The 72,089-nt window shown below is 40.3% G+C and overlaps 1 pseudogene; it reads left to right on the top strand.

The window, feature by feature from the left end:
* Positions 1–10,604: 10,604 nt before the first annotated feature.
* LOC126470925 (uncharacterized) lies at positions 10,605–22,074 on the top strand (annotated as a pseudogene).
* The last annotated feature ends 50,015 nt before the right edge of the window (positions 22,075–72,089 follow it).

The raw sequence follows: 72,089 nt of genomic DNA on the forward strand, positions 1-72,089 counted from the left end.
ATATATTAAGAACAATAAGGGATCCAAGACTGAACCCTGTGGGACACCACTCTTGGTACATCCCCAGTTACAGGACTCTTCTGATCTTTGCAGACTATCTGTGTGGTTAATGTCTACTTTCTGCATTCTTCCAGTTAAATATGAACTAAACCATTTGTGCACTATACCACTCATACCACAATACTTAAGCTTAACTAGAAGAATTCTAAGATTCACATAATAAAAATCCTTTGAGCGATCACAAAATACCCCAAAAGGCGATGTTCGGTTGCTCAGTGCATTTAATATTTGATTAGTGAAAGCATATATCACATTTTCTGTTGAAAATCTTTTCTGAAATCTAAATTGACCTTTTGTTAGTAATTAACTTTTTCAAATGTGTGATGCTACTCTTGAATACATTACTTTTTCAAGAATTTTGGATATAGCTGTCAGAAGTGAGAGTGGGAGGCAGTTGTTGGCATCAGACCTATCCCATTTTTTATGCAGTGGTTTAACAATAATGTATTTCAAACAGTCTGGAAAAATACCCTGTTTCATTGACCTACAACATATGTGGCTGAGAATCCCACTTATTGGTTGGACACAAGCTTTTAGTACTCTGTTGTAAGTGCCATCAATTTTCATGTGACCTTTTACTTTTGAGCGAATTTATTATTTTCCTATTGTCAGTAGGAGAGGTGGGTTGAATTTCAGTTTTATTAAAGTAGAAAGGTATTGCTTCTTCATATACAGCCTTGCATTATGTCGTGAATATTATTAACAATGTTTTCTACTTCTGACTTCTTGTCAACAAACTTTTCATTGAGTTTGATAGAAATACGTCCTTCCTGTGTCCTCGGTTGCTCTGTTTCCTTTTTAACAACGTTCGAAATTATTTTAACTTTATTATCGGATGTGCTAATCTCAGACATAATGCACCTACCTCTGATTTTTAACAACTTTTCTTAATACACTGCAGTAGTTTTGTTTCACTCCTTCTCGACCATCGTTCTTCCTAGTTAAAAGATATATTTCCCTTTTCTGCTTACAATATATTTTTATACCTTTAGTAAGCCACGGATTTTAGATGGTTTCTTACAATTATAGTTCACTGTTTTTCTAAGGAAACGGTTTTCAAATATACTGACAAAGGTATCATGTAATACGCTAAATTTGAACCTCATCCCAGTCTAAATGTATATACTCTCCCTAAAACTTTCCATTCTTAAGTCGCTCATTGATTGCACTATTTTGGAGGATTGTTTTGCGTTACTGTATGGAGTTATGTAATGTACTGTAACTAGCTGTCCACCATGATCAGACAGACCACTCTTAACAGGAAAAGTTTTTATTTGATTAAATTTATATTGGTCTATAGAAACATTACCTATGAGTGTACTGCTTTCCTGCACCATCCAAGTAGTAAAATCAATAACTGATGTCAAATTATAAGAACCAAGTAATATTTAAAGGTCAAGCTTTCTACTGGGCTTTTTCAGAAAATCTGTACTTAATTCCCCAAGAACAATAATTTGATTCCCTCTGTCTGACAGGTAGCACAACAAAGAATAAAAGTTTTTCAGAAGCAGCTGAAAATTTCACAGTGGGGACCTATACATGGCCACCATTATAAAAGTACCATTATTTGGTTTAAGCTCAAACTCACTTGCTTCTGTATGTTGCTCTACACAAAATTTTTTTGTTTCTAAATTTCTGACAATTATAACAGATTATAACATATATGGCAACTCCTCCTCTCTTCACAGTATCCCTACCAGTGCTGAAAGCTTATATCCACCTACATTTACCGTTTCCATACCTGTCGCTATACGGTGTTCAGACAGGCATAGTACATCTATTCCATCCTGAGTTTGTTAATCTCCTAAACAAACAAGAAGCTCATTTACTTTGATTCTTAATCTCCTGGTATTCTGATACAACATACTAACATTAATTTTCACTGTGCTTTTATGTAATCTGCTGACATACAAATATTTTTCACTCTATTGTTACGAAAATCTTGTGATATTTTAAGACCTCTAGTACCTGCCTGTCTGAGCTACTCATTATGCTTAATGTATATCAATGTAGGTGAGTGGATGTTCTATTAATTACAAGTGCAAGCAAGTTGAAACTTACTAAATCAATAAATTGTAGTTTGTTATACAATACAAAAAAGCATTACAAAGAGAGAGAAGAAATTTGGTGTGTTGTATAATTCAGATAGATGATTATGAGGCACATGTGCAATTATTCTAGATATTTTTTTTATTTTGTGTTGACTTGTAGCCAGATGTATCAGGTTACCCCAAATGTATCAAAGTACACCTCAAACTGTATCAAGTAACCCTAAAAGTATATCAACTTGTGCCAAGAAGAATCAAATTTTGCCTCACACTGTATTAGCTTTCCCCAACAGTGTATCAACTTACCCCAAAGTATATCAAATTACCCCTAAAACTGCATCACTATCCCTTAAAAGTGTATTAACTTGCCCTTGGAACTGTATCAGCTAGTTCAAAAAGTGTATCAACTTGACCCAAAAGTTCATCAAATAACCCCTCAGACTATATCAGCTTGCTCTGAAAGTGTATCAAATTACACTTCAAACTTTATCGACTTGCCCCCAAAGCTGTACTAGCTACTCTTCGAATTCTGTCAACTTGTCCCAAAAGTGTATTAACCCCTCCCAGAAGTGATTCGCATTGGCCCCTCAAACAGTATCAGAGATGCAAACATGCTCTGTGCAATGTAGTTCCATACCTTCCTACTCTGTGCAACCAAGCTCCACACCTTACTACATAAGAAAATCTGAGGAGGTACCAGGGATCGAATCTATAAGCTTCAGCACAATAGGCGGTAACACTAACCATGGTGAGATAAACATGTAACTCCTTCCATAAAATCTTACGGGCTTTCCTTGACAACAGTTGTGTGTGTAAAATTTGTTTCCAAACGAAAGCAGAGTGCTATTCTTTCCAAGGAGACACATTGCTGAGGGCATTAACTTTTCACCTCTCTTTTTCGGTGTGTGTGTGTGTGTGTGTGTCAGAATTCTGTAATAGCTACAATAACTGTATGTTTGTCACAATAAATTCAGTATCAATAAACAGTTTTGACATATATGTGAATTGCTAATCTATATTCTTGTATTTGTTAACTGTGAAAAATAAATCATTATTGTTAAGAGAATGTAACTCGTTACCATTTCTATAGTAGAAGAATAAGGTACAACACACTCATGTAATTATTAAGAGTGCTGCTTGGACAAAAGTTCGTATAAGTAGTGCCAATAAGAAAGCAGTACGCATTTTGATAAGGGGTATCGATAATTTAGATGTGAAAATATTTAATTTGAAGCTTGCAGAAATGTATGAAATCCTGTATATAATACAACTTTATTTCTGTAGGAATTTTCGTAGAAGTCCTGCTTGTTATGCTAAGCACACAAGCTGCGTGTATTTTAATGTTATACAAATGTTTTACTAGCGGGAATATATTAAAAGTTACTGTAGTGCCATTAGTTCTGGACTCTTTATTGAAATGGTTATTCGTTTTAATATCACGAGATGTAAGTAAGTTTTGGTATACTGTATTAATAAATTATGCTTTTATTCTTTTTTATGATATATCTACTGAATTTTTATCATTTTTAGAGAATTTAATGTTGTATTTTTTATAAAAAGTGACTAAATAGGCTTAACTGACAACGATTAAAAGTAATTAACTGTTTAAACTGATTGTGCAGCTGTTTGTAATTTGTTCTGTTCCGACAAATGAGACAGTGAGAGTATGTCATTATTGCTTTGTCCAGTGAGAAAAAGCGCTCTGATGGTTGCTGTAACTCCCATAGTAGCAATGTTTTGTTAAAGTGTAAGGTGTTTTGTGCGTATTGAGCTGAGATGGATGACAGATTGAAAATCATGTCTCCTCATTGGCCACGAAGCAAACGGGGTAAGGTATTAACACTCCTTGAAGAAGGTTATGCATATGCAGAAATAACAGGTTGGGTAAAGCGTCTACAAAGTTCAGTGTTAGGAGAGTATGTAACCAGTATGAAGAAACTGAATCAATCGAAACGGCTGCCAGAAACGGCAGAAAACCAATACTGACTAGTCAAGAATGTTGTAGAATCTGTCGTCTTTCTCTGGAAGATCGTTGGAGTACTGCAAGAGGCAAAATGACATGTTGATGACTTCAGGATTTCAGTCTGTGATCGACCCGTCAGACAGAAACTTTGCAAAAATGGTTTACGAGTGAGGACTCCAAGGAAGAAGCCTCATCTGCACAAAACGCAGGGGCAGAAACATGTGTAATGGGCATTAGCACACCTACATTTACATCCACATAGATACTTCACAAGCAAACGTACGGTGCGTGGCGGAGGGTACACTGTACCACTACTTGCCATTCCTCTTGCAAACCAGAGCGAGGGTAAAACCACTGTATATATGCATCTGGATGAGCCCTAATTTCTCGTATCTTATCTTCATGGTCCTTATACGCAATGTATGTTGGTGGCAGTACAATTGTTAGGCAGTCAGCTTCAGATGCCTGTTCTGTAAATTTTCTCAATAGCGTTTGTCGACGAAAACGTCGCCTTCCGTCCAGGGATTCCCATTTGAGTTCCCGAAGCATCCCCGTAACATTTAAGTGTTGTTTGAACCTATCGGCAACATATCTAGCAACCATCCTCTGAACTGTTTCGATGTCTTCCTTCAGTCCGACCTGGTACGGATCCCAAACTCTCGTGCAGTACTCAAGAACAGATCGCACCAGCGTCCTGTATGCGGTCGTACAGGTGAACCATTCTTTCGTATAACTATGCCAAAAACCGAAGTCGACCATTCACCTTCCCTACCAAAGTTCACATGCTCGCTCCACCTCATATCACTCTGCAGCGTTACGCCCAGATATTTAACTGTCTTGACTGTCTCAAGCAGGACTCTATTAGTACTGTATCCAGAAAACAACAGGTTTGCTCTTCCTCCTCAACCGCAATAACTGGAATGGATGCAAGCAGACTGGTCTGGAGTCATTTGAAGTGATGAGACTAATTTCAGCATCTCGGTAATTGATGAAATTAAGTTCATTAGTCGTCGATCAGGTGAAAACTTATGGCCTCAGTTCACCACTACCACTATGAAGCGTCCCATCAGTGTCATGGCATGGGGCTTCATGATAAGTTATGTCACTGGACGTCTGTCTGTGTTACTAGGCAACATTACTGCCAAAAAGTATCAAGACAAAGTATTAGTGTTAAAATTACTGACCTCTATCTGCGAATTATTTGAAGGAAACAAATATTAGTGCATCTTTTGGGAAGACAGAGCGCCATGTCATATCCCAAAAATCAATAAGGAATGGTTTGATGAACATCAAATTAGTGTGATGCCTTGGCCTGGCAACAGGAGTGACCTTAACCCAACTACAAACTTTTGGTAACGGCATAAAGTGATGGTTTCATGACTGACTCCGAGTCATAAGAGGGGGCTCCTAGAGGGCATCATCAGTTCATGCTTCAGAGTGATCAAACAAGAGGATCTTCAAAATTCGATGGACTCAATGCCACACAGAGTTGAGGGCGTGGTTAAATCAAAAGGACATCCAGAAAAATACTAGGAAATATTGAAATGACTTTTGTGCCAAGTAATTTGTAATTTTCTATAATTGTTAGATTGTGAATTTCCTGTTAGGTTTTAAAATTTTTAATTGTATTTTTGTACTTGATGTTCAGTTTTCAATAAGGCATATTTTCTGAAAATTTGTAGTGAATTTAATGGTATATTTCCACTAAAATAAACTCCTGAATCTAATATTCAATAAATCTCTACAAATGGTCCATAAGTCATGCCACTACTGTAGATGCAGCTTGCAAGTGTTACATGCATATCGAACTTTCGTCATAAACAGGTGCTGCTTAAGATGAAAGTGCCTATCAAAAGGACCAATATGCAAGCATTTTGATTATTAATACATACGATTTAGAAGTTGAAATCTCTAATTTGAGGCTTCATTATGCTTGTAATGCTTGAAACATCTTATATATAACGTTACATTTTGCTTTAATGTTCTTAGAGGTCTTGCATATACTACAATAAGCGTGCAAGCCGTTTACATTTTAATAAGTAATACATGGACAATGTATATACTGATACATTTAATTTTAGAAGCTTAATGGTTCTTGCAAAGTGTGAAAAATATCACAATAAATTATAAATAATTTGGTTTATTTTCGAGATACTGATTCTTACATTGGCTTTAGAAATATCACATCTCTCACAGTATCTCTTTGGTTCCTCTGTCGGTGTTTGTTTTTACAAATATTTCATGTCATTCTACAGTTTAAGTAATATGTATCGTAATGAAACACTTTATTCCTTCATGAAATCGAGCATGTTATTCCTTCCTTATCTAAAAAAAAATGTTGTGCGTATGTCTGTGAGGTAGTACACTTACTAGATGTTGGTGTAGTTGATGACTGGATTTTAGCGAGCCATGGTTCCAAAGGCAGCAACAGTCTGTTTATAATACTTGTTATTGATAGTATTTTGTCTTGTGATGCGTTATATTTACTCCTTTTCTAAATTGGTAACTAAAGAAACAAATTTAGATGATGAGAGTGAAAACATAATCAGAATGAATACATTTTATAAATTTAGACTGTGTTGCCTATTTTTTCTCGTGTATTTTACACAGGTGTGATATCATACTTAATTTGAGCCTTACAATATTTTTCTTCTACTTAACCTCAACTAGGTCCCAAGCATTTTTGCAATTACTGTTATTAATATTTTGTGAAACATTTGGTTTCTAATTAAGTGCAGAGAATGTTTTATGTACTTATTCCAAAAACGCATAAGGAATGACATAACTCTATAGTTTTCAACAAAATTCGTCAATATGACTGCTAAACAAGCCCAGCAACTGTTTTCTGGAATTCAGTAATGCAAACGTTCTTCATTTTGGATTATTTTGACATCTCAAGTAGTGTGACATAGTTTTTGATAAATATTTCAGACACTTATTGAGGAGAGCTCATGTGGGGCTATATTGTAACAATGATACGACACACTGATTGGAGGAGAAAGAGATATATGATGTATTTTTGATAAACAAAGCACTTCTGAGCACAGTCCCGCTACTCTGTAGCTGGCTTTTACAGTTTGATACCAGGTTTCGATTAGAGGCAAGGAGTGATAGTGATCTTAATGTTGGTTGATTCTTAGAAAGAAGAAGACTGAAACCAGCCACTAAAAATACTGCTATTTATTTAAGAACATAGCGCTGTAACCGGTTTCGAACTGACAAGTTCATCATGAGACGGCTGTCCACAAGATTTACAAGATGCAGTTTACATAACCGTCAGTTTTCGATTTTTATTCTTCCACCATAGCGAAATATTCTTTGTGTGTTGGTGCCCTACCATAGAAAACAGTGTTAGAAATTCCCTATGTGAACATAACTAACCTCCAAACGATGAAATACAGAGCAAACAAATACGTGAGGTTAAGTGGTTATGGTACTTACATCGAAAACTCCATGCAATTCGGTGTAGGCTGTTATTTAACTTAACTACTTAGTGCTGGTGTGGGTACTGTAGATACCCCACACAATAAAAACCATTCGTATTATTAGTTTAAATTTTCATAACTGTCTAAAACTTCTGTTAGCTTTCTATATAACAACTGCGTCAATAATTAAGTTATAATACACAACATTTCAGTTATGATTGTTGTTACGTTGTTAAGTGGCCAAAACCATACTATGTAGACTTCAAGGCACCCTGGACGAGTCCTAAAGTAACAAAAATCAAAATAATACCAAATGTGAGATATTTTAAAAGAAATTTATATCCATATATTGTTGTCGCATTTCTTCTTATACTAAGTCAACCCAATGTTATCTATTACCACTATTGTAACTGCTTTGGCAGTGAAATAAAAGTCTGGGAGCCAGTGTGCCTTTTGTCACAGTGTGGTGACAACTCAATATACAGTATGTCTACATATAAAACAAACGAAAAACGAATATACAAATTACTTGAAGAAGCTGTAGGAGAAGAAACATATGATAAATCAGATTCAGAGTTATGAGATGCGTGTGAACAACTGGTACATGAATTTGATGCAGAGACGGATAATTGTGATAGTGAAATAAGTTTTGAAAATAAAAATTTCTGCTTTTGAAAAGACAAATCAGGGAAATACATTACGATATCTCCTCCAAGAACTGCAAGGACACAACTTCCAAATAGTATTATTCATGTACCAGGTGTGAGAGGTGCACTTTATTTGGATTTCTAAAGCATTTGAAATCATTTCGCAAGTGACAAAAAAAAAAAAACGAGAATGTAATACTTCTTTCCTTTATCCACTTCGATAATAAAACAGATGACAGTAATGGAGAGGGAAAGGAGCCTGAAATTACCACAGTGTACAACTCCACGATAACAGGAATCGATTAATTGGATAAAATGTGCACCATCTACTCAAAGCCCTCGATATATCTGGAGTAAATCCACAATTAATGTTTACTAGAGTCCAATAATATGGCCACAAGATTGTTCCTATGGGAACTACGAGCTCACGTAATACAAGCAGTTACACGCAATAGATTGGCAACGGCAACCCTACCAAAATTCATCAAACATAATATGGCCACGATGACAACACAAGAAGATGAAAACCAATGACCTGCAACAAAAGGACTAGGGCCCGCAAACAGACATGTGGACAATAAAAGAAACAACAAAGGAAGATGCAGAAAGTGCCCCAGAAGTAAAGAAGTGAAAAAAAAAACAAGTTCCTGTGTGAAGTATATGAAAATGTGTCTAAGTCATGTTTTAAAAATATGTAATTAATGTTTCGATGAATAACACATTTATGATTCGAAATGAAACATAAAATAATGTAGAAAACGTTTAAACTTCGCAGAACTCACAGATATACAAGATGTTCATTTCAAATTAATTCACTGAAATATTTTCGTCTCGGAGGGGAGCATCCAACGATACCACACTCGACCCACCACCCCATCCTGTCCATGGGTGGGAGGGGTAACATTGAATCTTCAGCGCAGGTTCGAATCCTGCCTCGGGCATGGATGTTTGTGATGTCCTTAGGTTAGTTAGGTTTAAGTAGTTCTGAGTTCTAGGGGACTGATGACCCCAGATGTTAAGTCCCATAGTGCTCAGAGCCATTTGAACAATTTTTTGAATCTTCAACGGGAATCCCCGTTTTTTATGGCACTTTACAATTCTGCGGAAAAATCTACATAAGTTTTGTCTGAAGCATTTTCTTCGTTTCACTACGAGGGTGCTGTAATTGGGGGAACAGTAACGCATACACAATGGCCTTTGCATATCCAGTGGCACGTGGGACCCCACATCCATGCTGCGATGGTAAGAAAAGCCGGTATTTTATAACTTCTAATTGGAAAATACATTCGCAACGTTGTGTTCCTTCGACATATTGAACACGGGAATACTCGACGTGATGCTGTGGCCATGTAGCGAACTACGACGTACCATAACAGAACTACACTGCGACCGGAGCTCACGTATCGTGTAGACGTAGAACAGACAGCAGCTGTAAACTTTACAATATTTGTGCAGTGTTTATTGCCTGCACATCTACCTATCATTTGGAGAACAAACGTGCAAATTGACAGTCTATGTTGGAACTACAGAAGAAAAAGTTTAGATCATCCTGATTTACGGAGAATGTAGGAGAAATGTCGAGGCTGCTATTGCCTTGTCTGTCGAGTGTTTCCAAGAGGAAGCTCGCTCCCGTTCGTTCTTTTATAAGATTGTGAACACCTTTATATCTGGTGGCAGCGTACAGACTGCAAAACGAAACGAAGCAGACATGTTCAGCAGAAGATAATGAAATTGGTGTAATAGCGGCAACCCACCAAAACTCAGGGATAAGCGCCCGTCAATTACACCGCGATTCAGTAGGTAGTATTGTCACAATACTGCATAGTCATACGTATCATCCATACCACGGTCACTGCATGAAGAACATTATGGCGTTGATTTCTATAACTGAGCAGCGTTTTTTGAATGGGAACATCAATAAATGCAAACGTGTCCATCAAAGTCCTTGGTTGCTAAACGTATGGTGTGGCATCATGGGGAAGAAACTCATTGGTCCGTTTTTCATCGACGGCACGTTGAGTTGACACAAATATTGAACGTTTTTGGAACAGGAACTACAGGTACTACTGCAGGACGGTCGGCCACATGATTTCAGCATGGCGGTTGCCCAGCGCATTAGGCTAGTTGCACACACACCGGTTTTGGACGGCCGGTAAAATATCGGCCGTCCACATTCCAGTAGTGATCCACTGTAGGGTATTTGAGTTTGCACACTGGCCAACCACGGGCCGGAACCGTAAAAAATTCCGTTAGCAGCCGGCCATTGCCGCTGTAGACCACCGGCGCCGCGCTGGTGCCGGGAATACAGTGCCGCACGTGGTCAAATGGGAGCTTGCACACTCGCCGATTGTTTACCTGCCGTTCTCCCAGTTCAGTTCTCGCTGTACCTTCTCGCCATACAGTCGACATTGCACCTGTACTAGTAAAATATAAAATACTGATTCGGCAGTAAGCTCTGTATATGTTTGCAGTGGATTACGAGATACACAACGATTTACTTATTTCGCTAATGGAAGCAAGACCAGATTTGTGGAACAAAACTATGAATACATATAAAGATAGAAATGTGATGAGAGATGCGTGGAGATAAGTTTGCTGCGAACTGAATCAGAATTTTGAGGAAATGGAGAGCAAAGAAAAAAATGCATTCGGTAAGTAGTATACTATTTTACAGACTTCATTAGTTCTTTATATCATGCCTACAATATCTGTCATACAATATTACGCAAATTAAAAATTGTTTTAGCTCATGTTAAAAATAATTTAGGGGCACCCAAACCGAACATTTCTATCATCGTTATAATTTTTTAGTATATGATTCTTTTTTCTTTAGAGTCTTGGCGTGTATGTCTGATAATCATAGCATAGTGTAGTAATTTTTATTAAAAATTACCGTAGATACTTTTAAAGTAAAGTAGATCAAAACGTTCGAATTTAAAAGTAAATAAAACCGGAATATAATTAAGGTAATAATGACTCCCTTCAATTTGATATGTTTTACATAAAGAATCTTATAAAAGTTTTATTAATATCAGCCACCTGTATATTAAATTTCCTGCACAGTAAAAATGTTTGCAACTCTATCTCTATTCGCTATATACACATACATAACAAATAGTTAACACTGCGGCTAAGTTAACGAGAGTCAGGGTGCCATTACGTTGTAAGTAGGCTGTTTAGGTTTTTTTATTGGTAACGCCACCTCTGTATGAAAATCACTGGCTGTGCTGTGTGCAGTCTGTGGCTAGTTTGCATTGTTGTCTGCCATTGTAGTGTTGGGCAGCGGCAGCTGGATGTGAACAGCGCGTAGCGTTGCGCAGTTGGAGGTGAGCCGCCAGCAGTGGTGGATGTGGGGAGAGAGATGGCGGAGGTTTGTAATTTGTCATGAACTGATATATATATTATGACTTGTGATGATATTAAGGTAAATACATTGTTTGTTCTCTATTAATATCTTTCATTTGCTAACTATCCCTATCAGTAGTTAGTGCCTTCCATAGTTTGAATCTTTTATTTAGCTGGCAGTAGTGGCGCTCGCTGTATTGCAGTAGCTTGAGCAGCGAAGATTTTTGTGAGGTAAGTGATTTGTGAAAGGTATAGTTTAATGTTAGTCAGGGCCATTCTGTTGCAGGGATCTTTGATAGTCAGATTGCGTTGCGCTAAAAATATTTTATGTCAGTTTAAGCACAGTCATGTATAATTGTTCAAAGGGGACGTTTCATATGTCGACCCTGCCAGGATACCTCACTGGAATCTTCTGATTTTTTCTTGTAGTTTGTGTAATTAGGGTAGCTATTGTTTATTGATAGCGCGTAATCATAGAGAGAATTTCCTTTGTAGTTGTAGCCTTTCATTGTTGTACAGTAAAACAGTTGTGGCATGCATGTAGATTTGCACCAAGTATTTCGCAGCTGCAATTAACTACATATTATTTTCAGTGCTATGTTAATGTGTTCTCCTATTTTTGCACTTCAAATTGTGCTTTGTGTTATCGTGTGAAATATTGTGACAATTATGGCGTGTGAAAAACGTAACACTAGGCTCCAAACTAAACTGAGAAATAATAGTGACGACGAGCGTAGCTTATCAGCGCCGCAGAGTAATGAATTTACTAATGTTCAAAGTAGTAATTTGGTAACTGTGCACAGGGAAATGGAGCGGGCGTCAAATAATGGCGTGGACAGTGAAACAATTAGTGAAGAGGGAAGCATTATCGATCGATCGGTCGGCAATAGCTCGCCTCAGGAATCCGAAATGACAGGAAACAATCTCGCAAATACTGTAGATTCAGGTTTTGGATCCTCACCGTTTTCTCAAATAAGTCAAGACACATTTTCTGCTTGTCAAAATGTGAATGTTTCCGGTGCAAATTCACTGCCGAAAAGCACTGAGGAACATGTTCCAGACACCAGTGCATTGTTATTACAATTAATACAGCAAATGGGACAAACACAGCAAAAGCTTCAAAAGTTAGACACAATGGAACAAAATCTTCGAAAGTTAGATACAGTGGAACAAAATCTTAAAAAGTTAGACACAGTGGAACAAAATCTTAAGAAGTTAGACACAATGGAACAAAATCTTCAAAAGTTAGACACCACACTTGAACAAACACGTGAAGATTTAACTACTGAGTTACATAACATTGAATCGAAATGTCAAAAAGTCTGTAATGACGTAAAACACAAATTTGTGAGCATTTTCAACCTATTTTTTCGCGGCATGAAAATGCATTACAGAATCACGAAGCAGCCATAAAAGAACTGCAAACCATTGTTCATGAAAATCATGAGACCTTGTGGGCTAAAATTGACTCAGTTGCATCTACCGATTCGGTTACGCAACTTGCAAAAACTCAGGAAAACTTAAAGGACACAGTAGATTCGATTTCAGCACAAATGGACACTCTGAAACTTGGTTCAGAAAAACACACTGAGGAAATGTGTTCACTATCGGAGAAAGTAGCCGAACTTTCGGATCAGGTCACTAACTTATCTACAAAGGTAGATGATGATCTGAATGACACAAGACCCGTAGCCTTCACTGACACAGAAGAGTATGAACAAATAAGAAAATTCAAACAAAATCAGAATCAAATTAATACACAACACCAAAGAGAAATCCGGGAAGTACAAGATCAGCTGACACAGGTAATACAAGAATTACGTATTTCAGAGGACACTCGCGCTCCAACACGGGAAGAGGGACTTAGAAACACGGAAAAGCCGCAAAATAATAACACAGGGCATTTCGGAAATTATGAAAGAAATTGGCAATGTGCACCGAATTTTGAGATGGAACGGCCGACACGACCTAACAATGACCGATATGCGACTCGCCGACATGACGATTTTGACTATAAGCTGTTCATTACTACACGTAAATTCAAAACATTTAAGAATTCTGGCAACGACATTCATCCACAAGCATGGCTCCATCAATTTTCTCATTGTTTTCCTCCCAACTGGTCATTGGAGCACAGATTAGAATTTATGTGTGGCTACTTAGAGAATGAACCAGCTGTAAGAATGCGATCGGTCATTCACGATTGCCACAGTGAAGGAGAATTTTACCATGCCTTCCTCTCAGCATATTGGTCTCAAGCTACACAAGACCGTGTAAAACATGGCATCATAATGATGAAACATTTCGAACAATCTGAATTCTCCAGTCTTGTGAAATATTTTGAAGACATGTTGCACAAGAATCAGTACCTGTGAAACCCATACAGCCCCTCAGAACTCATCCGCATTTGCTTAATCAAATTACCTGAACATTTACGACATATTATTTTGGCAGGACGTTGCAAAGACGACATTGAAGCTTTTCAGGGACTGTTACAAGAACTGGAAAGTGACACTGACAATCGCGGAACGTAGGAGCACAACAATTACAGATCACATCAGTCGCAATTCCGTGATGAAAGAAATAATAACTGGACGCGACAAGGCTATTCTCACAACACAAATCGTGACCGAAACAGACACCACCCGTATTACAACCGTTGGCAGAGTAGTAATAATTACAGGGAAAGATCACCTCTCCGCGGTAGTGACCATCACAGAGACAATCAGAGAAACAGACAATATGGGAACCAAAATAATTATTATCAAGGGAGACAGAATAACTTCAGACGCAACAGTTCAGCGCGCAGTTACGATTCAGGGAGAAATTCTCCACCACTTAACCGAGAAGAAAGTAACTACAGGAACTACCGACATGACGACAGACGATGTGATCGTAACGACAGACCTGAATTGCATCAGAACTGGCGGGATTCAAACAGAGCAGGGCACTTTCGACAACGTGAATTTGTAGAAGTTAGGTCTCCAAATCCCAATAACGACGCGCGCCAACAAAGGGACAGACAATGATTCGCACTGCAGGCAGCCGCGTGCGGCCGCTGGCTCAGGGAAAAATAACATAGACGCTAACCTTGAGAAAAATTCCAGTATTCTTTACCGACGTATACTGCATGATAATTGTATTCCAGCCAAACTGTGAGTACTATGAAGAGTAAAGGATTGCACCACATTTCACATGCAAAACCGTTTATTGAAAGATAATCTGCTTTTTAACTTTGTCATTGCCATAAAACTTTTCACTTCACATTTCTAGTATGCTTTGTCAGACTTAAGAAACTGTTAACATGCAACAATGTTTGAAGTTAAATATCCAGTCTAGAACGTAGGGAACATTTTTAAACAGAAATTACGAATGCATTGTTATAGTGAACAGACGACACAGTGTTGTATTTGTACATTCTTGCTTGTTAGTTGCACGATTACGTAACGACTATCAGGCTCACATACTTAAAACATATACTGGTACTGCTAATGAGATTTTAATGCAACATTTTGGTTTACTTGCAAATACATTATGGATTCAAGGTGCTTTCTGAGAGATACCAGGTGACACAGTGGTTAGTTTAATTGACAGCTACACGATTTTCTCACGACGCTACTAATGTGTGACACAATTTACGTTGTTGCTTTTGTGCTGTATCTGCTTTATATCTGCACAGTTTTTTTGAATTCTTCTGCAAAGTAAAATATGTTTTAGTAGTAACTTTTGTGGTATAGCTACATGAGACTGCCTTTTCCGTAGCACAACAATACGTTACAGCACAGTACTTTCTTCATCATGGCAATAAGCGTAATAACTAAGATATCTATACGCAAAGCATTTCACTTTTGTTTATCATGAGGTAAGTACATTGACTTCTGCAGAACTTAGCTTTCGGAGGACGATAACTACGACACTTCCACAGAGATTATGTTGCAACAAGACGCACATTTAGCGCTACAGGACACGTATTTGAGTCATTAATTTTGTACTTAAAACATTTATTTTTAAAGATTTTTGAATTACAAAGAAAGTTTTCCGTGATACATTTCATTCCATTGCTGTAATCTGTAACACCTGAGGGTATAATTGCATAAATCCTCAGGGGGGTACACGCTTACTTTGTGTACCATGTGTGTGGCAACCACAAGGAACCCTAGCTAATATGGTATTTGCTTATACAACTTTACACATCGGTACCATATTTCTCTAACACACAAATTACACAGCTATCTGATCATTTAACTGAGAGATAAACATTTTTTTTACTACATCAGTGACACATGTTTACGCAATTACACAGTTGGATAACTTCACACTTATGAAACTGTATTTTGTCTGTACGTTGTAAACTGTTCATATTTTTTTAGAACCATTGTGATACTATGAGAGCTTTGAATGATGTATTTGGTATGGATTCATGATTTTTAAAGTACGTTTGAGGCAGCTGACACTTTTGACATGAGCAGAGAATTTTTTTTATTCTTAGAAATTATTGGAGGAAGTTACGACGATTTTGAGATCTGACTGAAGTGTTATGATGTTATTATTACGACGACGATGTGTATTATGTTGTTGAGGAATGTTTATTATGCTATGTATTTCTCATGATGAAATATTGAAGAAGTGTCGACGAATATGTATATGTATAATGAGGTAAGGAATAATGAGTAGTGTTTAGGGACTCTGATTTATGAAAAGGATGTTGGAAACCAAGAAACGTACTTTAAGAGTTATGAAATGTGTGTGTATATGCGTGAATGTATTACAATGCAGACGAAAATTTTTTAGGACACTGTTATATCAATAGCATTTTGTTTCTACAGATTTGTAACGCAAATTCTTGACCTGTGAAATATTTTTATGTGAGACTGTCACTCTAGCAGAAACTGCTGTCGTAAATATTTTCGTAAGAAAGTTAAGTGACCACCTGCACGTAATGCGTCGCAGGCACCCACCTGGGCGACAGCCGCCCAAAAAAAAAAAAAAAAAAAAAAAAAGCCATTAGCCTTTCAGCCGCACAGGTAGAAAGAACAAAAAAAAGGGGAGGCCATTATCCTCGGAAATATTCTTACATCTTCAAACCTGATAGTGACAAGTGTCTTTCTACGAGAATTGAGAGCTACTGACTTACGAAATGCCACATAGCTATTGAATGATGTTTTTATGCTTTGGTTTGCGTAATTGCTTATTTCATTTGATATCTGGTTTCCAGCTGTGTTGCAGCATTGCTTTTATAAAATGAAATGCATTTGCTAATGTGAACACTTTCTGTCAACAGATCTATTAAATAATTATTTTATGATCCACATTCTTTAAAAAAGGAGCACTTGGAAAGGAAAGAACAGTAAGAAGGAACTAGTAACAGTAACACATAATTTTCTTTTCAAGTACACGGTAATATTTCTTTTTACAATCAGTTGTTGTGGTGCACCACTTTAATTACATAGACATTAAGATGTGAATATACATTTCCCTTATCTGCATTGTTGTTTTTACTGTAATATCTTTTCTGCTTGAGCTATGTCATGTTTAGATATAAGTTATTTCTGCTGCTATTTGCCAGGCATAGTGCTACTAAATTTCAGTTTGTATTACACTGTTAAGCTAGTTTTACTATTGATTTATTTATATTTTTGCTGCTCATTGCATTATATCAGTTGTAATTTATGCTGCTTGCTTTGCCTTTTGTATTTTTTATCATTGCTGTTTGTGTTACTTATTTTGTGCTGCTGCATTGCCTCGTCCCTTAGTTTAGCATCTGAGCTCAGTAGATTTAAGTTAGCTTAAGAGGGGGTAGCCTCTAGGAGAATGAGTTGCGATGAATTGGAAGAAATGCATTGAGAAAACAGGTTTAGGTAGGATTTTCTTGGAAATAAATGTTGAGGTAAGAAATGTGTGAACATATAAATACAGAAAGCATGCTTAGATAGAATTTTTTTGGTGGAAACAAAGGATGAAATAAGAGGAAAGATATATGAAGTTTTGGGTTGGACTGCAGTACCAAATGTTACACTGAAAACGAACCCTGTCCTTTCCTATTGGTGTTATCCCACTATGTGTTTGTGTACCCTTGAGTATTTGTTTTCTTCCTGTCTCTGTGTAGTTTCATAGAATTTTTTCTTCTTTTAATATTAAGCTACATTCACTATGATGAGGAATACTGTTATCCTCAAATATAATTGGCATTAATAATATGTTATTTACTTTGTAAAGATGTTAGACATTATTCATTCTGTTTAAATGCTCATGTGTGAAGTTGATGTTTTGCAAGTTATTCTGATCTTCTATGCATTTACTTATGTCATAATTGCTATAACAGTGATGTATATGTTTATTTCCATTCTTTTGTAAAGCCCCTATTACTACAAATATTATCTGTATTGTTATGTTCTTTAATGATGTATTTTGTACCTTTGTTATTGTATTCTTATGTTATAAAATTGTAATTAACACCAGTTCATCTTATTATTAACTTGTAAGTTACATTTCACTGCACACGTTTCTGTTAGTCATAGTATATGGACAATATGTGAGAAGTAGGGACTGTTAGTGTTTGCACGTGTGTTAATGATTCAGCAAGGGACTGGATAACAGCATTGCTGGTTCTAAGGACAATTCCAAAAAACTTTGTGAGTGCACAAGTGGTGGTTTATGGACTTGCTATATTCTCCGCAAGACTCTTCGATGGTGAATGTGCACCTGCACAATCGCAACAGATGGCTGCTGGCCATCTCTACAAGGACTACAGTGGGTCTGCACCTCTGGTGGCCCACCAATACCATTATCTCTACAAGGACTACAGTGGGTCTGCACCTCTGGTGGCCCACCAATACCATTATCTCTTCAAGGACTGCAGTGGGTCTGCACCTCTGGTGGCCCACCAATATCGTAATCTCTACCAGGACTACGGTGGGTCTGCTCTGTGATAACCTACATACCAATATTCATCAAGACTTCGACTGACTCTGCAGTGGGTTTGCTCCATGGTGGCCCATTACCTGTCAGCATGTCGAGAGACAGCACTGTCTTTCCGTTGGAACGACAACACTACTTCTTCAAGACAGCATGGAAATCCACTACTTCTGTGTGCATTTTCTTTTACTGCTCAGACTTTGAGAAAAACACTGCTATTTTACTGTGATGAATCAGGACTATCTTTATAGACTGTGAGAAAATTTGAGCTTTTGACCAACATAATATCAATAAGTGTGTGCATTTGATTTCTTAGTTATTGTAATTATGAAAAATTTTTTCAAATCTGTATTGGCCACTGCCCAACCCAATTTGTAAAATTTTTTGTGGGGAGCATGGGGGCTATGTAAGTAGACTGTTTATGTTTTATCTATGTAAGTAGGCTGTTTATGTTTTCTTATTGGCAACGTTACGTAGCACTCAATATGAAAATCACTGGCTGTGCTGTGTGTGTAAGTAGGCTGTTTAGGTTTTTTTATTGGTAACGCCACCTCTGTATGAAAATCACTGGCTGTGCTGTGTGCAGTCTGTGGCTAGTTTGCATTGTTGTCTGCCATTGTAGTGTTGGGCAGCGGCAGCTGGATGTGAACAGCGCGTAGCGTTGCGCAGTTGGAGGTGAGCCGGCAGCAGTGGTGGATGTGGGGAGAGAGATGGCGGAGGTTTGTAATTTGTCATGAACTGATATATATATTATGGCTTGTGATGATATTAAGGTAAATACATTGTTTGTTCTCTATTAATATCTTTCATTTGCTAACTATCCCTATCAGTAGTTAGTGCCTTCCATAGTTTGAATCTTTTATTTAGCTGGCAGTAGTGGCGCTCGCTGTATTGCAGTAGCTTGAGCAGCGAAGATTTTTGTGAGGTAAGTGATTTGTGAAAGGTATAGTTTAATGTTAGTCAGGGCCATTCTTTTGCAGGGATCTTTGATAGTCAGATTGCGTTGCGCTAAAAATATTTTATGTCAGTTTAAGCACAGTCATGTATAATTGTTCAAAGGGGACGTTTCAACGTTACTACTGTAATTATGAAGAATAGTCTAGCTGTCGTATTACGCATAACTTACTCATTTTCCAGGGAACAGCTGCAATAGTTGACAAAATATTTGCTTAATATTTTTCAAACATTGTTTACTTGAAGACCACCTCGTGCTGTGGGGAGAGAGATGGCGGAGGTTTGTAATTTGTCATGAACTGATATATATATTATGGCTTGTGATGATATTAAGGTAAATACATTGTTTGTTCTCTATTAATATCTTTCATTTGCTAACTATCCCTATCAGTAGTTAGTGCCTTCCATAGTTTGAATCTTTTATTTAGCTGGCAGTAGTGGCGCTCGCTTTATTGCAGTAGCTTGAGCAGCGAAGATTTTTGTGAGGTAAGTGATTTGTGAAAGGTATAGTTTAATGTTAGTCAGGGCCATTCTTTTGCAGGGATCTTTGATAGTCAGATTGCGTTGCGCTAAAAATATTTTATGTCAGTTTAAGCACAGTCATGTATAATTGTTCAAAGGGGACGTTTCAACGTTACTACTGTAATTATGAAGAATAGTCTAGCTGTCGTATTACGCATAACTTACTCATTTTCCAGGGAACAGCTGCAATAGTTGACAAAATATTTGCTTAATATTTTTCAAACATTGTTTACTTGAAGACCACCTCGTGCTGTGGGCTCTCTTGGCAAATTTTCCAGTCCAGTGATTTTTATAGTATCCTTTGGCCAATACCCGTACTGGTCACGAACAAAATTTGGAAGAACAACACACGCTTTTATAATATCAACTGCAAAATCAGGATCTACGTTTATAGGCCTGCGGAAGATACGCCATGTGTTGCTCAATACTCCAAAAGCACACTCGACATGACGTCGAGCTCTACACAATGAATAATTGAATATCCTCTTTTCTAGTGTTAAATGTGTTCCACCGTATTTCCGTATCAAATGTCTATGAAGCTTAAATTCTTTGTCTCCAACAAAGTAGTAGGAAACTTTCGGAGATTCTGTTCCCGGTAGACATTTTTCTTCAGGTAACTGTAATGTGTTACTCAATACCGATTGCCAAAGAGTAGACTGCTTGAAAATGGAGGAATCGCAATCTTTGCGAAAGCTTTCAACATTAACATACACAAAACGTTATTTTGAATCTGCTCTTGCCATTAATACTACAGATGAATAGTCTTTGTAGTTAAAATACATGGATCCACATCTTGTTGGAAAAAATTATGCTAATGTGCTTGCCGTCTACAGCACCTATGCAATGTGGAAAATTGGCAATTTTTCAAAATCTGAATCAATGGACTCAAATTTATCTGTGGAAAGTTCAGGTATACATTCTCTCTTTATTACTGACCAAATAGCTTCGCATACTTCCTTTACTATCTATTTTGCAGTAGAAATGCCAATTGCGAAGTAGTAACGTAGATCAGTAAAGGTGCACCTACTTTGCAAGATACCTGGAAAAAATTACCCGTTTCAATTTAGCAGCAATATTCCATGGTAAATATGAAATAATAATGTAAGAATGACGTAGCTTTAGTTTTCTACTCCATCTACACTTCAACACTTCAACGATATGCTGATAATGTTCCTAACGTAAAGGGATAGAATTTACCATTAACTTACACAACTATTATTTAGTAAGTCTCCTGCAACTTTGATTAAATTCGCAACCTGGTTAATCTGCACTCGGATTACGAAGAATCGACCGTAGCTTGTTTTTCATTGTTTCAGGAAAAGCAGTGACGATAGTGGTGGGGCAATCTTCGCGGTACATTCTCAAAAGCAAAGAGAAATCTGAAATAACGGCAGAAAAGTACAGCCGGCGCACCTAACATTAAAAAATACGTCTACGCTGACCTAATGCAGTTTTTGAATAAACTGTATCAGTCCAGGGAAGTTGCAGAAAGTTTTGAAGACAGTAGTCTTATCAATGATGACGAATATGCTGATGATGAGCAGCCTCAACAGACATTTGTGCAGGAAATCGAAAGCCTACTACACCGTAAAGAAGACAAAGTTGAACTAAAAATGTTGAAACCCTGGGAGCAACAAACACCAATTGCCTATATGTTGTTCTTCCAAGGACTTCCACCCCACCTAAACAAATTAGAGGACGGTGTGGTTCTCGAATTTCAAATGGGTGTTCTTCAATTAATTTCTAAAATCAATGTAAAAAAAATGGTCAATCTGTACTACCGCAAACACATTCCTATTATCATCAGAACTATCCCCTCTTACAGCCCTCGTCGTTTGGCAGTCATCAGCCTTCATATTCAAAGCAGTTCAACTCAAATAACAACTTCCAAGTACTATTTCCCCAAACTGATCAGTTCCACAATCCACAACTTGTCAATTACTGCAGTGCAAACAACCAGCAAGCATGCTCTCCGAAAAGAAAATCACCCTAGTACCAACGAGAACCAACCATTGCACAGCTCTATCAACAATTTGGATGATCTTCGGCAGCCACATCTTCAGATTATTACCCTGCGGAGAGCCTTTCTCCATCTGCTTCTGTGTTTTGAGTTGATACATAGACTATACTTTTACTTTTATATGCACTGCAGTTACGGATTTGTATCTTCAATATATAATAAACGGCAAAAATAGGAATAAATAACATGTTAGTTTATTTATTCTCTATCCATTGTGTTACATAGCATATGTTTCAAAAATATTGAGCTGTCCACTTTAAAAACAAATTGGGGTACTTTCATGTTGAAGACCTTTCTGGTTTTAAGCCAACAAAATGCACATGTCTTTATTTAAATTTAATACATCTGATACTTTCATTTAAAACAAAAGTTTCTTTATTTTTTTAATGTTCTTACTTACCTCCATGTAAGAGTGAGCCTTTCATGTGATGGAATAGAATTTCTCATTTTAGTTTTCTAGCGTTTGATTTTATTTTTCAGCTTGTCGTGAAGTTCATCATAGGGTGCTGCAGACATTCTGAGGAATTTAAAAACTTACCCCCATTGCGCCAAAGTTCTTCAAAAAGAGTGTACATTGTTCCCATAAGTTCGATACTTTGGTTAATTGGATTAATCCAACACTTCCTCTTATTCCTACGGTCCTTCATACGACGGTACAGCAACCACATTGGAACAACTCGTTTGGGATTCATTACTTAATTTTTAGAAACAACGTCACTCGAGCACGACAGCCAAGAAACTGGTCGTACGACCGGTAAAACTCCGGCGTGTGTGCAACCAGCGCTCGATTGATAAAACATCGGCCGATATTATACCGGCCGTCCAAAACCGGTGTCTGTGCAACTAGCCTTACGCAATTGAAGTACGGGAGGTATTAGACCGTGTTCACACTGGTCGGTATATCGGCAGAGGTGGCCCTATTAATTGGTCTGCTAGGTCGCCGGAATTGACGTCGTCGGATTTCCTCATGTGGGGCTATTTAAAAGATAAGGTGTGCCAGCAGGTGCCAAGAGGCCATGAAGATATGGTCGACCGCATGAGGAACGCTTGTGCTGACATTCCCACAGATACGCTTTTGTCTTGTGTACGGTCGTCTGAAAAGCGGATCACTAAGTGGACTGCAGTTGATGGTAATGCGTTCCAACACTTACTCTAGTTGAAAAGTAGAGTTTCCTTCACCTCAAACTACTACCACAATTGCGCGTCGAGTAGTCCCCCGTGCGGGAAGTCGGAGGAATACAACGTCGCGAAAGGGTTTCCAATTAGAAGTTATGAAATATTGGCTTGTCGTACGCGCGCAGCGTGGAAATGGGGTCCCACATGCCACTGGATATCCAAGGGCCATTGAGCAGCATGTGGGAAATTACGACTGTGTTGCCGTTTCTATGCCTCCGAATACAGCGCCATCTGTGTCGAAACGAAGAAAATGCTTCAGAGAAAACGTATGTAGTTTTTGTCGTAGAATTGTAATATGCAGTCAAAACGGGGGTTCCCAACGAAGATTTCAAAGTTGCCCCCTCCCCCCCCCACACACACACACACACACTTACGAAAAGGTTTCGGTAGGGTGTGGAATCATTGGATGTCCCTCTCCGAGACAAACAAACTGGAATTATAATTTTTGTTGATCCAATGTGTAGTTTTCGAGATATTTCAACGTCTTCAGTTAAAATGAACATCCTGAATATCAACTGAACTTGGAGGGAAAGAAATGTTACTGTATCTTGTTACTGTTTGTATTGTTAACGTTTAAATTAATATTACAAATAGATGCAAAGAATATAAACTTGTGGAAGAGCCGAAAGTTTCAATACAATAATATTACAGCACAGAGTTTTTTCACTGTTACATTATTTAAACCTTGGGGTAGTTCCAACGCTCTGCACCAGCGCACCAGTCCACAAGGGTAAATGGTTGATTTCCAGTTTAGAGAGAATTTGTTCTTAATGTGGGTATACACTCTGATGATGAAAGTCATGGGATACCTTCTAATATCGTGTCGGACCTCCTTTTGCCCGGAGTAGGGCAGGTAATTGACGTGGCATGGACTCCACAAGTCCTTGGATGTCCCCTAGAGAAATACCGAGCCTTCCTGCTTCTATAGCCGTCCACAACTGCGAAAGTATTGCAGGCGTAGAATTTTGTTCGTGAACTGACCTCTTGATTATCTTCATTAAACGTTCGACAGAGTTCATGTCAGGTGATCTGAGTGATCTAAAATTCGCTCGAACTTTCCAGATTGTTTTTCAAACCAATCGTGACCTATTGTGGCCCAGTGACATGGCGCAATGTCATGCATACAAATTCCTAATTTTTTTGGCAATATGAGGTCCATGAAAGGCTGAAAATGGTCTCCAAGGGGCTGAACATAACCATATCTAGTCAATGATGTGTTCAGTAGAACGAAAGGAGCAATCCATTCCATGTAAACAAACCCACACCGGAAAATCACGGGAGATTAAAATTTTGTGCTGGGCCGAGACTCCTACATAGGACCTTTCCCTTCCGCAGGCAAGTGCCCTACCGACTGAGCTACCCAAGCACCTCCCCACAAAAGGCAAAGGTCCCGATTTGAATCTGGGTGCAGTAGACAGTTTTAATGTGCCGGGAAGTTTTATATCAGCGCACACCCTGCTGCTGAATAAAAATTTCATTCTTGGAACATCCCCCAGGCTGTGGCTGACCCATGTCTGCACATTACCCTTTCTTCCAGTAGTGCTAGCGTTGAAAGTTTGGCAGAAGAACTTCTCAGGCTGTGGCTGACCCATGTCTGCACATTACCCTTTCTTCCAGTAGTGCTAGCGTTGAAAGTTTGGCAGAAGAACTTCTGTGGGGTCTGGAAGATAGGGGTCGAGGTAATGGCTGAAGTAAAGTTGTGAGGAGGAGTATTGAGTTTTGCTTGCGTAACTCAACCGGTAGAGCATTTGCTCTCGAAAGGCGAAAGTCACGAATTCGAGTCTTGGTCCGACATACACTTTTTCATCCGCCGGGAAGTTTCGTATCAGCGCACACTCCGCTGCTGAGTGAAAATCTCATTCTTGATACAGATAACACGACTATGGACTCATCGTCAGCTTGCACAGTGCCTTGCTGACAAGTTGGGTCCATAGCTTTGTGGGGTCGACGCCAGACTCGAAACCTACTATCAGTTCTTACCAACTGAAATCGGGACTCATCTGACCTGCCCACGGTTTTCCAGTCGTCTAGGGTCACGAGCTCAAGAGAGGCGCCGCCGGCGATACCACGCTTGTTAGCAAAGGTACTCGCGCCGGTCATCTGCTACCATAGCCCATTAACGCAAAATTTCGTAGCATTGTCCTAATGGATACGTTCATCGTACGTCCCACATTGATTACTGCGGTTAATTCACGCAGTTTTACTTGTTTGTTAGCACTGACAATTCTACGCAAACGCCACTGTTCTCGAAATGAAGGCCGTCGGCCACTGCGTTGTCCATGATGAGAGTTAATGATTGAAACGTGGCATTCTTGGCACACTCTTGACACTGTAGATCTCGGAATATTTATTTCACTAACGATTTCGGAAATGGAATGTTCCATGCGTCTAGTTCCAACTACCACTCCGCATTCAAAGTCTGGTAATTCCGGTCGTGAGGCCATAATCCGTCGAGAAAATTTTCACATGAATCATCTGAGTACAAATGACAGCTCCACCATTGCATTGTCATTTATAGCTTGTGTATGCGATGCTATCTGTGTATGTTCATATCGCCATCCCATGATTATTGTCATCTCAGTATACGGGGTGTTTCCGTAAGAGTACGCAAAAACTTACAAGGGCGTAGAAAATGCTCCACTTAACAATTTGAGGCAGAGAACTTGGGATCGGAGAAGCCGGCTTAAGGAGATATGGAAGTAAATTTGTCTACCGCTTTTTCTAGCATTTCTGCTTTCGTGCTCATTTAAAACTAACATGCGTGCATGTTTATATGTACTCTGCTGTTTATTTACATGTACATTCCTTATTTCCTACAAGGAAAGAGGAGGATGAGTCTGATTACCAGGAAGCAATGATGCCAGTTTCATTTACTTTACTTGTCAACAATGCCCCATGACAGAAGGTGCTAGGGATCAACTGCAGACCCATTCATTCCTCAGTACTATTCACAGATAAACAGTACAATACGGTGGAGCACTACTGGTACAGAATTTACAGGTTGCTGAATTGGAAGGGAAGGTCCCATTTCATGAGCTGCAAGGTCACCTGACCTGAATCCACTTAATTATTTCCTATGGGGATTTCTAAAGTCACCTGTGTATCAGCAGGCTGGTAGTACTGTCCCCCTCTTTCTACAGGACGAATATGGCCGGTGAAGCAGTTTCGGAAAAGTTATAGTGATTAATTTTTGTTGTGCATGTTTCAGTAAAATCACACTCGTCGGTTAAATGTGTGTTATTTAACTTTAGCTCACTTTAGGCGATAAAGGTGAGTAGTATAATTAAAGGTTGTAGTTTAAGTATTATTTCTACATGGCATACAATCTAAATTACTTAAGTGGCTTTTGTAACGAATAGAATTTACTGTGAACATGGTGATGGAGCAGGTCGGCCCAGAGACGACAGGGCAGATGGCCTTCTGGGCCAACCTGCCCTGTCCTATATATTTTTTAAAGAACATTGAAAGGTTTGCTATTTTAATGATAATGATATTTATATTTCGTCGAGTTTATTAAATTATTAATATACAGTTTTCGAAATTAAATATATTTTGATACATTTCAGAATTGGAAAGATCGTCATATTCACGAGATTAAAAGCATTTTAAAAGAAAACAGCAACCTACAAATTTTCTTATAATATTAAGCAGCCATGTAAGCAGTCAGAATCTGGTTCATTTGCTCGTGTTTAGAACATCTAAGCTACGGCCTTGGTTTAAACCTTTCTTTTTTTTGTAGGAACATAAAAATGGTCTGAAATCATAAAAGAAAAAGTGAAATTGGAATTATTTCTGAAGATACGTTGGTAAAAGCGGTTTTAGAAGTAAAAGGAAAGGAAAGATTTGTAGATCTCATGTCAGCCTACACTTCAGTTGGGAAACTGAAACTAAACCTGAACCCATGCCATTGGACCAAAAAACCCTCAGCCTGGGGGAGCCCTACAAATACTTAATGTCGAAAAGAAGCCTTGGGATAAATTTGGCTACAATAAAAGATTTCAGGTATGAAATGTTGTTAACTAAAATTATTTTTATTTGTAAATCTGTTTTTCAATTTCTAATTTTTTTTCTCTATCCCTGCCATTTTCATTGTGTCTATCGCTATGTCGGATTGTGCACTGTACTGATTCGTGTCCCTCTCTTTCTCTTTCTCACTCTCTCTGTCTCTCTCTCTCTCTCTCTCTCTGTCTCCCCCCCCCTCCCCCCCTCACTCTCTCTCACTCTCTCTCTCTCTCTCTCTCTCTCTCTCTCTCTCTCTCACACACACACACACACACACACACACACACATACACACACACATTAAAAAAGGCCATCCCTCCTCTATGCGTAACGTAACTAGAGTTGTTTATTTTCAGATATTTAATTCCGAACAAGAAGATATGCTTGGAAAATACCCCATGAAGGCAAGTGACATATATAGTAGTCTTTCCCCGAAAGAAGTCAGGCGCTTTGCGTATAGGTACGCTATTGCCTGTATCAATGAAACACCCCAAAAATTGACGGAGTCCGACATGGCAGGAAGCGATTGGTTCACAGGATTCTTGAAGAGACATCCTCAGCTCTTTAGTCGGACTCCTCAAGCTACTAGTTTGGCCTGGCGCAGCCGTTTCCACAAGCACTGTGTAGAACTGTTTTCTTAATAAACTCGACATCGTTTTAAAAAGACTAAAAGTGACCTCTGCGGACGTCTGGAACATTGACGAAACTGGGGTAAGTACTGTCCAGCGTTCTGATCGTGTAGTCGCTCGAAGAGATTTTCGCCAAATAAAGCGTGTGACATCTGCTGAGAGAGGGTCACTTAATACGACCGTTTTTGCAGTCAGTGCGATGGGTAATTCTTCATCTTCCGAAGGGTTAGCTTCAAGTCTCATTCTATCTGCGACGGCCCGATTCGGTATGATGCGGCAGCTCATCTTTCAGGATAGATGACGGAGGCAAACTTTGAAACATATATGAAACATTTTTTCCCACATGCTCGCTGCTGAAAAGAACGCCCTTGCTTGGTTTTGTTTGATAAGCACAGTTCACATGTGGACTCTGAAGTTCTTGATTATTGTAAAGATAATGGCATCACTTTTCTATCTCTTCCGGTGCATTTTAGCCATAAGCTACAGCCTTTAGAATGAACTGCTTGTGGATCTTCTAAGAAGTTTGTGAATTCAGCATGTGACACATGGGTTACCAATAGTAAATGGCCTATGGATATTTGCGACATCCCATCTATAGTGCGAATAGCGCTTTCTAATGCTGCAGCTCCCAATAACATAACCGGTGGATTCAAGGTCAATGGCATCAAACCATTTAACAAAAATATTTTCACTGACAGTGATTTTATGCCATCCTACACTTCAGATAGGCCAAACCTAAACACCGAAAGCCGTTAATTCGAGATGAGACACACGCTACGGCCACCTCCTATGAGCCTATTCCTTCAACGTTCAAAGAAGGGTTACCCTCAGAGGAAATTTCACAGACACCTAAAAACGTAAGACCATTTCCAGCTCCAAAAGAGGTCAGAACTTTTGAATAAACAGAGCCAAGAACAGGTATGGCAGCAGGGATAAGGAAATGAGTTTCTGCCATAGTGACAGACACTCCAGTAAAAAAAGCCCTGAAGAAAGAACAAAAAGGTGCAAGAGAAAAGAAGGCGAAAGCACTGCAAATAAAACTTAAATCACCGGCTAAAAAAGCACTTTTTCGAAAGGAAAATACGAGCAATGTTAGAATGAAATTAACTAAATCTACTGCAGTAGGCCTAAACCGCAAGAAGGAACCAAGGCAAGATGACGACGATGATGGCGATGACGATGAGGAAGATGAAGAGTCACTGTGCCTGAGGTGTTCAAGCCTTTTTCAAAGAGTCAGCCTGGAACATAATGGATTCAGTGCACAAACTGCAAACGCTGGGCTCATCAGACGTGAGTGAAAAATGAAATCCGTTGACTATTTTATGAGTGTCACAACTGTACCGATCCTTGGAATCTGGACAGTGATTAGAGTTGACTGGTTTGTATTAAGACATTATAAATCCTAAAAAGTTCAAGCTTTTCCGTTGTCATAATAAAATGTTAAGCATTTAACTCAGTATTTAACTTGATTTTATATACATTAGAGTACTATCTTGGTAGATATTGATTTTATTTTCATTTCCTAAAGTTATATTGCTTTATCTTATCAAAAGATTACATGCGTCTGCGTGCTCCAGACTCTAGGCCAACTTATTCCGAGGTAGGTGTAGATAGGCTCACTTGACATATGTCCAGTAATTAATTTTCTTTTTAATTTTTTAACTCATATTTTCAAGTTCAATAATTGCCATCCAGATTTGGTAAGACTGCTCTAAAATTAACCATCATTTCATAAATTTAAATATGTAAAAATACTAATGAAAAACTTAATAAATGTGGCCAACGTGCCCTGGTGTCCGCTAACGTGATTGTATTCCTATTATCTCCTTAAGCTGGTTTCTCCAGCCCCATATTCCCTACCTCAAATTCTTCAGTGGAGCATCCTCTATGTCCTGTTAACTTGTATTTAGTTTTATTTGCAACTACTGTTATCTCGTTGTTCCTACACCAGTACAGTATCTTCGACAGTACGTGGTTTGCATGTTCTTGAAGCTTCCGTCTGTAAACCTGATAGAGCAACACCAAGATATCACCAACATAAGCCACACCATTGGCTTAATCAGTCCTACCCAAGAACTCCACCAGTGGACCAGTGGCTCAATTGTCAGAACCAAGAATAAAGAAAGATCCATATATCAATTCCTGTGGGTAGCCAATGGCTATATTTTTTATTAACTGTACATCCGCGCAAGCCATTCGACTGAGGGACCTCACAGAAATCCTTGAAACTTACGTTATAGCATTTTGGGGCCCAGCGACTTCTTAGGCGATCAAACATCACAGACCACCATAAACAGCCACAGATGCCTGCGATATCGATCATAATTTCAGCACAATATTTATTCTTTCTACTGAGTCGTATATCTATGGGGCTTCTGCACATAGTGTATACAAATGATAAAGCACGGCAACACAGCAATCAGTCGTCCTTTTTTGCAAGTTTTATTTGGCAAATCAAGATTTCAGCTAGTGCCTAGCCATTATCAATGCACTATACACTTTTTCGTATTATCAGTGCACCAGTGCATGTCAGTTCCTTTTTGTCCAAGCATCGGTCATACAGACTGTGATCGAACAAATATGTATATACATACACTCATGTTTTCTGCAGTCCCAATCAGAGCCCAGTGTTCTACTGCCACAGAAAGTTAAACAGCCAGTCAGTATGTTCCCCAGAACCCAGAGTAAATGTCCATATATCGACTCCTGTGGGTAGCCAATGGTTATATTTTTCGTTAACTTGCGCAGGCCAGCAAGACATTCGAATGTGCAGCACTTACCTACTTACATAATGGTTTTTTGGGACCGAACAACATCTTAGGTATTCAAACATCATTGTTTCCAGAACTCATACAGCTTTGTCGATACAGGTGATCAAAAATCAGTGTTTACAGATATGGTACAGCTTTTCCGATACTCTCTCTTTCTCTCTCTCTCTCTGTCTCACTTACACACACACACACACACAGTTTGCTCTCCCATTAGGAGCTAAGTATTTACCCCTACAAAAAACAAAGCAGGCAAACAGAGGGCTTCCTAAATCAGAGAACAGCGATGGGGATGACGTCATGTTTGTCCACTGGTGTTCACAATTCAGTGATCGAATGCCTGTACTTTATTTGTTTTCATGTAGTCAAATCCTTAGACACACATTATGTAAAAGCTGTCACATGATATAATCTAGGTAAAATTCTCCTTTGAAATTCAATTCGCTAACCACTTGTTCCAAGTTCAGAAATAGGCTTCTCGATTTATGAAATCACAAGCAATAATTATGTGAACTGTTTCCAAATCTTTTGTGACTGTGTTTCAACCCATGGAATGTCTCACTATCCCATTCTACAGTATAATCTTTTACTTTACTTTTCGAAGTCGTCTTAATCTTCACGCAGGGCAAAAAAATATTTGCTGGAACAAACTGTTTAAATGTTTGTGAATTCTTAAGGGACCAAACTATTCTAGCGAACACAGCAGATACGTGCTAACAGTTCATTGGATACCGTCTTCCAATCTTGAACCTCAAGATATTCCAATGACAAAGTGTGTGACATTTCTCAATAATAGTCCGTCGGATATCTATTGCAGTCTTAACGATATGGGTATACTTGTCGCCTCTGCTGGAATTTATTGATATGCAGAAAGGGTAGTTTTGTTTATAAGCATTCATATTCCTGAGAATTCCAGTGTAATTTTGAAAGTCTCATGTTGTGTAACTATTTTCATTTGATTTAATTTTAAGCAATAGGATATATAATTTCTTTTCACTGTATTTAATGTCTTTGTGTTCTTCTTGACCTATCTTCCTCTTTCAGAATAGCTGTGCTTTTCGAATGAATCTCAGTAGCGGTTGAGAAATGATTTAAACACTTTTTTCTGGACAACTTGCATTTCAACCTCATTTTGTTTTCAACAACGACAGCTTCTGAGGATATTTCGTCGAGATTTCACACCTTACGTTTAAGACTAATCTTTTCTCCAATGGAATTGATAACCATGTTGCTCTTGTCGACAACTGCAGCTCAGTCAACATCTGAAATGATTATAAGCGAACGCCTCAAATTATACCACACCAGAGAACTGCTCGTAGCCATAGGAAATTAGGATTGTTATGGTTTCAACTATCCACTTCAAATTAATATTCAGAAGCACTCAACTACCCACTTTACATTACTTTTAGAGATCAAACACACCGTATCGTAAATAGAAGACTATTTTGGTATTTTTGGTACGGTATCCAATTAGGGAACCGATATTTTTGTAGAAAGTCTTTGTGAATTTTTCGTGTAGGTTACGCTGCACACAAAACAAACGTTTCTTTAGTTTTAGTTGGCGGAGTTTTAATAGTATCCAGTTTAATTTTTTACTTATAATTTTAATTAAATTCGACTAATTTTGTTCTTTCTCCAGACAGTAGTTCAGTATAAACGTAGAAGGTATGTACTTAGTTTCTGGTTTTCTTCTTAGGTCTTCAACCACCATGTTTGTTAGGAGCAGTTCGCCATGCATTTATATCTTTAGACTTCCTCTTGAGAGAGGTACAGGTGGTGCATCTGGTATCCTCCATGATCCGGTTGATGTATTCTAGTCTTGGTTTTCCACTTATGTTTTTCCCTTCTACTGTCCCTTCAATGAAACTTTTAATGATACCATCATATCTCACCAGTTGGCCGTCCCATGTGTCCCTTCTGTGTTTGATCACCTTCAGAAAACAAGGCTTCTGTTCATCCACTCCGTGGAGCGCCTCTCCATTTTGTGTCTCGTCTACACAGGAAGACTTGAGCATTCTGTGGTAGCACTACGTTCCGAAAGCTGTTGTCTTATGCTTCTATGCTTCTCCGTGTGTGTATGATTCACCACCGTACAGCAGAACACTCCAAACAAACCTCTTTATGAGGATTTCCCTGAGATATTTTTCTGTGTTGCTGGATAAGAAAAATTTCTTTTCTTGTTAAGAGCCGTTTCTGCCTGTTGTATTCGGTTTGCAGTGTCCTTCCTTAGCCTTCCGACTGATGTAATTTTACTTCCAAGGTAGGCAAGGATTCGACAATTTCCAGTCGATTATTGTTGAGAGAGTACGGGGCAAAGGTGTTTTGTCTGCTCACCACTAAGATTTTTGTTTTACCTTTACTAATTTTCATGTTATTGGAAGAGCTGAGAGTGGTTTCCATGTGTGCTAGCATCACTTCGACTTGTTCTGTATCTTCACTCAATACTGCAATATCAGCAGATCTCAGCATGTCTGTTTTACTGACATAAATTTTAATTACTCCTTCAGCTCCTAGTTTCTCCTTAGCTTCATCTGTGCCCTCTGAACGTATCCATTGAACCAGACAGGAGAGAGTGAGCAGCCCCGTAGTACTTCCTGCTTAACAGCAGCTTCTTCTTTAAGGTCTCCACACCTTATGATAGCCACCACTTCTCTATACAGTTTCTGCATTACTCTTCTGTCCTTATACTTTATGCCAATCTTTCTCAGCATCTTAAAAATCTACCACATCGAATGCTTTTTTCAAGTCGATGAAGACAATATATGTGTCTTGACCCTTGTCTTCATTTTAGTCCCAGTATTGATTCTCTCTGCCTACATCTCTTCTAAAGCGAAACTGGTCGTCCCTGACCATTGTATCTGTCCTGTCCTCTATCCATCTTAGAATGGTAGAGGTCAAGATCTTCGAAGCGTGTTTTACCAAACTGGGGGTCATTTATTGTTCACATCTGTTTGCAGATGTTTTCCTTGGTATTGGCTGTGTGATACATTTTTAAAATCTGTTGAGACCTCTTTGATTTCGTATATAACTTGTATGAGGTGGAACAGTTCTTCATGTAGCTCTTCTCCAGTAGCCTTGATGAGTTCTACTTGTACATCATCAGCTCCAGAGGCTCTCCAGGGTTTTATCTGCCACACTGTTAAAGTCGAACTCATTACGCAACATATAGTCTCCATCTTCTTCCGGATCGATTTCCTCAGCGTTGTTCAGTTCCAGATCTTCATTATTTTCTGAATACAATTTTTCACGTTATTGTTTCCACCTTTCTACTAAGTTTTTCTGCTCATGTAATTCTATTCCATTACCATTTTTGACTCCGCTGCATATTCTTTGTCTGTTTTCAAAGAACTGTTTAATTGATTTATAGGCCTGTTCCAGCTTTCCTACCTTGATCATATCAATATTTTCCTATAAACTATCTCTATTATCCCTTTAAAAATCAGCTCCATTCCTTCTTGCAATTCTTCTAGCTCAGAGCATTTGGGGAGTCTAATTTTGCTTTTTACTTCCTGCATGACACTTCTTGTAAAACATTCCATACCCACTTGGGTGTATGTTGCCAACTCTTCTCCTCCACATCCTTGCACAATTTCTGTATAGATCTTTTAGTTTTGAACTTAAGAAAACTAATAGCTGTTGAAGGTCGTTATTCTGTCAGTTTTAAGCTCTGCAAATAGCTTTTCTGTTACTACCTTGTGATTTGACATACAAATTTGTTATACGTCTTTATTATAAATTGAACCTCATCCGCAATAAAAAGTCTATTCTAACTGACTACACATTTTTAACAATCACATTTCTGATTCCTTGTGTAACGTAGCAACTTATTACGAGACGACATTCAGTGCAGTAAGGCACTGAGCCGTTTGGTACGGTGGCTGCTGGATGGCTATGTTTTCTTTGTCGCTTTATTCACAGTGCAGCTGACGCTGCTTGCCGTGAGAGCCGCATAGCGTAACAGTCAGTCAATACGAACAATCATGCCCTCTACGAATCTAAATAATCCGTATTAGTCATTATCCGATTTTGTTCAAATTTGGTGCACAGTCTTTTGTTGTTAATGGAATGATGCTGTCAAAATTTCAGATTTTTATTTGCTATAGTGCCGGAGATAAAGAAAATTACCTAAAAGTCCTAAAACTAATGCTAATTTTAATTAGAATTTATGTTTTAAAACTTAAGTTACTGTGCATTACGTAGTACAAAAATTGTTCAAAATTATTATTTGATTGTATTTTGTTGTGTGAGTGCGTAAGAATGATTGAAAGAGTGTATGTGGGACATACGTTAAAACTTAATATGTCAATTTTCATAAAACCTTGTACAAATAGATTGTGGGAAATTTATGGTGCAGCCATGATTCAGATGACATATGTCGGTGTGAGCTTGCTTTTGTATAAAAGCAGCCAGTATGAAAGATAGAGACAGAAAAAGTTTATTTATCAATTTGGAGAATGGTTCGTACTTCACTTATTGTGGTTAAACAATATACTAGAAGAAGTTTTAATGACGTTAATTACTATCAGTGTACTGATTGGATAAGGCCAGTTTTGCCATGATAATGATCTTGAAGGAACTTCGAAATGGTCGTTTAGATCAACAGCCAATCAGAGTTAAGCTGTTCCCGCGCGAATATACTGGAGTGGACAGTGTGTATAGTAGTTCGAGATAGTCGCTTGCGAACCGGCCTATGGATAACACCATGTCAGACAGCTCCGTAAAATTACTCTGAAAAATGAAGATATAGTGAGTCAATTGCGGTTCGAATACCTCGTGACTCAAGCGACTGGAGTTACGAGCATTTTAATGAACTTTCGGTGTTTCTAAATTAAATAGTTTGAGAGTTATGAGCGTGTCAACTTTCTGGTCGTAGTAACAGTTCCGCGTGGTATGTTTAGTGCTGTGTACGGAATATATTGGCGAGCACTTCTTTCGAAGAACACCACTAAAACGACAGAATGTTTAACTTGCGAGTAGTTGTAGGTCGGTACCTGATAGAGCGTGAAAATTAGTCGGGTCAGACTTGCAAAAATTCTGGCTGCTTTTTGGAGTGAAAGTGTGTTGTACAGACAATGAACTTTGAATGATAGAGCATTACCATATTAAATACGGACTTGATAGCCATTTCATGTGTTTCCATATGAATAAAAAGCAGATTCAATATATTTTTCAATGCTTTCTGCAAGTAGACTGCATCCTCCGAACGCCCGATTTTTTAAAAATTAACTTTCAGAAACTGACTTTCAACTCGAATTAAGCGGCCTCTGTGTGGAAGGTATTAGGTAGTGGTTTCATGAACGCTTCTTTACACTGCCTAGCACGTATCTGCTACTATAGAGTGCAGGGATGTCGGAAAGAAGCATATAGAAGTAGGTGGACTTTCGATAAGTGAAACACAGAATGCAGACGAGCGACCCCGACCTGCCACACATGGTACACATGGCACACTAAAGTCGTAGGTTGATGTGAGATAATCACATCTCCGTTTGGTCAAGGAAAACCGTAAGCTATATCCAAGTCTATAATCTAACAGTCGTCTACAGAGAGTTGCTGCAACAACCCAGGCAGCTCATCCATTAGCACAGCCGTTTTAGCATCAGACAATCCAATTTATATGGCTTAGCATCAAAATTTTTACAATTCCTTGAAATCGCTTCCAGTGCTTCTTGCCAATTTTTTCCAGCTTGTCTCCTGCTGTTACACTGACGTTCCCATGTAGGAGAAATGACAATTCTAATTTGGCACCATCTCTCGCAGAGATGAAGTTGGAGAATGTACCATGTAGATCAGGCCTCGGCGAACTGCGTTCTGACGTTTGTCCTAAAGAGATAAAATGGAGAATTGACATAGTCCAATGTCGAAAGAAAATTGCTTTGCGTTTCGTATCAATTGATGGAACTACATAGTGCTATATATGCCATCGGAGTGTTTTGAGCTGTAAAAACTGGAACGCCATTACAGCACCAGCCACAAAGACCATATGATGAATTTTTCTTCTGATGCACGACAGTGAATTCTGGATGAACCGAAGGCTTCCATTATAGGAAAAACTGAGTTAAGGATTGTAAAAAAAAACATTTACGGTCGACATCAACAATTACTGGGTGATCAAATAGTCAGTATAAATTTGAAAACTGAATAAATCACGGAATAATGTAAATAGAGAGGTACAAATTGACATAGATACTTGGAATGACATGGGGTTTTATTAGAACCAAAAAAATACAGAGGTTCACAAAATGTCCGACAGATGACTCTTCATCTGATCAGAATAGCAATAATTAGCATAACAACGTAAGACAAAGCAAAGATGTTCTTTACAGGAAATGCTGAACTTGTCCACCATCATTCCTCAACAATACTGTAGTCGAGGAATAATATTGTGAACAGCACTGTAAAGCATGTCCGGAGTTATGGTGAGGCATTGGTGTCGGATGTTGTCTTTCAGCGTCCCTAGAGATGTCGGTCGATCACGATACACTTGCGACTTTAGGTAATCCCAAAGCCAGTAATCGCACGGACTGAGATCTGGGGACCTGGGAAGCCAAGCATGACGAAAGTGGCGACTGAGCACACGAACACCACCAAACGACGAGCGCAAGATACCTTTCACGCATCTAGCAATTTTTTGGTTCTAATAAAACCCCATGTCATTCCAAGCACGTGTGTCAATTTTTACCTCTCTATCTACATTATTCCTTGGTTTATTAAGATTTTAAATTTATACTGACTTTTTGATCACCCGGTATTTGAAATCATTAATTTTCCTAATGCAAGGGAAGAATCATTTGGTAACATATGGTGGACGATTATTGATGCTATGCTGACTATATTTCGGTAATTTAAACATTTCCTCATGGCTTCTGAAACATATTTCTAGACTTTGTACGACTGTAAACTGATTTAGATTTATTTGTCAGACCCTTCTCGCTTTTGGCTGCCGATATACCTCATTACTTCTGACTTGAGTTTGAGACGTATAGTTTAGCACCCATCTTAGTGACCTGTTTGTCCTGGAATTTAAAAGACTTATAAAATGTTACTCCAAGAGCAATAACCTCGACTGCGCAGAGAAGCCGTCAAAGTTATTTCAGTGTTCGATGTAATGTAAGTGTCCGAAAGTTTTCTTTCTGTTATGAAACTGACAAGTCCCACAACGGTTCATATTAAAGAGCTTTTCACCAGCGTAACTCCATGTGTCTTATTGCATTGCGAACCATGTTTCCACATACATATTATAAAACGGATATATCTACAAATTTATAAAAATCGCAACTTAATACTAAATGCCTATAAATAAGCTTTTTGAAGTTCGGATGAGCATATTAGGAATGCCGAAAATATTTTTAAATTAAGTTATAAGAAATATTGCTTTGGGAGAAAAATAAAAATTTGAAAATAAGCATACGTGATAGAATCCTACCTATAAAAGTGTGCTGCAATATTCGCCTCTTAGAGGTAGTCGCACAGTGTTGCAAACACGTCTTACTAAGTTTCCCGTCTCACTGACATTCCTTCTCGGAATAACGCTGTGGTGAGGAAGACGGAACGCTCATCAGATTCTGCTGCGCTCGTGGAGCGCGGGGGCAGTGTGGGAGCGCAAAGACTTATGTGGAACACTGTTAAACGCCCCACACGTTTTCTTCTATAAAACCACTGACAATCCTTTATCTAATTGTTGTTGAAAATCTGCTGGACCTCAGATTTTAACAACCATAATCTTGTCACATAACGGTTCTGTAATGGGCATACGGACATTTAATTTCTTCTTGTTACGGAGTGAGCCATTTTGGTGTAATTTATGTTCTAATGTCAGTAACAAGATTGTCCAGGTTCTCCATTAGTAACTGCAAACGAAATCATTCGTCGATTGGTCTCGTCTTCTTTCCTAATAACTCAGGGATGTTTAACACCTTGGAATAAGGAATGTCGACACTTTGAATTACCTCAAAGGACAAAACAACTGCGGCTCTCAAAGCTTCTTAAGTGCTCTAAAGATCCAAGGTAGCACCTCTTCCAGTCACATGATCATGGCTCCACTTCTGTTTATGCCTACTAAATGTGGAGGGCTGCCGGGTGCTGGCCCTCAGGTGTCAGCACTAAGCACCCACCCTAAGAGTTATCATGCAACATTCTATTCATTTCGCTATTTTATTTGAATAAATGTGCATAAGAAGTAGCTGTCATCTGCATATAAACGGACTTTATTATGTCAGTGAACGGGGAACTCAGCCTGTTTCTTGATAGTTTCATTGAAGTTTGACTCTAAAATCAGCCGCCTCTAAGTCTACTTGCTACCTTTGTGCTGGGACGAAGACATCTCCTGAATCTACCAGATTGATGGTTATTTTAGTAGTCCTGTGGTTTATTGTGACGTCAGAAGACAGATTAGGCCAGTTATAAGCCTTCTACTCCAGTATAAATGCTGACAGTTACAGGGCTATTACAAATGATTGAAGCGATTTCATAAATTCACTGTAGCTCCATTCATTGACATATGGTCACGACGCACTACAGATACGTAGAAAAACTCATAAAGTTTTGTTCGGCTGAAGCCGCACTTCAGGTTTCCGCCGCCAGAGCGCTCGAGAGCGCAGTGAGACAAAATGGCGACAGGAGCAGAGAAAGCGTATGTCGTGCTTGAAATGCACTCACATCAGTCAGTCATAACAGTGCAACGACACTTCAGGACGAAGTTCAACAAAGATCCACCAACTGCTAACTCCATTCGGCGATGGTATGCGCAGTTTAAAGCTTCTGGATGCTTCTGTAAGGGGAAATCAACGGGTCGGCCTGCAGTGAGCGAAGAAAGGGTTGAACGCGTGCGGGCAAGTTTCACGCATAGTGATGTGAAAGATTCAGTGTTTAAACCTCCTCTACCAAGAAACGTGCCAGAACTGCGAGCTCGCATCAACAATGCTTTCGAAATCATTGATGGGGACATGCTGTGCCGAGTGTGGGAGGAACTTGATTATCGGCTTGATGTCTGCTGAATCACTAAAGGGGCACATATCGAACATTTGTGAATGCCTAAAAAAACTTTTTGAGGTTTTGTATGTGTGTGCAAAGCATTGTGAAAATATCTCAAATAATAAAGTTATTGTAGAGCTGTGAAATCGCTTCAATCTTTTGTAATAACCCTGTATATGCCATTTGCGGTAACACAGAGAGGGGCGTTGAAGCGAACGAACTCCTCTTACGCTTGAGAAGGGGACATTTTAGCCAAAAATTTCTTATCAAACGTGCTCAGTTTTCTCAGAAAACACTCATGGAAGACTGACCTCAGACTTTGTTGTCTGATGGAAAGATTTTGGATTGCTAGAAACATGCTGCCTCTTGTATCTAGATACATGGATTCTATGCACGATGTGAGAAATTCTATATCCTCAACAAAACCTCCCAGCCAATAACATTTTTATAACAATTCAATCTCAGAAATCGACGTATCAGTAGCCCTAGTAGTAAAAAATACTTTCGACATACAAGAACCTGTATCTGGTTTTCATACTGTGACCAGTAGCAACTCACAAGAATCCAAGACTGGAAATGGCGCACGCAGTGCACACTGGGACGGTAAAACGCAATATGACAGATAATTTGAACTATAAAGAGGCAACTCAATCATGAGAGGCATAAGTTATCACTTGCCTGTGTTCTCTTCCTTCTTTTTCATACGCTACCGAAAGAGTTAATATTATTCTCTCTCAATCCAGATCAGCTCTTGCCTTGCTAAAGGACCACAACACCTCAAAAATGAGACACCACAGCACACAAATAGTGGACGTATGGAAAGAAATGCAAAACAATAAAAGGCAAGTCAAGTTTACTGGATCAAAGGGAAGTGTGGGATAAAGAGAAACGAACTGCAGTTAGTTTGACCTAACAGGTAACACATGATGGCGAAGGAAAGTATCTTAAAGTACCGGTAAACGGCTTTCTATAAAAATGTAGGCGGCTAAAAAGAAATGAAAGGGATAAAGTATGGGCACAATCTTCGAAATAAAGAGACCGACATTTCGGCAGTACGTGATCAGAAGTCTGAAGCAAACCATGGTATACGAAGGGCTGTTTTGGCAGAAGGTTTGTATCCACTATAGCATGACTAAGTATTAATAATACACGCATCCGACAGCATCTGCTTCCGACAGCATCTGCACCGCATTCATGCTATTCATGAGTCTGAGATCGCAAAGTATCCGAACCACTTGATCTTCGGATGTGACAATCGGAGACAACAAAGTGCGACACTGATTAACAGTATTAACTCGTATAAATCAAGAGGTGAATTAGGACTGGTGTTGTAAAAATGTCCTCTCCTATCATATTTGCTGATTCCTGTTGCGACAAGGAACTCTTTATCTTCCTGTGAGCAGAAAAGTTAAACATGTAATAGAGGTATATTCAGCTACATGTAACACTATTAAATTTTCGAAGAAAAAACTTGTTAGTCCTAATTCAGATGTTGATTTACACGAGTTAATACTGTTAACTATAACTGACTTTCTAGGACTTGTGTAGCAAGTATATTCATAGTACTTCCATCATTAACGTAAATCTATTAATTATCTTATTATAAAGTGTGTGTCTTCCATTACGGTTTTATCTGTCTACTTTATCGTCTATTTTGTTACAACGACCGCCTCCGTAGCCGAATGGAGCCAGCACAGTAGCTCATCCTGTTCATTCTGCAGACTGGCCACTTTCTATAATAAAAAAAAAAAGTTTTCCTCAATAGAATAAAAGAGATGTTATGCGACATTCGCGCAGGACTGCTAAGGAAAATTGACGGAGAAACAGATATATCAGGTCGAAAAAAGAGAAATGGTTTGAGAAGGTGCCTTCGGTGTGGCAGGATCCTGATTCAATTTACAGTATATCCTCTGATTTCTTCTAAGGTAAGGAGGTCTGGTACGGCATCAACACAGCCCTTGTGTAGCCAGATAAGAAGCTATTTGAATAAAGAAGCATCGGTATCATCAGGGTTCGTCTAATGGCAATAACGCCTAGAGGGACTGGCGAATGCTGATTACGTCCCTCGATCGTAGGTCGCTCCTAGTACTGCCTCGTGGGCAGCAGTCGTTGGTGTTTATTTTGTTTTAACTGATCTAACGCAGTATCATATGCAGTTTAACCCGTTCAGACTCTCTGGCTGCAGTTGTGCACATTAATGTTTGCTGTGTATTAGATGCAACAGAAACATTTTACCTCAGTGGGAACCTCATGTCCACATTAATGAATGTTCAACCGTTTCACTACGCACAGGTGCTGCCACCTGTTGAGCATAACTATAAAAATGTTGACAAGTGACGTAACAGTATGCAGCAGGTTGTGGCCGCCAGAATACATGGAAGTGATTGGTTAATCATATTCCACTGTATAAGTGAATATTATTGTCGTTATTTTGCATGGTAATTATTGAATGGTCAGTTAATTTATTAAAACAGTGACTATTTCATAATTAATTATTCTAATCCATAAAAAGAAAACCAAGTTTAGAAAGTACATTCTGAAAACGGGGACACATAAGTGCATAAATCTTGCGTTTAAAATCATTAAAAATCACCTAAGAGCATTGGAGCGTAAAGAAATTCATTGACAGAAAGATAGAGAACAATTAATCATAAGAAAAATTAAACTTCATCCTGGATTAAGTGCCACTTAAATTGCAGTCCAGCTGCTGTAAACACACGGAAAGCAAGTACGTGGTTTAACTGTCCAGAAGGTCACCAGAGAAGACGTATGAGTAGTAACGAAAAAGTCATATCTGAGCGAAATGAACCGAGGCAAAAGGCTGCAATTCGCAAAAGGCTGACGTTAACAAAGGGTAAAACGGGTGAAACTTTGTTACATTTGATGATGATACGACACTGAAAGTATTTCAACAGATGGAAGAACTATGTTGTGTCGATAGCTAAACAACGAGATGCTGGCTAATTATTTGTAGCCTACTGTAAAACACGTTTAAGGGAATATTTTTCATGGGGCCACATTTTGTTACCTAGACATGGAAAAAGTTACTTTAACTGGAAGCAAATTAAACGTGGAGGGATATCTCAATATCCCGGAGAAAAATTTGCACAGAAGTGCAGAAAGTTAAGGATTAAATTTACATTCATATTTTTCAAAATAATGAACGGAATGGCATCTTTTCCTTGTGAAAGAATGGCATCTTTTTAGCCCTCCCTCCCAAAGCTATTCAGACACCAAGTCAGTCACCACACCTTAATCCCATTGAGAATTTAAGGGACGTACGCTATAGAAGGATCAGGAGAAGTACCACCAAAGAGAAAGAGGATCTGAAACATAAGCTGAAGGGAAAAGGGAATTAATGTGGCTCAGTACACCACAAAACTATCGGTAACGTACAGCAGTTTCTTACAGAAGTTAAAGAGTAGGAGGGATATCCCACGAAGCACTGAGTTCTAACATTGTACTTACACTCAGTGACAATTACAGTGTGACCGAATATTAGACACACTATGGTGATAAGCCACGAAATATTTTTTAAGAGGAGATGCATTTGCAATGTTATTTAAGATTTTATAGGGAGTTTTTGCTAAATGGGGAGATACACCCACTTGAAGGTGAAGATAAAAGATCTATGACAGTGACCCCGGTATCAGCACTAAACAAGTGGCCCGCTAGTGTGGGGTAAGCCAGACGTCTTTGTGAAACATATCCCATGATAACTGTCACTATCCGCATCACATACAACACTTGAAGGCTTTTTTTACCTGCGGACTTGTTTCCGCGGTGGCGGAACTACTTTATCTACTGCGTACAAGCGTTGTAGAGAATGAAAACCCTCGGAAAATCGGCACAGGCAGATATTTAGCACTCAATACGAGTATCATCTGCTCCAGTGCAAGCAAGATAGCTTAAAATTCCGCGTCGAAGACAGTAAAGTCATGAAGCAGTCGGACCTTGATGACACAACCAGGAAAAACAACAGAGCAACCAACGGAGATCCCCGGTTTCGACACATTCATAAAGACAGATCAGTTAAAATCTTATTAAATAATGTATTAAAAGCATATGCATGAGAACAGTCTCTCCTGTACTGCACCAAATATAAAATTAAACTGGCCCTCTGCAGTAACCGAGGTGGCAGACGGTTCAAACCCTGGATTTGGGGCTGTGCAATCTCCACATCTAGTGACTCCATCACACGCTGCATGTGGATCACAAACGACAATTGTTGCTCGTTGACGATGGTAAAAAGGGCGTTCTAGAGGCGGACGAGCAACAAACAGCAGGTGAGGTTGGAACTGGGAGGAACATATGTGCCTGAGGCACCATGAGGAGCTACCGCTAGAAGGTAAGTGCGGTTCCCCAGCCTCAGCACAGAGACTGAGTATGAGACTACTACTGTAAGCTACTGTGGTGAACCGAATCCCTCGTGATCGATAGCGCCAACAATCTCTAGGTAGGAAGGCCTCGAGACCCGTACGCCCTGCACCAATAGCGTAGCAACCAACGCACAAAAACTCTATAAGACTGGAGCAGAGGCGCCTTGTGTGCTCCCCAAAACCTGTGGCTAAAACACTTTAGGATATTCAGTGCCTTCTGCGGTCTGGCTTTCAGATCTCGCAGGTGTGGTAACCACGACCGTCCGCAGTCAATAATGAGGCCCAGAAATCTCAATGAATCTTTAAAGTGTAGAGTGGTATTCCTTATATGGAAATATTGTAAATTAAAAATACGACGAGAAAGATTAAAATGAATACACGCATATTTCTTAGCAGAAAACTGAAAACTCGACTTTGCAGCACACCCCTTTAACCTCTGCACTGTAAGTTGCAACAGACGGGTCGCTGTCGCATGACTGGAGGAGAAACAGAGAACAGCAAAATCGCCCACTAATAAGGAGCACTGTACAGGACTCCTTACCATAGACGTGATGCAGTTTATGCCTGTGGCAAAGAGGGTAAACTTAAAAAATGGCGTGAGGGACACAATTTTCCTGTTCAAAACAATCTCACAGTGTGTCACGAATGCAGAATATAAAAAATCCGCTTAGGCAGGAAAGACCGTAAGAAGCTGGGGAGGTGGCCACAAAAGCCCCATTGATGGAGCTGTACGAGAACACTGTGTCTCCAAGTAGTCTCGTATGTATTACTGATATCAAAGAATATGCCGAGACAGTGATGTTTATGTAGGAAATCCTGTTGAATAGTCGCCTCCAGCATTATTAGGTGGTCACAGTGGAGCAAAATCTGCTGAATCCACACTGAGAGTGGCTAAACAGTTGTCTAGTCTCTAACAAGAAGACCACACGACGGTTAACCATTTGCTACACAGTCTATTCTATACAGCTCGTTGAGACGATGCACCGGTAACTAGGGGGAGATGTGCGGTCCTTTCCTGGTTTGACGAGAGGTATCAAAAGTGGTGCTTCTCTCTAAGAGTCGGGGAAGTGCCCTGTCTGCCATATCTAATTAATCCTTTTGACGCTTCTGTTAAATGTCGAAGCATGCAGTAGCGGATTTGGTCGTGACCGGGTGCTCTATCACGAGTCTCAGATAGTGCCGATTGCAGCTTCCAAATGGAGAAAGGGTAGTTGTTAGATTCTGAATTGTTGAATCTGAAGTTCATTTTTCCCCTCTCTACATCACAGAGTAGCGGCAAAACGTCGGGCACTGGCTGCCATTGGGAGTAGATTTTGAAAAATGATTTGCCATCGTCTGAAGTATGTCTTTGGGCTTCGTCTGGAGATACCACTGTTTCAGCACTGCTGCTATTGAAATACGACTGCATTTACCTGAAATCGTCATGATTGCTTCCGATACTTTTGTGGAACAAGTGGAATTGATGGAGTTCAGGAAAGCTTGCCATGACCCTTTCCTGCTCTCTTCGATTACACATCGAGCCATGGCTCTCGCGACCCAAAATGCTGTTAGTTTCTCTGCGGTTGGGCGGTACTTAAACCGTCGAAGAGTTGCACGTCTGTCGCAGATTGCTGAGCGGTGCTCACTGGAGTACCAAGGTACAGATTCCCTTCAAATATGTCCTGAAGACTTTGAGATGGATAAGTCAGTGGCATGATGGATGACTCGTGTAATGTGGTACATCCATTCCTGAACACTCTTGCAGTGTTCAAACGCAGCCATCTGGCTGAACAGCGTCTAGTCAACCCTGCTGACCATCCATTTTGGTATCTTCTGGTAATGATCAATGCAGTAGGTGAATGAGGAGTGGGAAGTTATCACTGGCATGAAGACTGTCAATGACTTCGCACTGAACAGAGTCTGCGAGCGTGGGAGAGCAGAAAAAGAGGTTGATAGCAGAAAATGACCTAGTAGCAGCACAGAAACGAGTGGAAGGATCTATGTTGATGGTGCACAGCTCGTGATACGTCATGAAACTCTCCTAATCCCGACCCAGGGCAAGCAGAGGTCGAGCCCCACGAAACATGATGGGCATTGAAGTCTCCCAGGACAATTAATAGTCGGGGGAGTTCTTTCATAAGATCTGTGAGAGCCTCAGAATCTACTGAATCTTGAGGAGGTGGGTACAGTGAGCAAACAGTGATCTTCCGACACACATGAGTTTCAACAGCAACTGCTTGCCAGCTAGTTGCCAAGGGGAGAGCAGAGTAGTGGTGAGCGTTATTAATAAACACAGCAGATCCTCCCTTGGCCCTTTCCCCAGTCAGGTCATCCTTGAGATATAGTGTATAGCCCGATAGTACAGAGGCATCAGACATTTTAAAATGTGTTTCTTGCAAACAGAAGCACAAGGGGCGTTCCTATGATAGGAGTTTCAGTTCGTGCATATGGATTGTGAAGCCATTAATGTTCCACTGTAGAATGGACACCATCTGTCACGTGGGTGGCGTTGTCACCCCGACTTTCCGCCGAGGAGGAGACCCTGCAGTTGGTGCAGGCTCAGTGTTGGGGTGAGATTGCGCCAATCCGACATCAAGGTCCATTGCCCCAAAAGAGGATTCGAGAGAGACGTCAGAGAAGATGTGACGGTGGACAAGACTGGATCTTTCGAGGGGCAGTGGGTTCCACAATGTCAACTTCTGCACGTTTATGTAACCAAGACAACTATTTTTTGTGCAAGTATAGTTTACATGCACAAAGTGAAGAAATCTATATAGTTCGTGTTGTTATTTTGTACCAATCTGAACGTTTTTCGCCCAAATAAATGGCAAAGGTGTCCAGTTATTATTGATAAGTGCTAAAGTTGTTTATGAATAACAAAAACATGTTTTGTACACAGTGATATTTTTCACTTCACTAATGAAGTTATGTCCGAAAATACATGGTTTCCATGCTAGGAACAATTTATTCAATCACACATTGTCACAGGGATTGCGGTCCAATACGCCCTGTACCATGCAGCCACAGTTGCAGTATGCATGGTTTCCTCCTAGAGGGTGATACTATTCCATACACGTCATGACCTAACGCCCTCTCCTGCCATAGTAATTGGGAATCATGGTTCAAAAATGGTTCAAATGACTCTGAGCACTATGGGACTTAACATCTGAGGTCATCAGTCCCCTAGAACTTAGAAATACTTAAACCTAATTAACCTAAGGACATCACACACATCCATGCCCAAGGCAGGATTCGAACCTGCAACCGTGAGAGTCGCGCGGTTCCGGACTGAAGCGCCTAGAACCGTTCGGCCACCGCGGCCGGCGAGGAATCATGTGTCTGATTCATTTCTGTTACTGACTCATCATGTAGTGAATGTGATATAGCGTTGTACACAATAGTTTCGAACTCTAATCGAGAGCTTTGCGACATCGTTTTTACTTACGGTAATTCATTTGGCAACGGGCGGCCGGAAGCAAGGTTGTATCAGGAGAGCTATCCCCGCCGACAAGAATCACAGCATTCACTATGTGCAACAGTGTTTCGCAGTTTGTCTGAGACAGGCTCGTTTCAGGGAGCAAGAAATCATGAAGGACGTTTCCCGAAATGTTCGGACACCTGACTTGGAGGAAAATGTGATTAACATTGTGGAGGGCGACCGCCGTTTCGATACAATGCAGTTGGCCCGCCAATACAGGGAAGCCAGATGACCATGTGCAGCAATCTACATGGCGGTTATCACTACCCTGACCACTTACAGCCTGTGCAGGGCCTACTAGCGACACACTTTCCACATCGAGAGCAGTTTTGTCACTGGTTTCTACACCAGTCAACCACGATTCGGCGATTTGCCATCCATCCTATTCACAGATGAGGCCACCTTTACGCAGAGTGGTACCTTCAGCTTTCAAAATAGTCGTCTGTGGCATAGTGGTGACAGCGAATCATCATCTTGATTGTCTTTGCCTGGATAATAGGCGACCGTATTTTGCAACCAGTCTGCCTTCCACGTCGCCTAACAGGCCGGAAATATCGGCGTTTCGTGCGGGTGACTTATCCTGCGCTGGTAGAAGAAGTGCTGTTGATGATTCGAAGAATTATGTGGCTGCTACATGATGGTGCTCAAGCCCACTTCACCGTGAACGTCAGGACGCATCTCAATAGCGTCTTGCCTGGTCGATGGATCGGACGAGGGAGCCCACTTGCATGAGTTGCTCGTTTACCGAATCTCAACCGATGAGATTTCTGGTTATGGGGCCATCTGAAAAGTATCGTGTATGGAGAGCCCTTTCCAGATGTGGAGACACTGCAGCAGCGTATTTATGCTGCCTTTAACACCGTTCAGATGCAGCTGGGCCGATATGCATGTGTGAGACAGAATATGCTACGGCGCGTACACGCATGCGTAGAGGCCCATGGAAACCATTTTCAACATATACTGTAACTGTGGCTGCATGGTACAGTGCGTATCAGGCCACAGTCTCTGTGACAATGTTTGACTGAATAAATGATCTCTAACGTAGAAACGATGAATTTCCGGACTTATGTTCATTAGAACTGTTTTGTTCCGTATCCTCTCATTGATCAATCGCTGTAGTTTGTACTCGATGGCAAAAACCACCTTTTATAAGCTCGATGAAGGACTAAAGCAATGTTTGACATATTGTTGCTTTGCAGTTTTTTTTTATTTTACTTGCTTTTTGAGGAAATTGCGTTTCTAGCGACAGATTATAAATCTGTAATTTTTTTTACTACAAAATTCCTCTGTTTCACATTACAAATCAACAATTTTCGAATAGAACATGAATTAAATAACGACAATTTCAATTTTTCCATAAATACAGTCTATTTTTGAGTAACATAAACAAGGATAATTGTATAGAGCAAAAATGTTCTGTAGAATACGTGACGCTTTACACATTATCACTCAGTTCCTAGATGATTTACCTTTTCCAAATTCCGGGTAATCTAGTAATGCACTGATTGCGTATGCAACCAAAGCTATCGAAATGAGTTTAATCCCGATAGGTGGAATATCATCGTACCAAGTCTACGGGTAAGACCACAGCAGTTTTACACCTCTAGTAAAAACTTAAGATTCCTCGCACTGCCGACTGAAATACGAAGACATTTTCGATCTTAAAAACTGGCGACTCGCTAGATGGCAACGCCGGCAAAACTGAGCCTGCCCTAGTCCGCAGTTGGCGCTTCTCCCGCGCTGTCGCGAAAACAGTGTGCGTACATATTTCCCTCACTGTCCCCTACGCCGCAATTGCTCTGCACACGAGCAAAGGCCTGAGCAGGTGCGAGTGCTCAGGCTCCAAATCAACTTTATTCCACTATATATATCATAGTTTGCAAATTTTATGAGAATATAAGTTTCATTTACCGAAATTTTTTATTTGGTAAGTTTAGATGTGAGAATAAAACACATAATATGAGAAACAATGGAGTGACCGAATATTAATGGCAGCCTCTGCATGTTCAGCACACTAGCTTCCAAAAAACTGCCTCTCGGAATACGTGTCCGTGTGTTCAGGTTGTAATGTCTAGTTTTAAAATAAGTTGGGTCATGAGACAGGTTAACAATTAGAGGCCAAACTAAGTCAATCGACAGCGAAGTCGGGCTAAGTGGGAAGACAGCACACGCTCACCTGTCTGCGTATATATTATCGCGTTGCCACAGCAACTAACGCCTCTGCTCGCGTAAGGCGCGCTACTCGCTTATCGATGACATAATGCCATCCCCTAACTGTCTACGGGGAAATTCCGTGGACGCCAATTCACGCCTTTCTGTTGCGACCTTGTCACTCCACTGACCTGTAGTAGCAGTTTGCGCTATAGTCAGGAACACGCACCTGGTGATGAATAGACCCATTTCACAAGTTTTAATGACACACTTGTGATAAAACGCTCTTTCTAATCCTCGCTGTCCACTTTACAGTGTAAAATCTGGACTCGATATCACAGCCTATCTGTGAAACAGGCCCCCTGAAAAGGTTCGCCCCTGCTTGTAATGAAACATTTGTACCCTGACATCGAAGGTATGACTGCGATATTAGCCTCAACTGTGTCTTTGAAACTGGCAACGCTGGCAGAGCCCTTAAATACATTGCTTATTCGATTAAAAGTCTGAAGAAAGTAAGATAAGTGCTACCTACTTATTTTTTCATTCTATCTTCCCCAACACGAAGAACTGCTTGTATAAGGCCGAAGGTGGACCAACGCTTTTTTCTTTTTTGACTTGCCCAATTTGTGAAGCTCGTTCTCTTGCATACATCATACTATTTTTCTGAAACTGTAATCATTTTTTTGTCTGTACATGTGCATGACATCTATTGATTTCCTCCTCATTTGAATAAATCCTTCGTGGTGCTTCGTTTCCTTTCTTTTCTTTTTTCTTCAAGTGCACACTTCCGAATGCCTTTTAAAATCACTACTTAATATCAGTTGTACGCATTACATCAGAACTATCTGTCGACTAAATATAATTAACTTACACCAGTTATAGACTTTCACTTGATCCCCGTCATTGTCCCACTCGCAGTAGGGTTGGCACAGATGGACTAACTTAAGTAGCCACAATATGAACCGCCGCTTCGTGGTACTGCTGCTCCTAAATGAGAATTCAGCCTTGCTCGGCGAATTTCACTTATAAAATGTCAATGGCCGTGCCGCGGTGGATACTCCGGTTTCCGTCAGATCATCGAAGTTAGCGACGATCTGGCGTGACCAGTACTTACATGAGTACCTGTGCGGGTACGACGTGCGCTGTTGACAATTTCTCGGTTTATCTTTTGCCAAAGGGGACAGGAAGGGTGGTAGTGTAAAGTCCCTTAGTACCAGTATTTGGGCCAATTTCCTGGATTAAATTACGAACCTCTCGGCAGTGTCTCAGGAAGCAAAAGCACGCTATTTTGTTGAAGGTGATCCGTGGGTCGGTTTGAGACGTTAAGCTCGGGGGTACTTGGCTCTCTTCGAGAGGAGTAAGCTATGAATTGGCACCATGTTTCACTCTTTCCCTTCTCCCAATGTCTCCAACACCAACATCAGACTCGAGCGGTTCTAGGCGCTACAGTCTGGAACTGCGCGACCACTACGAAAGCAGGTTCGAATCCTGCCTCGGGCATGGATATGTGTGATGTCCTTAGGTTAGTTAGGTTTAGCTAGTTCTAAGTTCTAGGGGACTAATGACCTCTGCAGTTGAGTCCCATAGTGCTCAGAGCCATTTCACCTGTAGGTAAGGTATACACTTACGCATACAGTTCTGACACACTGCATATGGAAGACACCTTCGGGTGAGACATATACGTGAAACCTCTCCAGTTAGGCGGCTGAATCTCCCCTACGGGATCTCCGAGCCATCCACGCTATACTACTTATGTCTACATTACTGGCCGCGCGGAGTAGCAGCGCGATCTGAGGCGCCTTGCCACCGTTTGCAAGGCTCCCCCCAGCGGAGGTTCGAGTCCTCCCTCGGATATGGGTGTGTGTGTGTGTGTGTGTGTGTGTGTGTGTGTGTTGTCTTTAGCATAAGTTAGTTTAAGCTAGATTAAGTAGTGTGTATGCCTAGGGACCGATTATCTCAGCAGTTTGGTCCCGTAGCAACCTACCACCAATTTCCCAGTTTCTTCTTTACTGATGAAATTTTATCTAGTTGATACCTGATTGACAGAGAGGCCTTGAAGAAAAGTTTCAGTTGGTGTTTTACGCTTCAGATGAGCATTCTTTATTGTGTGTGTAAATTCTTCAAGACCGCTCCCCTCTGAGTGCTACTCAGGCAGTGAACAGAATGGAAAGACAGCGCCTGGAATTGACACAAGGTCTCTTCACCACCATCACAACCAGGACACTCTCTTTCCTAGGCACGCACTTGATCCGCTCTACCTTCCGTCAGTAGACGATGCAGCGGTCCAGTAGCTATAACATACCACATACCACAGGATAATGCATTTTAACAAAAACAATACTAATAAGTTCTACGAGATTTACTGCACTATTGGCCCTACTAGTGCTTCACCCTTTCCACAGTGACGGAAGCTAAGTTTTCTGTCGAAATGTAATTCCCTGCCCCTCTCTGTTGTTCGACTAACTGTGGAAACAGATGCATTTTACTACTAGCAGAATATTCCACTTTACGACTATTACAGTAAGGGATTCGTGGGTCTTCACTATTTTTTTATTCAGTTGCATAAAGACAATTTGTGTGGCGAGATGTGGTCATCTCAACTACAATACTTTGTATGGCGAGATGTGATCATCTCATCTGCAGTGTTCAGTCAGTAAAGTTTTGTGAGAGTTATCTACCTTAACTTCTTTTCTAATCTTCTCCGTTAGGAATCTGCTTCATTATGTAGAGTCCCTGATTTTGTCCTTGTTGAAACCACGATGCTTGGACAGCCTGTATTACTCTTCAATCCAATTATTTTCGTTTAATGATGGATCGCTAACCTTCTCTACCATGAGATTCATTTTTACGAGGGTCGTTAAATAAGTAAAGCCCCACATCTTTCAAAAAGCCATTAATATACAAAGACAAACGTCCTTGTTGGTCCTTCACATTTGATGCTTTTTCTGTGCGCCAGTGAAGTTTAGAACCGTTCTAGCTGATAGCACAGCCGTAGTATAGCGTCAAAATGGCGACTACATACGACTCACGTTACAAGCAGCGTGCTATTACTGAATTCTTGTGTGCAGAGAAAGAAACCGTCGTGAACATCCATAAACGTCTGTGTACAGAGTATTGCAATGCTGGAATTGATAGGAGTACAGTCGGGCGATGGGTGAAGGAAGTTACAGTCTCAGGGAATGCAAAATGGCTCTAAGCACTATGGGACTTAACATCTGAGGTCATCAGTCCCCTAGACTTAGAACTACTTAAACCTAACTAACCTAAGGAAATAACACACATGCATGCCCGAGGCTGGATTCGAACCTGCGACCGTAGCAGCAGTGCGGTTCCAGACTGAAGCGCCTAGAACTGCTCGGCCACAGCGGCCGGCATCAGGAAATGCAGAAACAGAGCTCCATAATCAGACACGCTCGTGACGTTCTGTCACAGCCACTGCTCCAGACATGCTGAACCGTGTGGATGCCATTATTCGTGCCGACCTACGCATCACAACTCGACAATTGGCTCTACACTTGTTGGTCAGCACTGGAAGTGCATCTGCAATGATCGAGACTCTCGGATGTTCAAAAGAGTGCTCGCTATGGGTTCCAGGAATGCCACAGCGGACCACAACATTCAAAGAAAGGTCATTTCATTTCGAAGTTCCATCTCTTTTTGGGCCACTTAAAGATTCTCTATGGGGAACGCACTTTGAAGATGACGAGAGTGTCAGTCATGCGGTGAAAACATGACTACACCTACGGGACAAGAGCTATTACCAGCCGGGAATACACGCTTTTCCACAACCTTGGCGTACGGCCATAGAGTGTGATGGAGACTACGTAGGATATAGGACATGGACAGGACAAGGCCGGCCGCGGTGGTCTCGCGGTTCTAGGCGCGCAGCCCGGAACCGTGCGACTGCTACGGTCGCAGGTTCGAATCCTGCCTCGGGCATGGATGTGTGTGATGTCCTTAGGTTAGTTAGGTTTAAGTAGTTCTAAGTTCTAGGGGACTGATGACCAAAGCAATTGAGTCCCATAGTGCTCAGAGCCATGGACAGGACATATAGATGTATATTGTCACCAAATTCTGACTCTTAACAATAAATATGTTCTGAGAAGAAAAGATGTAGAGCATTACTTATTGAACGACCCTTGTATACTGCAAGCCTTGCTGTTTTGAAAATCTCTGTAAGAACATTATATGGAAAAACAAGCATAATGCTTACTCTGTGAAAACGAATTTTTATCAACGGATCAAACTGTTGCTTCACTGCGCCACTGTGCCATGTCGCTCCGTAAGGTCGCTTCAATGAGAAGTCATCAGACATCGTTCAGGCGTTGCGGAGCACTTTGCGCTCTCGTTTAGAAACAGTAAGACTCTAATCTCCATTCTAGCTTCCAGATTTAATGTTTCCACGAGTCCCTTGAATAGCTGAAGGGAAATGACGGAACAGGTACTCTGAAGAGAACACGACAAATTCCCTTCTCCTGCACGAGACTCTCTAATGGTCACGTCGATAGACACGAGCTCTAATCTCCTTTCTGTCTTCAGTTTACTTTATTTAGATTTTACTGAAGTACGACAGTTTCTTCTGCCCCTAGATGCTGTCATATTCCATTCCAAAGCTCCTTCCGGTCTTCAAATAACAGATTCTGTAAACATTGTCGAACAGTAATATACAGGGTGAGTCACCTAACGTTACCGCTGGATATATTTCGTAAACTACATGAAATACTGACGAACCGATTCCACAGACCGAACGTGAGGAGAGGGGCTAGTGTAATTGTTTAATACAAACCATACAAAAATGCACGGAAGTATGTTTTTTAACACTAACCTACGTTTTTTTAAATGGAACCACGTTAGTTTTGTTAGCAAATCTGAACATATAAACAAATACGTAATCAGTACAGTTTGTTGCATTGTAAAATGTTAATTACATCCGAAGATATTGTAACCTAAAGTTGACGCTTGAAACCTCCGACGTTCAGATGCGTGTTGTAACAAACACGGGCCACGGTCGGCGAGCAGCATCTGCAGGGACATGTTTACGATGACGACCGTGTTTACGAGTGTGGCTGTAGTGCACTGTTGTGGTTTGGTCTAGCTGTCGCAGTGTCCGCATGTAGCGCTTGCTGCTATTGTTATTCTGCATTCGTCTCCGCGCGCAGACCAACTGTAGTACACCGTGTTACCAGACGTCTATGATAGTGTAGTGTTGTAGGACTGTGACCATGGTGTATTCGAACTCTGAAAAGACGATGATGATGCTCATCTATGGCGAGTGTCGACGAAATGCAGCTGAAGCCGGCAGGGTGTACGCAAAACGGTACCCGGACAGAGAGCATCCAATGTGCCGCACGTTGCAAAACATCTACCGCCAACTGTATGCAACAGGTATGGTCGTAGCACGCAAATGGGTCCGTAACAGGCCCGTCACAGGAGAAGTGGGTGCAATTGGTGTGTTAGCTGCTGTTGCCATGAACTCACACATGAGTACCCGGGAAATTGCGAGAGCCGGTGGACTGAGTCAAAGTAGTGTCATGCGCATACTGCATCATCACCGCTTTCACCCGTTTCATGTGTCGCTACATCAGCAATTACTTGGTGATGACTTTAATCATCGAGTGCAATTCTGTCAATGGGCATTAACAGAGAATGCGTTGCAGTTCTACCTGTTTACCGATGAAGCGGGTTTCATAAACCACGGGGCAGTGAATCTACGGAACATGCATTACTGGTCCGTGGACAATCCTCGCTGGGTCAGACAGGTAGAGCGACAGCGACCGTGGACTGTAAATGTATGGTGCGGAATCACTGGCGACCACCTCATTGGTCCTCACTTCATTGCAGGGGCCCAAACAGCTGCAACATACATCGCGTTTCTACAGAATGATCTGCCAACGTTGCTCGAAAATGTCCCACTGGAGCCGGTTGAAGTGGCCGTGCGGTTCTAGGCGCTGCAGTCTGGAACCGCGAGACCGCTACGGTCGCAGGTTCGAATCCTGCCTCGGGCATGGATGTGTGTGATGTCCTTAGGTTAAACTAGTTCTAAGTTCTAGGGGACTAATGACCTCAGCAGTTGAGTTCCATAGTGCTCAGAGCCATTTTGTCCCACTGGAAACGCGTCGACGTATGTGGTATCAGCATGATGGTGCACCTGCACATTCCGCAATTAACACTAGGCTGACCCTTGACAGGATGTTCGACGGGCGTTTCATACGACGTTGAGGACGCATAAATTGGCCAGCCCGGTCATCTGATCTTACACCTCTGGACTTCTTTGTGTGGGGTACGTTGAAGGAGAATGTGTACCGTGATGTGCCTACAACCGCAGAGGATATGAAACAACGTATTGTGGCAGCCTGCGGCGACATTACACCAGATGTACTGCGGCGTGTACGACATTCATTACACCAGAGATTGAATTGTGTGCAGCAAATGATGGCCACCACATTGAACATCTATTGGCCTGACATGTCGGGACACACTCTATTCCACTCCGTAATTGAAAACGGAAACCACGTGTGTACGTGTACCTCACCCCTCACGGTAATGTACATTTGCGTCAGTGAAAAGGGCCAATAAAAGGGTGTTACCATGTGGACGTAATGTGCTGCTCCAGTCTCTTCTGTACCTAAGGTCCATCACCGTTCCCTTTGGGTCCCTAAGTAATTCGGTGCTCTCCGATACACACGATCGAACAGCGGAGGAGTGGTACTCAAGCGTCAAATTTAGGTTACAATATCTCCGGATGTAATTAACGTTTTACAATGCAACAAACGGCACTGATTACGTATTTGTTTACATGTTCAGATGTACTAACAAAACTAACGGGGTTCAATTTAAAAAAACGTGGGTTTCTGTTAAAAAACATACTTCCGTGCATTTTTTTAAGGTTTGTATTAACCAATTACACTAGCCGCTCTCCTCAAGTTCGGTCTGTGGAATCGATTCGTCAGTATTTGATGTGGTTTACGAAATATATCCAACGGTAATGTTAGGTGACTCACCCCGTGTATACAGTAGGTTGCTTAAAGTTCTTTCCAAAACACTCGAAATGTTTGCAGAAAGAGATTTTCACTCTGCAGCGGAGTGTGCGCTGATATGAAAGTTCCTGGCAGATTAAAACTGTGTGCCGGACCGAGACTCAAACTCGGGACCTTTGCCTTTCGCGAGCGAGTGCTCTACCAACCGAGCTACCCAAGCACGACTCACGCCCCCTCCTCACAACTTTACTTCTGCCAGTACCTTGTCTCCTACCTTCCAAACTTCATATAAGCTCTCCTGCTTTGGTACAGCACTTACCCGCGAAAGGGGAAGGTCCCGAGTGCGAGTCTCGGTCCAGCACACAGTTTTCATCTGCCAGGGAGTTTCACTCGAAATGTTCTTAAGCGATTTACTTGAAACTTTTGGTAATATATCTACAGTATGTTGTTTAAATTTCTTTTCTCAAATCTTGAAAAGTTCCTGAGCTATTTGCTTTAGATTTTTACACGGTGCTGTAATAAACATTCGTACAGACATAGGATATATTTTTAAGTATCTACAGCATATGAATATATATCTAACACATATAACAGAAAACGTTGTTTCGACAAATCTCGAAAAGCTTTTGATAGATTTAATTCCAATTTTTACACATTACTGTCATAAAAATCGAGATAACATAGAATCTATGTTTTTAATGTGCATTATATATATATATATATATATATATATATATATATATATATATATATATATATATATAATGTGTGAATGGGGGAAACGTTTCTAGCAAATATCTTCAAGAGTCCTTGACCGATTTATTTGAAAAGCTTTACACGGTACTCTTGTAAGACTATGCGAAAATACTGCCATTGAAGGTACTGTGTTCACAAATCCAGGAACTAAGGAGATCTCTCCTATATCCAGAATACCAGTGGTCCCAATAGATTACCCATTCATTTTAAACGCCTTCAATTGTCAATCAAGTAATCGTTTGCAATAATAATAAACAAGCCTCCCGGTCAGTGACGTGGGGAAAAGAGGGAATGGACAGATAGGGTGGGGAGGAGATAGACTTAGAGAGGAGAAAGTAAAAGGCAGAGAGGAAGAGGGTGGAGGAAAAGATGGAGAGAGAGGGAGAGACTTGGAGATGGACAGAGAGGCAGGGAGGTGGAGGAGTTCATGGACAAAGACAGGAGGTGAAGAGGATGAACATAGAGAGTGGGGAAAGATATATATACAGTACATATACATAAATGGTAATTGGTGATATAAACCGAAACTGCAACACATGCTCATATTATTTTCGTTGTGTTTATGACTTTCGATCGCCCCTGAGAAGCAGCTCCCCATTTAATCAAACACACTCAGTTCTTGGACATTGTAGGATCCATTACACAAACATTAAAATCAGAGTTTGAAATAAATGTACATGATTCTGAAATACACAGTAATCAAGAACATATAACAGGTAAACTGAACATATCTGCTAACTCCAAATATCAGTGAAATATATTCTATACAAAACATTCATTACTTAAAATATTTGAAAAATGGCATTCTATTTAAAAATAACATTATAAATATTATATAGCGGAAAGGGAAGAATGTATACCGTTCCAAGTATTATTCAAATGTTTAAAAGATACTTCCTGAACATGACACAGCATGGGGAGTGCATTTTCACAGTCCTGGTGCTGCCATAATTTATCTAGCAGCATGTACAGTATAAATAAAAGATAGGCAGAGTGGAGAGTGGGGGACAGAGATATTCATAGGTCAGTAGTAGTAGGGCAATGTATGTTCTAGCAGAAAACACTGAATAATAAGCATCTTTCAGCACCTTTCCCCCCCCCCCCCCCCCCCCGCTGTCACATGACAGCAGAGACTATTTCACTGACAGCACCATCAGCACTTCCTTATCTCGAAGCCCAGTCCAAAAATCATGGCATCCTGCCACATGTCCAAGTCAAAGAGGGGAGAGGAGGGGAGGGCAGCGAACCCTCCACCCCACCCCCTGTTCCACCATAAATTGTACATGAAGCATCCCCCACTCCAAGTGACCCCACTCTGCAGCTAAATACCGTAAAGTACATGAAGTGCAGAAAAATTTGTTAACTATTCTTGCATTACTGACTTCCAAACATTCCTTAAAGACTGGCTCATCAGTCACATTAGTAACTTTGATTTAAAGCTATACATCATTCACCATGGTGTACTGCAATCAGTATACAGCATATTTCTCTGCAAATAAGTAAAAATTGGTTAGGCCTGAGAAGCACACATGCATTGACAGTTTCGTACAAAATTAATCCGTGCCGGGAATCAACAATCTTGAAATTTTTGTCTATCATCGACATTGATACTGGCAAAATATTGGTTCTAGAAAACCCAAAATTTTCGAGACTTGCAGTAATATAAACGTGACATAAAGTCATCAGGTGGCAGGAAACCATTATTATAACAATCAGCAGTTCATGTTGACTGGGTTGCAATAGTAAAATTCAAACTTCAGGAAAGGAATGACGTTATAGCTCATATGACTCGTTTTAGAATTTATCCATCATCAGATGTCCAGGAGCGATTAATAAGCGTAGATACGGAATTTCAAGTAGTATATGAACAAACATTCGCAAACTAGTCTGCTAATGCTATTTTCCCATACAATTTTAAACGCCATATCCATGTGCAGTAATCGCTCCTGGATATCTGATGATTGGATAAATTACAAAATGCGACATGAACAATACAGTCATTCCTTGCCGTATATCTGACTTTTACCGTTGCGACCCTGGCAACCTGACTACAGAACTACTGACTGTTTTAATATCATTTTTGATGTTGTGTAATAAATGCCAGAAGATATATTTTCTCATGTGGTATAATTAAAAATTAAAAATTTTCGGATTTTTTTCCTATACTTGTGCTGAGAAAAATTTGCTTCTTGCCAAATTTCACGATTCTAGGTGGACAGGAAGTGCATTATACGTTTTAATGAATGAGTTTGCAAGTATTAAAATATGCGACATAAATGGCCATTCCTTTTTAAATTCACTGATTTAAAAGGTACCATTGGTTTTACCGCCAAGGGCCCATAGACCTTAGTATGTGACGTAAATTTCAACTCAACACGTTTATTCATTGCTGAGAAAAGGGGTCTTAACGGACAAAGACAGTCTGATGACAAGGTAAACTTTTTTGATGTGATATAATTACAAATTTCCAGTTTTCGTAATTTTTCCTTTAGTTTTACGATGAACCGTTTATTTTTTTCAAATGAAATGATTCTACGCCAATGGGTAATACCATATAGATTTTGAAGAGTGATCCTGTCAGTATCATAATATGTGACATATGAGGCCCTATATTTTGACTTAGAGGCTTCCCTTTTTTATGCCGCCATGGAACTATACACCTTAGTATGTGAAATAAACTACAGTGTGATACGTCTACCAGTTCCTGAGAAAAAGTGGACTTAAAAGATGCGCACACAGACAAGCAGTCAGATAAGAAATGAATTTTTTTTAATGATATTATTACAGATTTACGGTTTTCGGAGTTTTTCCTTTGGTTGTAATGTGAAACCTTCCTTTTCGCCAAATGTAATGATCTTAGGACAATGGTATGCACATTCCAGGGTTTGACGAGTGAGTTGTGGGCGGTAATACGTTTGACATAACTAGCCATATCTATTAATTGAATTGATTTAGAAGCTTCAACACATTACATCGCTAAGGGACCATGGGCAGCATGCGTTACAAATTTCTGATTGAAACATCCACTCGTTCCTGAGAAAAACAGGTAGACAGACAGATAGACACAGATACAGACAACAAAGCTATCATATAAGGCTTCCGTCTTAATGACAGACGTATGGAACAATAAAAATCAATATTATCCAATAAAATATAAATAACAAAACAGGAATTAGTATTTGTTGAACCTGAGTTTTACATTTTTTTTTCCACAAGACCAAAAGACATGAAATTAAAATCAATTCCGGTTTCACATTCCAGGTCATCCTGTCACCAGCCGATGGCTGAACTGAAAAATCAGCCTTAGTTCCATATCTGTACAGCAATAATAGATGGCTCATCTGTTAAAATTGTCCTTCAAGACCGTTGTTTGCACCACGACTAAGTAGTTCTCATTATTACCAGCAGATAGATCTACAATAAAAACCACAACAGGGCCGTAGATTGATAATGTTCCACAGCTAAGATGTTGCAGTATTCTAAAATGGCTGCAAAATAGGTCGGCAGCAGAATAAGTGCAATGTTTACACCAGTTATCCACGACTTAGTTTAGGTTAATACATGAAGAGCTACTGTGAAGCCGGCCGGTGTGGCTGAGCGGTTCTGGGCGCTTCAGTCTGGAAACGCGCGTCCACTACGGTCGCACGTTCGAATCCTGCCTCGGGCACGGATGTGTGTGATGTCCTTAGGTTAGTTAGGTTCAAGTAGTTCTAAGTTCTAGGGGACTGATGACCTCAGATGTTAAGTCCAATAGTGTTCAGAGCCATTTGAACCATTTTTGAGATACTGTGACACTGAGATCAGTTAATGAGATAACACAAAATTGCATATATAAGTTATCTGAGTCCATGCCAGCTCGTGTTGAACAAGTTTCCAGGCATAAACAGTCCAATGTCAGTGCTGACGAGCCCAGGCGAGGCGTAAAGCTGTGTGTCTTGCAGTCATCAAGGGTACACGAGTGAGATTTCGGCTCCGAAAGCCCATATCGATGATGTTTCGTTAAATGGTTCGCATGCTGACACTTGTTGATGGACCAGCACTGAAATCTGGAGCAATGTCCGGAAGGTTTACACTTCTGTCACGTTGAACGATCCTCTTCAATCGTCGTAGGTCCCGTTCTTGGAGTATCTTTTTCCTGCCGCAGCGATGTCGGTGATTTAATGTTTTATCGGATTCCTGATATTCACGATACACTCGTGAAATGGTCGTACGGGAAAATCCCCAATTCGTCACTCCGTTGTACCTCGGAGATTATGTGTCCCATCGCTCGTGCGCCGATTGTAACACCACGTTCAAACTCACTTAAATCTTGATAAACTGCCATTGTAGCAGCAGTAAGCCATCTAACAACTGCGCCAGATACTTTTTGTCTTACATAGGCATTGCCGATCGCAGCGCCTTGTTCTCCCTGTTTACATATCTGTGTATTTGAATACACGTGCCTATAACAGTTTCTTTGGCGCTTCAGTGTATATTGCTTCGAGGAATATGCTCCACTCTCGAACCCTACCATCAGCTCTTCCCAACTGAAATTCGGACCCATCTGACCAGGCCATGGTTATTCAGTCGTCTAGCGTCCAACTGATATGGTCACCAGTCCAGGAGAGGCATTTCGGGCGATGTCGTTCTGTTAGTAAAGGCACTCGCATTGGTCGTCAGCTGCCATATTATATTAACGCTAAAAGGCACTCGCATTGGTCTTCAGCTGCCATATTACATTAACGCTAAATTTCGTCACACTACCCACACGTATACGATCGTCGAACATTCGACATTGATTTCTGGGACTATTTCAGGCATTGTTGCTTGTTTGTTAGCACTGGAAACTCTAACAAAAGGCACTGCTCTCTGTCGTTAAGCGAAGGCCTTCAGCCACTGCATTGTCTGCAGTGAGCGATAATGCCTAAAAAGTAATGTTCTCGGCACACTATTGACACTGTGGCTCTAGGTATGTCGAATTACCCAACTGTTTCTGAAATGGAATGTCCTATGTGTGTAACTCCAACTCCAGTTCCGCGTTCAGTGGATGTTAATCCCGTCATAATCACATCGGAAACCTCCCCGCCCCTTCTTGACCTTAGCATAATTCCTGGAATAGCCTTCGCCACAAATAAGTGTTAACGGCGCTGTCAGCGAAATATGACATGCAAACGTGTCTCACCTATCAAATGACACTGGGAAGGAAGTGCTGACAAATGCTGAGCGAGCGTTTACCAATAGATTATAGATTCCTGATGGCTGACAGAGATACTTAATAGGAAGGAGAGAGACTTCGCGGCGAGAAGCAATGATCTTCATTCGTGGGGAGGTCAAGCGGAGTCCCTACGATAATGACACTGAAGGTATGCACGTGTGTATCTGTTTACTTGTTGGTCGAAAATAGGTGTTTTCAGCATTTTGATATTAATTGTCTGGTACGAATTCTGTACAGTCATCGGAAGGTATTAAGCATATCTGCTTACAACTTATGTTACTTTTTTTTTAAGTTTCTGAGTTCCTCTTTGAAGTCACAGTAAGCATGAGGCCCAGAAGGCGGGGCCTCGTCCACTAGCGTTTTCTTCACCATACGCAAATGTTCACGAGTCAGTCCTTCTCCGTGTCATTCAGTTGTCAGTGACAGCACTCTCTACTTGGACAGTTAATAGTTGCGTTAATGTATCTCTAACCCTGTCATTATTCGGCATGCAGTTATCAGCTGACGTAATTTTTGTGTATATAGTGTTTCTCAATAAAGAGTGTAGATCGAGCAGAAGATAGTTACGAAGCACACCCTTTCATACATATGAGTTCAACGTGTAATAATGCACCTGCATATCTCAGTGTAGGACAAAACACGTAAATAAACAGCTTCATTAAAGTAACAGACGAATAATTTCTACTACCTTCAAACTAGTAGTGATCCGCACTGCGACAGTGTTGTTTCCCCAAATATTTACTCATCTATTCACAGAAAATGCAAGACTTAACCTGAATTAGAATCATTTCTCGTACGTAAAATGAATATAATTCCGTAACGGCCTGATGCACACCAACAGCAGCTTCTGTTAGCCTACCTTATTTGATAGCTAAAAGGACTAATTAGTGTGTAGAGACGTTCCAGAATTTATTATCTGATTTCAGCCTTGCTTCAGGGTGCATAACGTAAATAAATAACCTTCTATTCGGGTACTGTTCGCCTAATCTTAGGTCAACAAGGCAGCGGCACACTACGTACAGCGTATTTAAGCAAAACATGAACAAGGAAATGATCTGCCTAGAAATGACTGTTCAGCTCGTCCTGTTAAAGTGAATATCTATACCTGTGTATTAATTACAAGCTTACAGTGCGAATTATGTTCGAATTCAACTTTACGGAACAGACTATAATCATCAGAAGCACAACGCTATGTCATTTACCAACCTCAGCTTCTCTATCGCACATAACTTAGTTCAGAAGAACTGAATACAAAATAGAACGAAATGAATTTAGAAATGATGCAGTATCTATCTTTTCGATGTCTGATAATTCGCACCCTGTCTTAGCTTACAGTGTTGTACACGAATACACGTCAGTGAAAGCGGCGCACAGAGGAATGCTCAGTCTCAGCCTAGTTCACCACAACTATAGCACAGAATTCGGGACAATAAATTGACTAGAATTTGTCTTACCGGTAACCTGATGGGTCGAACAAGTTATACAAAGTCATTGTTTTCCTTCAGGCAAAAGTAATTTCACCAGAACTGCTTGTCTTCTCCAAGTATGGCTCTGGTACGAAGCACAAATGATGACTCCAAGACATTGAATACGACTCCCCAGCGAAGCCAATTCAGCTGTAATGGCTGACTTCCTTTCGATCCAGATGCAGTTGCCCGACTCTGCCGTCAAGGTACATTGATTGGCTCAAGGCCAATGGCTCACCACGAAGAATCTGTCAAATGCACCGGTTACGCAAGGTGTTTATGGGCACATTAGAATCCATGTGAAGTGAATGGATTATGAAGAAGGTAAATTGGTGGTGCGAAAATGAATGAGAAAACAGCAGGTACCTTCCAACTCAAATGCAGAATAGATTACCCGGTCCTGAAATTTACAAAGAAACATGTGAAGAAAATCGTCGTCCGTTCGAAAGTCTCAGAAAATGTAAAAACTGAAAAATGTGTGCAGTATTTTATGAGTCACTCTCTCAAATAAGAGAGGAGAAAAGATGTATCCAATCAGGACTCAGACGCAGTTGAACCTCAGAACAATTCAACCCTAATTAAAAATTATTGAGAGTTTCAGTCACCACACACGTGAAGTACAGAAAATGTAGTCAAATAGAATAGATTCTGCCGAGAGCTGGGTTTCATGTTCGATACTTTGAAGCAAAATGATACTTTTAACAAACTGAAATTGTTAAAATTGGCACTGGGGGAAAAATTCGGAACTCCTCTGGAAGGAACTATTGCTGAAATACCTTTCCTTCCCCGCAGACTGCTCGCAGAGAAAATAGATCTCATCATGATCAAAGGCAAGAGTTTCCTCTTATTATTGAAAAACGCGAAAGTCTTATATGAATAACAGAAACACGTTTTATATAATTGCGACGAAGCATTGATGCGACGTTCGATATATTTTTGTTTTTCAGTTCGTTTTATGTTTCCTTTTTGTTGAGAAAATTGCCTTTTCTAGCGCTTGTCATTTAACGAGCATTGCGCTCTCATTTAAATATGTGGCCGAAAGAGTCAGCGTACAGTTATTGTGAAAGGAACCCTGTCGTCGAGAACCGTGTAGCACAAAGGGTGCAGATTCACCACGAGATGGGGAAATTCACAGGCGTCATTGTCTATTGAGGCCTAAACGCTATAGTGTGCGAGTGAGACAGACGAGAACCAACGTCGTAGGGAAAACCAGTAGAATCCGTTTGTGGCAGAGGAGGCGTAGCAGTATTAAATATGGTGGACCTAAGATCAGCCATAAAGGGAAACATTTATGAAAAGTATTTAATTCTGTAGTAATGCACGGAATCAAGCCACAGTAATTTTAATCAGCTATCCGCCATAAATTTTCATGGTGACCCCGATAAAACTTGAATATTGATCATAACTATAATAGTTAAGGATTTACTGTTAAAGTGCAATTAACAAGTTTTGTATCAAAGACCTGAATGCAGAAATCTGGACGCTTTGGTCCATCTTAACAATCGACATTTCATGTAGAAAAGCATCATTAAAATGACAAACTTTGTGAATATCAACTCTGTAACTTTATTTGTTTAAAAGATATAGTAAATTTAAACTATCATTATTTTCAGTTAAGCATCAGATCATTATTTTCTCCACAGAAAACACATTGAACGATGACAGCATGAAATCTTAGTGAATCATTGGGTAAAAGAATATTTGTTGTAAAGTTTAGTGCATAATAATTACTTTTGTTCCTTATTTATTTATCAGAAACCACATTGGTGCAAGGCTACTGGCAGTGACATTCGAAGTTAAGAAGGAAATTGTATTGGTTTTATGTAAAGGAACTTAACGTTTATTACGTAATGGATATTGTTGTTACTTTATTTAGAACGTGAAAGAGGTGAAGTTTTGATTATTTAAATATGTTAAAATGTAAGGTAATGTAGAATAAGCTGTAGCCAATCAGATGGACGGCTGCAGGAAAGGGAACTGCGCTAGTGAGTTGAGCGATGTTCGGCGCGCGGGAAACGCGGTCGGAGACGGGCAGAAGGCAGTTCTGGTCTAGACACCAAAGCTGGACACACCAAAGGATACAGTTCCGACTGAAACACGAAAGCGGACTTCGTCCCTGAGCGGTGAGCTGCAGCGCGCCTGGGGTGAAACCTAACTTTTCCTGTAAATATCGAGGTGGAGTAATGCGTTTCGCGATGAGATTGTGAATGATCGAAATATGTCAAATGGATATGCACTCGAGTGTAACAGTGACTCTAAATACGACCACTTTCGCTATTAGTTTGCTTTCTGAATAAACAGTATTCTAACTGAATCGCAACTAAGTGGCCTACATTATTTATGGTTCGTAAATTTAGTTCCCGATATTATTATTACTGTTATTATACGTTATGTTAACTTTGCATTTTGCGAACTTGCCATGAGCCAGACAATTTAACCAAAGGGTCACAAGCGTCTAATTTAGGGCTTGTAACGCGACATGTGCGATTCAACCCCTAGATGATTTTGACCCAAGACATTTCGACGAAGAGGACCCGCATGTGAGCCCGAACATATATCGGGTGTTAGCTCACACGCTATGTGATAAAACTGTATTGTTTTCTACTACAGCACCTCTCTGTTTCACGTTAAAACTCTGTTCTTATGTAACAGGTAGAACGAAAATATTCCGTAGTTTTGCTGGTTCTTTATATATCCTCGCTCAGTTTGTAGACGGTTCACCGTATCCGGTTTCTAGGGGATTCTAGTAAGAAACTGAACGCATATGTAAAGAAAGCGATCGTTATGAACTAACGTCGGATAAGTATGCAACACAGTCAGTGTGGAGGCAAAACGTGTACGACGTTAACTGATTAAAGCTATTATGGATCCTGCCATAGTCTGTGCTTAGTTACGGTAGTCTACCGTAATTCTTTGAATCTGGTATCGCCTGTCCTGAAACTCCAATAAAAACTCCTTTCCAGAAAGATTAATGGTAGTTAATGTCAGTACATACCAACCCGATGTTCTCGGAGTTTTTGGTGCGAAATACAGAGTAGTGGGTTTAAAGGTGGTGCACATATCCTTAATACTCTTAGGTACGCAATATGTGACCCTCGGCTGAATCCCACTCTCATGAATTTTTCTCAAACAATTAGTGCCGAACGCATTGGAAATCTTGTTTCTTCATTACAGTTTTCACTCGACTTTTTATGTTTCTCCATCCACAGTGTTTTTTGTTTCGCCAGTGAGAGACGTTTTGTCACACCTGTTTTGATAGCTGAAACATAATCCACATCACAGTGGCCAAAAAGGATTACTGAGACCGCTTTTTACTTCTAAAACTTGAGTTCTGTAAGCTACGCATCATATCTTTAGTTTTCCATTACTTTAATGCTCTGTTATCACAAGTCTGAGGAAGTACTCTCGGTCTGTCTTGTAACTGACGCATAAACTGGAAATCACATCAGAAGAAAATTGTAGAAAGAATCTGTGTAGGCTGTAGTGTGATACCAAAAAGAACGGGAATACCACACTCAACTTGGGTTGTAAAATTACATTAGGAAACCCCAGTTGCTGTAATCAGTTAATGTCCTGCCCACTTTACGAGTACGTTAGGTATGTTAAATACCTGTGGGGCACTATTTAACAACGATCGCTTTCTTTACGTATGCCCTCGGTGTGTTACTAGGTTCACCCAGAAACCGGAAACTGTGAAGCATTTGCAAACTGATTGAGGATATACAAAGGGCCAGGTAACCTGTGGAACATTTTTGTTCTGCATAGCTGTCCTCTTATCTGTTATTTAAGAATAAACGTTATCTATATGAAAACTAAAACTGTCAGTGCTTAATATAGGATTCATTTGAAAATTGTAGTTTTTTAACGTGAAAGAGAGGGCTGTTGTAATAACAATAGGGAAAACAACACAGATTTATCATCTAGCGCTAGAAAATGCAATTTCCTCAACAAAAAGGTAAATTAAAAAGATAAATAAGAAACTGCAAAACAAATTCTACCAAACATCGCTTCATTACTTCGTCGAATTTATATAAAACACGTTTCTGTTATTCATAAAAGCCTGTCACATTTGGCAGTAATAGCAGGAAACACTTGACTTTGATCATGATGAAGAACGGTCTATTGAGTACAAAACAACACCAATAATTATACATATACAGACAAAGAACCCAAAGAGAAGTGTCCGTCTCCAGGTTTCTCTCTTACACATTCATTTATGTTTCTTCACCTACCAGATCTACCGATATTCCTGCCATTTACTACGTCTGGTATGTAGTGTACCAATAGTACCGAAATGTTTTTGGTAGAGCTCAAGTCTATGCATAACTCAAATTCTCCACCGGCATCAGTCCCAGCAGGCCGAAGCATAAGTTCATGGAAATAATATTAGATAGTTAATAAAGTTTCATTTTAACTAAATACCAGTGGCATTTCGTACCTTAGGCGACTATCATTATAAAACACAAATATGCAAAATAAGTCAATCCTGAAATCATATGTTTGAATGGTCTGGCAATTGCTCTGAGAAGGAAACAAACGAAATATAATTCTTACCTTAGCAAGTAACAAATAGCAGCTTCCTTCACGAGACGACTTCTAATGTTCAACTGTCAGCTGTGTAAATGTAGGTAGAGCGATACTTTAGAGTATTTCAGTCCCCAAAGTGTGGAACGAAGAGAGATGATGCGAAACGATACCATATCAGTACGTGTGTTGTTCAGAAGTATGATGCAGTGTTCTTCGGATATGTATGTATATCCGAAGGAATACTGAATCGTACTACTGGACAACACAGGCGCTGTAATATCCTATTTGTTAGCCGACACCGTGCAAGCGACTTCCAGTTAAAGTGCATCACACCTCTAGTGATATACATGATGGATGTTCCAGTGTAGGTTGTACACACATGGCTGAGGGCATATGGTCTGGCCATGAAGCGTGCGCGGATAACCTAATGGTAAGACAACTGCTCGCGATAAACCAGAAATCCCGCTCCGGCAAAAATTTTCATTGGCACTGGTGGTTATCAACACACGTTGCTGCGAATACAATTTATGTATGGGAACACAGATGAGGAAGAGTGCTGAATGATCACCCTATAGGCCGGCCGGAGTGGCCGAGCGGTTCTAGGCCCTACAGTCTGGAACCGCGCGACCGCTACGGACGCAGGTTCGAATCCTGCTTCGGGCATGGGTGTGTGTGATATCCTTAGGTTAGTTCTGTTTAACTAGTTCTAAGTTCTAGGGGACTGATGACCTCAGCAGTTAAGTCCCATAGTGCTCAGAGCTATTTGAACCATCACCTTATAGACCGATGAAAATAAAAATGAGAGCTCGACATCATTCCATGGGTCACTCTTTCGTTCAGGACCACGAATGGGAAGTGCACAAGAAGAAAGAGGTGGTTGCCAGGTGCTTCTGAAAGGTTTAAATTCAAGGAAAATAATGTCTGTATTTATTGCAGTTTCGGCTTACAATGAAAAGATAAGAATAGATAAAATAGGTAATATTACTGTAATTTTTGATGTGTTCATGCTGAATACACTGAAAAATTTTTATTTTGATTGTGTTTTGTACGACGTTTATTTCTTAAAATTTCGTTTAACATTCACTGGCACAAAATATAACATTGCTTGCAACGTTAAGCCGTCAGTGTTTAAATGCCTTATTAATATGTAATATTTTCCCCAATATGTAATATTTTCCCCAATACCACCTGTCATTTTAGTTGTCGAAGTGTTTCAGAATTTCCTCTCTTCTGCAGTTCATTTCAACATACCTGCCTTATCAACAGCCTGCAGATACCGCCCACTTCACTGACGAGCCTGAGTGTTGTTAAGTCCGGAAAAGTAACTCTTGTTAAGTTTATTTTTGTATTTCTGATACTTTAAAACAAACTGAAATATTAACTTAAGTCTGTTACCCCTTATTCTATAAGATCTTAATGGATCCTTTCATCCATGTACCATGTACTTTTTAGAAAGAGGAAATGATGTATTGCCGAAATTTTCAGTCGATACACGAAAAAATAATATGCACTGATGGAAGAAATCGCTGTTCCAAAAAGGAGTTGTGTGACATAAACGAAAGTTGGTAGACGTGTTTCCGCAAGTGAAAGATGAGGTCCATTCAAATTTGACGCCACAATGAGGATGCAAATCACGTTTGCTTTAAATATACGCTCTAACAGTTGTGAGGGTTAGTTGCCTTTGAGACTGAGCGTGATGAGTTGCTTCAGGTCAAGAATGCCTTTACGACGCCAGAAGACGCCATTATCAACACCTCACTGAGTTTTTGAAGGTGGATGTTCCTTCTGCGATATTGCAGAAAGACTTGCCAGGAATGTAGCCACTGTACTTGCTGGCAGCGGTGATCAAGGGAATGTGCGAATGTGCGACCGCAAGAAGATAGGAATCAGGACGGCTACGTGGCACTGCCTAGACGGAAGACTAACGTGTTTAATGTTTAGCTCTTATGCTTCGTACGGTATCTGCAGCAGAAATCTGAGCAGTGGTTGGCACCACAGTGACACAATGAACTGTTACCATTTGGTTACTTCAAGGACAGCATCGTGTCAGACGCCCTGTAGCGTGCATTGCCCTGACCCCAAACCACCGCCATTTGCGACTTCAGTGGTGTCAAGCAGGATGGAAGTCTGTTGCGTTTTCTGATGAAAGCCGGTTTTGTCCCGATGCCCGATGGTCGTGTGTTGGTTAGGAAGAGGGCATTTCAGGTAAATATGCTATACATATGCATGCCATATACATGCCAGCCATAGACAGGCTAAGGGTGTGCGTCGTGTGGTGTCACAGGCTCTTACGATGGCTGAACATAGGGAGTGTCTGTTTGGTGACGACACATCTCCACAACTTAGGAAGGTGATGTAAGGTGAACAGAGGCATGCCATCAGACAATGGGTGAATAAGTTCTGGAATAATAAGAAGAAAGGAAACTGTACCATAGTTTTAGGTTTTGTAACTGGCCAAATTCTGTATATGTATAAGACGCAACGGGCAAAGATCCATTCTCTCAGTGTGGATGTACATCAAGCCCCATCTCTTGACGGAATGCGAAATGGCGAGTGAAGGGTTCATGGGTAGGTGACGCTACACTAGTAGTGTGGTAGTGTGCAAAAACTGGGAATTTGGGTCGGATTGGAAACGTGCTCAGGTGGCCGAGACAGTAAAGGCGATCGCTCACGTTAACTGGGAGATCCGGGCTCGAGTCATAGTCCAGCATATATTTTCACCTGCTGCCATTGTTTAAATTCCGTACCAAAATGCGATTAATGTCAGTGAAAAGTTTTGAATAGTAAATGATAGTTACATGAGAGGTTGAGGCAGGTGGGATAAACCATCAGCCCTCATGTAACGCTAAATTTCTAGAGAACCAGAAGTAGATGCAAGAGGCGACACAAGTTACAATGTACCCGACTGCCTTGGATGAGATGCTAAATACAAGAAAGCGAGATTCGGGACTGTTACTCTGCAGCCAAACTAGTGAGGCAGTTACGTGGCCTTTCCCACGCCTCTCGATTGGTTACTAAAGGGATGCTAGGCTATGTATAGTAATATTATGGGGTCAGTACAACCCATGAAATGCATTACACTGATTCAGTTTTCATATTTTTGCATGTGTACCTGGCTTTAACGACTATGTGTGGAAAGAAATGCTTGACGAGTAATACACTGCCAGAAAAAACTCGCAACATCAGAAAATAATTAGAATAATGGAATTTACGGAATACATTTGTCTATGTAACGCACTTAAATGATTATCATTGCAAGATCACAGGTTAATGCAAGCGCGAGACATGCCCTCGAAAATGTGAAATGCTGGTATATTAACAATCGGTTTAACCTCCAGAAAGTTGGATGCAAGCATGTAATTGTGCATGCATTTTGCTGTACAGATGCCGGAGGTCAGTTGGTGGGACAGAGTTCCAAGCTTGTTTCTCTTGGTTTCTCAATACAGGGATAATTAATACTGGTTGTGGATGAGGCTGTAGATGTCGTCCGATGCTACGGGGTCCGGGTTTCGATTCCCGGCCGGTTTGGTGGTTTTCTCTGCCCGGGGACTGGGTGTTTGTGTTGTCCTCATCATTTAATCATAATCTGTGAGAGTGACTAGATTAGACTGTGAAAATAAAATGGACTGTGTAAGAATTGGAACTTTATACAAGCGCTGATGACTGCGCAGTTGAGCGCCCCACAAAAACGAACATCATCATCATCGTCCGATGATGTCATATATGTGCTGTATTGGA

The sequence above is a fragment of the Schistocerca serialis genome, chromosome 3 (assembly GCF_023864345.2).
Source record: "Schistocerca serialis cubense isolate TAMUIC-IGC-003099 chromosome 3, iqSchSeri2.2, whole genome shotgun sequence".
NCBI classification, from domain to species: Eukaryota; Metazoa; Arthropoda; class Insecta; order Orthoptera; family Acrididae; genus Schistocerca; species Schistocerca serialis.